The sequence below is a fragment of the Heptranchias perlo genome, chromosome 6 (genome assembly GCF_035084215.1).
Source record: "Heptranchias perlo isolate sHepPer1 chromosome 6, sHepPer1.hap1, whole genome shotgun sequence".
Taxonomy (NCBI): Eukaryota; Metazoa; Chordata; class Chondrichthyes; order Hexanchiformes; family Hexanchidae; genus Heptranchias; species Heptranchias perlo.
This window is the reverse complement of record NC_090330.1, coordinates 50,988,836-51,060,924: the sequence shown is the minus strand read 5'-3', so window position 1 is coordinate 51,060,924 and position 72,089 is coordinate 50,988,836. Positions and strand designations below refer to the sequence as shown.

Here is a 72,089-nt window from a genome sequence, read left to right as displayed (position 1 = left end):
ATTTACATGGTGTCATCTTGATTCTGTGGTAACTCTGTTGCCTCTGAGTTAGAAGGTCATGCGTTCAAATCCAACTGCAAAGAGTCAAGCACATAAGCTAGCCTAACACTTCAGTGCCGTACTGAGCACTGTCAGATGTGTCATTTTTCATATGAGGTCCTGCCAGCCTGTTCAGGTGGAAGAAAAAGATTTTGTGACACTATTTGAAGATGAGCAGGGCAGTCCCCTGGTGTCCTAGCCATCATTTATCCCTTAACCAACACCAACAAAACAGGTTGACTGATTATCATCTCGCTTTTGTTTGTGGGACCTTGCCATGTGCAAATTGGCTGACATCTTTGCCTTCATAACAACAATGACTATACTTCAAAAGTAATCAAATGGCTGTGAAGCAATTTGGAGCATGCTGAGGATGTGAAAGGCAGTATATAAATGCACGTTTTAATATGACTAATTGTTCTTGAAATTTATTTCAACTTTGACAATTTCCTTTTTACTTTTGAGTCTTTTCTGCATAAATCCTCCCTCTCACTTTGATTTGTTTTTTTAACTAGTCATTGTAGTTTGTGATCTAAGCCTGCTATTCAGTACATGAAGTGCACATATTTGGTAATGGATGTGAATTTCTTTTTAGACTTAATGGATATAGAGATCCATAGCATTTCAAATCATTAGAAAGTCTGTATTAGTATCCAACAATGGGATATGGCTGGTCACTTCCAATTTCATTTACTGGAGGTTTACTGTCTCTGGGTTAGGGTAGAATCCACATTCTTCATGTGGCTAGAAATTGCATTTTGCAACAAAACTAATTCTACAGATGACATGGCTACAGATTGCTGCAATGAGGCTAGCTAGTCTTAATATGTTAATTGTAAAGTCACTGGTGTTGATCTGATTGTCAGCTTCCCATCTTGTTTGGCTGGAGACAGTTTCTAAGACCAGCTGCATGTCTTTGAATCCTACTATGAGTGACTGCTGTAGTTTTTTTGTGTAGCAAAAAACATCTTTTTGATTTCCTTTGTTTCAGTCCAGCCTTCACTTTTTTTGTTTAAACTGTGAACAACTTGAGACAGGTGTCTGAGGGGAGAGAACCCTGATCTTTCGAAGTCCATGCAGCTCTGTAGCCAGGAGATGCTGAATCTGAAGAAAAATGTAATTGCCTTTCCCCATTGAGATAGAGGCTGGAGACTCCGTGTTGGTAGATGAAACTTCACATTAACGTTATGTTACAGACACTGGTTCAGGGTTAGTAATACTAGAACGTTAGCCAAATGTTGTCTTTTATTAGGTTTTAGCACTCAAGGAAGTCTAAGTTTAAAAATTCTGTAATCAAGTGAGATCTTCTGTATTGATTTTCTGCCCCGTCTACTTTTTCCTTTTTCTTATGGGCTGGAATTTGCTGGAACAGGGCATCTTCCGGCATGCCTGGGTTAGTTATGTCAATATTCCAGATTAGATGGATGAAAGAAAAGGGGTTGAAGAGCTATGGGAACAGGGTGGGTAAACGTGCTTAGAACTATTTGCTCACAGGAGGGTAAATGTTGACACGGACTGGTTGGGATGAATAGCCAGTTTCTATGTGATTTCTGTGTATTTCTAGGTGGTCAGTGGTAACTGAAAATAAAGCTAGATGCATGAGACCTGTCGAAATTTGTGAAAGCCAAATTGATTTTTATTTGCTATTCCCATCTTATGTTAAGCCAGTAATATGCAGCCCCTATGTAAGAGCAAATAATTAGAATATTCGTTACATTTCACAGCATTGGCAACCATCTGGTAATTTACTGAAGTTGTTGTTATTCATGTCACAGTCAAGACAACAATTTCCACGTCTACAGTGTTCTTATGTACAGAGCCATTTCTTAGAGTGCTTTACTGGGAGAGTGTGGTGGCAGGTTATTTGAACATAGTGTGTTGTGGTAGTGCAGCATGACCATGTCCTCACCCAACATGTACACTTTCCATCAGGAATCCTGCCTCAGAAAACGGCCTCTACTTTAGTGATTAGTCATAATCACTTTCGAAAATGGCTGTAGATTGTTTGCACTCCACTCTCTTTAATATAGAAAAGCAGCTTTTGTTGGACACTTAACATTTTGTAACTGAACAGAAATAAGGCAATATCAAGAAATACTGTGAAATCTGCTCAGAGGAAATGATTTACTTAACTCCTGTGATTGGCTAGTCTGTTGGTCCTATGCAGCATGTAGAAATCAGAGACCTCAAGTGGCAACAAAGGAGTACTGCATGGCTTTTATCAAATAGAATCTTGATGGATGTGTATAATGCAACAGGCAATATATTTTTATTATTTTGGTGCTGAATTGTTGAGATGTTCACAACAAGTTAATGTACAGCTATCAACACACTTCCATGTTCCAGATCTCTACTTACTTAAAGTAAAATGTTAATATTACATAGAATGTACAGTGCAGAAATCGGCCATTTGGCCCAACTGGTCTATTCTGGTGTTTATGTTCCACACGAGCCTCCTCCCATCCTTCTTCAACTAACCTTACCGGCCTAACCTATTCCTTTCTCCCTCGTGTGTTTATCTAGCTTCCCCTTAAGTGCATGTTAAAGATTTCCACTTAGATTCAGATCTGCAACTTGACTTGGGCTTGACTCAACACTAAGTGTCAGCTTGCCTCAGTTGGAAGCACTCTTACCTTTAAGTCAGATGGTTCTTAGTTCAAACCCCATTCCAGTGCTTGTGTATATAAACTAGGCTGACACTTCATTGTGGTACTGGGGAACTGCTACATTGGCAAAGCTGTGATCCTTCAGCTGAAACATTAAACTTCTGCCTGTTGAAGTGGAAGTCAAAGATTATGTGGTATCCAGCAGGATGTCCTGCCCAACAGTTCTCCCTCAGCCAACACCACCTGCTCTCAAGATGTGTGAAAGATAAGAAGCATCAGTTTAGATCAATCTACTCTGATAGAGGTATAAACCAACAGCATCTTTGTGCTTCCAGCAACCAAAAGGATCAAATTTTGATGTATCTGTCATTGTTACTGTTGCTTCTAACTGCACTCCACTGTGCCACCAATTATATATTGGCCTGGATTTTCCTCTGAGCGGTGAACGAGTGATGCCTGGCTGCCGCTGGTTAGACTTGTGCTTACCCATAAAGTTGTCTTTTTTTTTTCATGGCAAGTTCCTCTCATGGGGTGCTGAATCCAAAATGGTGCCCTCTACAGGGCAGCTGGGACCTGTGTGAACGGGGCAAGCAACTGGCTATCCCCTTAACCAATCAGATTAAAGCATCTGATGTACAGCAAAGAGTCGGAACCAGGAAGTGTAAGTTAGAATAGTGAATTCAATGTCAGATCAGGTACAGAAAGCGAAATAGAGAGAGTAAGAAATAACGAAAAAAGAGACAAAGAAAAAGTAAAAAAAAATGTATATTTTTCTTTAAAAGGCCAACAACAATTAAAATCTGAAGGAATGAGACTCCACACTTATAAAAGTTAATATTCAATGCCAGACAGTTTGTTTGGCAGTCATTAAGACTTACCCCGCAGTTAAAAGGAGCAGGGCATCTGGTAGCGCAACTTCTGGATTTCCATGTTTGACTGCACTTATGCTGTAACTGAAAGTTTCTGTACCAGATGCACAGAAATAATGGTGAGCCCTGTTAGCCTCACCGTTATTTTCAGAGGAAACAATCTGGCCCGTTATTTTAATAACACAAGCATTTCAATTATTCTTTTAGCAAAGAATCTTATTTTAACTCAGTTCTTTGTCTTTCTGTTTTTTTTCATTAGAAAATAAAAATTGAATTGGAGCATGTGAAACAACAGCTTGCAGTAAGTTGGCATCTAGACTGATGTTGAAATATCTCAGGTACAGCCCTGTTTTTTAAGCACTTTCAGGATTTCATTTGAGCTGGGATCATTGTATTGTTGGTTTTGTAGGATGAAGTTAAGAAAATCAGAGGTGATACAAAACTGGACATGAATTTGGAGAAAAGCAGAATCATGGACATGGTAATGTATCATTGATACTTCTACCAGCTTGTTGCTAGTTTCTTGTTTATGCTTTGCCACCTTTGCTAAAAGTTCCTTTTAATTTAACTAGTCAATTTTCCATGGGGAAAGTGCAGTATTCAGAAACAGCAGAGTTAGAAGGTGGAGGATAATTGGACCGAGAGGAAGAAGGCAGATGGAGAGAGGGGGAAAAGAGGCAGGGTAGGAGAGGGCAAAATAACTCCAAGCAAGAGGAACAACTCCTCTATGGGTGAGAAACATATCAGCAGGGGAGATAATTGTGACAAAATAAGTCAGTGGGAGGGAACCATGGCAAACAATTTTATGGGGCGGGGCGGGTGACTTTCCGGGCAATTTTCAGTGGTTGTGGGTTCAAGGTGTTTTTGAAATTCCCTTGATGGAAGGGGATCAGCAGAAAGAATAAGAAATGTTCAGATCTGAACAATGGCAGATGTAAAGAGGCCTTTGAATCTGGATATATTCTTGTGTGAAGGACACCGTAACTTCACAGAAAGGAACACACAAATATAAGAGCATGGCACAACTAGGGCACGGTGTGGAGCCAAGAGCCAAGTAAAGAATTAGCTGAGAGGGTGAAGAGTTTTCAGATCAAGAAAAGGGAATTTTTAAATAATCAAATTAGATTATTCACGGTAAATGTGATCCCAAAAATCTTCTACCTCTTACTCAGACATCAGTTAGACTGAACAGATTGCTGCAAAGCCACCTGATGACTGCATGCAGACTTAAACTACCACTGCAAAATGTAAACAATTGTCTTAGCAGCTAGTGATATGTGACAGTTAACATTGAAACCACCTATTCCAGTGTCGCCTGCATATGTAACCGGTATTGCAGGATATTGTGAATACCACTGGAATGGAAAATCCCATAGGGGCAGTTCATGTATTTTGAAATGGAATGCAATGATCCTCCTACAGGTTTAAATGTATAATAGCATTATCTCAACAAATGTGATCTGCTTCATAAACCTTTCTTTATTGAGAAAAAGTTAATATTTCACATCTATAGTGATGATTTATTTTTTTCATTTAGTTTAGAGAGCGAGAGAAACAGTTAATGACAGCTAAAAATGAATTCACTGTACTGGTAAGTGTTTTTAAGATTATCAATTAATATAATGTATGCAAAGTGTTATTTTCTGGCAATGAAATATGGATTATCACTCAAACTTATAACGATGATGTTGCAACGTTTCAATCTTTTGGTGTGAACACTCTCACACTTCCTGTAATGCCACACTTTCCTCATCACACTTTGTTGCTTAGTGCAAAATAAAATTGCAGAAAATCAGAACCGAACAGGTAGGGAACATACAAAATAGAAGTGAGGAAGGCGGCTAGAAACTACCAACAAGAAATTAGCATGGACTTATGAAAACCACCAATCCTGAATGACCAGTCAGGAGAACCTACCAAGAAAAGGTGAACCAATCTAATTAGTTGAAACACTTATTGAAAATATTTCCTACTGCCCCTTTTCTCCCCCATGGTAACTGAAATCACTAATGTCCAAAGTATGATTTGTAAAAAAGACAATGGGCTGGAATTTGCTGAAAAAATGACAGTGTGTGAACGACGCACGCCGTTATTAATGTGCAAGTCGGCCAGTAACTTGTGGCGAGGAAGAGATACCCCGTGAATTGCGTATGGACACAAGTTGCTGGATTTGTGCCACTCCACCATTAGCTTTGTGAAAAGGGCATCTCGCCCTTAACCTCCCCGTGACTTATGAAATTGCTGCATTTTTATATTAATTGCCTATTAAACTCACCACAAAAAGTTAAGTCTAGTAATTTATAGCGCACGGTTCCTTTTAACGATGTGATAATTGTTAATGACTGCCAATCAATCTCTCTGGTCCAGAAAGTGAACAATTAAAAGTGTAGAGTCTCATTCCTTCAGGCAGCGAATTGTTGGAGATTTTAAAAATGTCAAATTTTATATGTTTACAATTTTTTTTTTCTTTTTTCTCTCTCTCTCTTAATCCAGTCTTTCTTTCCCTCTCTTTATTTCTCTTTCTGTATCTGATTTGACATTGAATTCACCCACTCTAATTCACCCTCCTTCTCAGTCCTTCCTCTGTTTATTTCTCAATCCTTAAATCTTACTGGTTAAGGAGATTCACTGTTGGTCCTGTCGTTCTCTCAAGTGTCCCGTTGCCCTCTCACTTCCATCAATTTACAGGGTGAAAACATTTAGAGGTGAAGGGTGCAAGAAAATGTCTAACTAACCAGGCATGCTGCAAGATGTCCTGCTCCACCAAATTCCAGACTTTTTTTTTAATTACCTATTTCACAATAGCATGATTACACTTAACCATAAAATTGCCTTTTGTATCATTGTGTGCCTTCATTAATATTTTTACATCAAGGCACCAGCCTCTTTCAAAAACCTGGGCTTCAACTTGATGGGGTAGGCTTTCTTCTCCTCTGCCTGAGCAGTAATGTGGCAGAGCAGATTACCTACCTGTTATAGAATCCTCCTGATTTTCATTCCATTAAAATCAATTTATGAATATAAGAATTATCAAGGCTATTGTTTTACAGTTTTCACAGAAACATGAAAAGTCATGGAATTCAATCCCCAAAACATTGGTAAATTAGTGGTGCATTATATGGTAAAGCACCCTTATTATAAACCACCATATGCTCTGATTTGGCATAAGCAATGCCACAAGAGGTCTGCTAGTAATATAAAAATAGTGGATTACATGGGAGTGATTTTGAGGCAGTAGTCTCAGATTCAAATGTTAATTATAAACTGCTGAAGGCCCGTCCTTGTGATTTATTTGTTTGTCACTGGTTATCCGTTATTCTCTACATATTGTGCACATTGTTGAGTGATCTATATCCTATTTTGGTGGACAAAAAATTCTGAATTGTAAACTTTTTCTCGGCCTTGACTGGAGGGGTAGCGGTCCATGATATTTTTTCCCATTGGGCCCTGAGGACTAGATTCCAATCATCTAGAAATACCTTGGTTCTCAGCTACTTGTTTCTGTAGTTTCCATAACAACAGCAATAAGAAGCCTGCTTCCAGTAGCACGATTACTATAGCACATATAAATAATATAGTAGTATTCTAAAGTGCTTTTGCTAGTGTAAAAATAATTATTTGAATTCATGATGTTACAAAATCTAATAACCGAGGTTCTGCCTGAGGGAGCAGCCAAGGAGGGGGACAGAGCAGTATATTAGTTAGGGGTAGGGTTGCCAGCTCTGGTTGAAGGCATTCCTGGAGATCTGACCTCATGATGTTCTGACCTCATGATGATCTGATCATGTGACTTCTGATCATACCTTGGGCTTGGACTCAGAGTTTTCATACATTGATAGAAATTACTGCACAGGAGGCCATTTGGTTGCCTGTGCCGGTGCTGGCGCTCTCTCTCCTGTAACCCCATTCCCCTCACATCTTTTTATATTCCTCCTTTTCAAATATTTATCCTATTCCCATATAAGTGATGTTCTAGTCTCTACCTTTTATAAAACTAATAGCCCTCAGTTCAAGAACCTTCCTTCTCCCTTCCCTCCTGGTTCTTCCAATGAGAATCCTCAGTCTCCGTCCACTTGTTCCCCATTCACCCACCAGTGGAAACAATCTTTCACTGATTAACCACAGTTAGGTCCCAGGTTTCATTCACCCCATTACTGACTGCTTCTCTCTTGGCACTGCTCCAACTCACTCTGCTGCTGCTTCTCCCAGCTCTGCAGAAAATACTGGTCCCCACACCCACCCCATTCCCCAGTCTCCCTCTCTCCCCTCTGCCCAGGCCCCAATTCCATCAACCCTCAGACCCCTTCTCTCCCCCTGACCCTCAGTCTCTCTCCCCTGACCTCCCATCGCCCGCCGATTCCCGACTCTGTTACTTGTAACCTTGGGCAGACATTCACCAGGGCTGCTTCTGAATGATGCAGCTTAGGCCATTGTTGCAGAAATCCTGAGTTTTACTGCCAAGTACAATGGGAAGGAGAGAAAGAACCACCTCAAAATTTCACTGTTACCTACTCTGCTCTTAGGAGCATAGAAATGTAATCACCTGTGAATGCAATATTATCCTTCCTTGCAAATGTATTTATTGTGATTTTTGTGGACCCTTTCTAGAACTCAGATACAGACCGTGCCATCACAGAAACAAACAAAAAAATTGACACAGATGTGGCTTCACTTAAGACCATGTTGGAATCGCTTAAACTGGAAACAGTGAGGTATCTTGCAGGTAGGATCATGGAAAGGAGGGGGGTTGAATTTGTGGACTAGAACTTCAGAAAATTACAATCCTTTTGTTTTTCTTATGGGGGACGACAGAGGAGAGAGGATAGAGAACAATTGCTAACAGTATTTCTGTTATAAGGTCACACATAACACAATGCTGTGTTTTGATGTAAATTGCATCATTCAATTGCAGTGTTTTGGCAAAGAGCCAGAAAGGGCTTACCAAATATTTTCCAAAACAGATTAACTAACTAGTTTTGCAAGTTTGACTACATTGTTTGGCATGCAACGGTTTAGCCTTTGTACAGCCCTCAAAGAATTTAACAAACTGAATTAGCAACAATCTACAGCAAGTCTTTTCTCTGTGACACTAACTTTTACAAATTTCTTATTGGCTGGTACATTCAGACTATTTTAGTGTGATATGAGAAGGCACATGGGGAGGAAGAGAAAGATGTAGTTGCTCTGAGTTACAAAGACTGAATACTGTTCCAAAGGGCGAAGAATACACAACAAACTGCGCCTCCCACTTTTTAGGATATCGTGAGGATTTTTTTTAATGACATGGCAACCAGTTACAATATAAATTGATCTGACAGACCTTCAACTGAAGTGGAATAAGCTATTGTTGAAGTCAGCGTTTTGTATTACATCTGTGTATAATAATAATGAAAAATATTATACACAGATGTGTCCTTGTTGAGCAATCTCATTGACCAACAATAATTGTGTTTTTTCCAATTATTAGTGTTGCCTTTTGTACGTCTCAGTTGCCAATAGTGATCACATGACCTTTCAAATGTTTCTAGCATTCTGGCTGCTGTTTGATTGATAGAGTGAAGCAAATTCACGGTTATTTTGGGCTACAAAAAATCCCTTCAAAAATATCGAGCAGATAAGTAGGATATACGTAAATTGGGAGGGAAGGATTCACATTTTCTTTCAATTTATTATAAAATATAACAGAGAGATGAGGCCAGATTTTATGCTTCAGCACAGTCAGCGTGCTAGGTCTTTCACCCACTGAACTTTTCCCGAGAGCCTAATTAACATAATTCTGGTACATCAACTGTCCCAGTATGGCAACTAATTGTTATTTTAAATAACATTAATGTCTTTGCCTGTACAGCCTTATAGAGTGATTATTCCAAACATTGATCACTTTTGAATAAAGATGTTTTTCTTGATAACTGTTCCAAATTTATTTTTCAGTAATTTCCTTTTGTGCCCTTTGATCCTACTTTCCTGGTTTACTTTAAAGTAATAATCTGGATTTACTTTTAATATGCCATTGAATAACTTATATACTTCTGTGAGGTCGCTTTTCACCCCCTTTCCAGACTGTAAAGTTTAAGCTTCTGTAAGATTTCCTCATAGCTCATCCCCTTTATACTTGGAATCAGTCTTTTTGCTCCTTTCTATTCTCTTATTCATGGTTAAAGTGAATTTACTATGAAATGGTAACATTTGACCCCCACTTGCAGGAATATTTACACCATTCATTCAATCAATATTTTACATTTTCAAACATCATTATAAGCATTTGTTGCATAGAGTTAAAAGCAACTATTACACTTTTGAGATAAAATTCCATGCATTTGCAATTCTTAATGCTCGGCATGTGAATCTTCATTAACGGATTGTGAGGAATAGGATCTTTTACATAGGTTGCCTTGTTAAGAGCCAGCAATCACTGAAATGGACATTTTTATGGCACATGCAATATTGCATATGTGCAAATGAAAAAGCTTTTATTAATGTAGTAGCCAGCACCAAATGGATGTGGAAAACAAATTGGACCAAATACATCAGCCTATCTAGGTATCAGTTATACCCAGTTGGATTGCTACTAAATTGGTATGAAAATGGTGTCTAATACTAAATTGGTATCCCACCCCTAGTTTGCTTTGTTTTTTTATTGTGCACAAGGTGAGCAATGTTAGTGCTGCAAATGGAACATCTTCCATTTCAGACACCCATTGTCAGCTCAAGCACCCTAGGTCAGGTCTAGCACAGCCAGATGTATAGTAAAGCTCCATCCACTTTGCCCCAACAATGTGCTTCAATCCCAATATCAGAAGATTGCTCCAGTGTGGAATTTTCCCATTTCTATTTCCCACACCAACCTGAATTGATATTTGCTAATTAGCACTTGTGCAATTTTGCACTGTAAGCCCATGCTCAATAAGAACTGATTGAGACTGCTCAACCTCATTTCATCTAAGATCCTTACAGCCAGCAAACGGGAGATTTTCATCCCAGATCCTAGAGGTAAAAGGCCAAGTGTCTAAACCATTACACTAAACCGGCTTCATGTTACGACCAATGGCGGGCAAATTTCAGCAAGGTCACTCTTGTCAGTTGAACAGTTAAACTGATCAGGATCTGCCAAAGTCGATTAGACATTAAAACTGATGATTAGTTCTTGATTATTCTGAACTCTGCTGTGATGTACATTCTTCAACAATTAAAATAAACTTGCTTTAATATATTTATTTCACTTTGGGTTTTTTTAGTAGACCATGGAGCATATAATGCATTTTGCTTTTATTGGAAATAATGAGGTCAATATAATAGGTATGGCTCTTTGTGCATTTATTCCCTGAGTTTCTCTACTTTCTCCCACCACCCAAAATCTCCTGGCTGGCCGGCCTCCCACCTTGCAGCCTCTGTAAACTTGAGCTCATCCAAAACTCTGCTGCCCGTATCCTTTCTCGCACCAAGTCCCATTCTCCCATCACCCCTGTGCTCGCTGACCTACATTGGCTCCCAGTCCGGCAACACCTCAATTTTAAAATTCTGATTCTTGTTTTCAAATCCCTCCATGGCCTCGCCCCTCCGTCTCTGTAACCTCCTCCAGCCCTACAACCCTCAGAGATCTCTGCACTCCTCCAATTCTGGCCTCTTGTGCATCCACGATTTTAACCGCTCCACCATTGGCAGCCTTCAGCTGCCTAGGCCCTAAGCTCTGGAATTCCCTCCCTAAACCTCTTCACCTCACTACTGCTCTCTCCTCCTTTAAGACGCTCCTTAAAACCTACCACTTTGACCAAGCTTTTGATCACCTGTCCTAATATCACCTTATGTGGTTCGGTGTCAAATTCTGTTTGATAACGCTCCTGTGAAGCACCTTGGGATGTTTTACTTTGTTAAAGGCGCTATATAAATGCAAGTTGTTGTAGTGTTGATAAGGCCTTAGGGATCTGAGCCAACAGGAGTGGGAGCAGAGAGGTCACGGGGTCCAAACGATTGCTGAGACAGGAACAATAAGGTGATGGTTTTGATGTCAGCAAGGGAGTGAGAGTAACAAGACCATTTTATCTGAATCAGCAATGTGAGTGGGAACGACAAGGCCTCAAGGTCCCAAGATAACGTGGGTGCAGAAACCAGGACCAGGAGTGGGAGCAGTGAAGCATATAATAAGAGATTAAAATTTAAGAACGTGGTATTTGAGCCAATGTGCTACAAGCATATCTCAACTTTTTGTTAATCTCAAGTTCAGGAGTGGTCAATGGAAAAAAAAAAGGACTGACTTCAAGGTGATACTACAAGGACTGGTTCAGCCATGAACTGGAACAGTATACTGGACCATTCCAGCCCACTTTAACCCATGTTTCTAATGCAAATATATATCTTTTTCCGGTAAGGCACAGAAAGTGCTCCAATTTTAACAGATCCGTTTATTTCAATGCTTTTGCCCTGTGCAAAAGTGTTTTCCTTTACGATCTGTTCTGATCTAGTGAACCACCCGTACATCCTGAAATGAGATGATTTGGAATTTAGCTTTATAGAAAAGTGTAAATTTATCTAATTCAGTTTTCTGCTTTATTGTTCTACAGCATCTGTCTTCACCTGCCTAGCAATTGCCTTAGGATTTTATCGTTTGTGGTAAAAAATAGAAAATAAAAGGTGACCTTCGGCAACAAGCAGCAAGAGGTTCTGGAAATGGATCTCTGCATAATGATCGTGAAGAGAATTCCAGATAAAATACAAGGATTTTCCTGGAGAGAACAGAATGTCGGTCCACTACATAACTGTTCTGGTACTGTAGTTTTGGGAAATTTATGTTGCATTAATGTTATTAACTTTACAAAAGATTCCAAAAACTGGGTAGTGATGGGCTACAATCCTGCTCCCCCTGTTAGTTGTAAGGGTCCCATGTGAAATGAGTTTGGGTATTCTTAAACCAATGCCTGGAGAGAGTGGGCTCACAGCACAAATGTACATAATTTAGCAGCTTATTCGAGCATTATAAATATGTTGTGAGACTCAGTATTGGGTGCTGCTTTGAGGCTGGGGGACTTTTAACCGCCATCTGTCTATTTTATATCTGACCCGGCAGTGCTTGATGCTGACACTTGAGTGCCCAGCGATAATATCTTCACCTTGAACAGAAGTGTTTTTTCATTTGGATATTATTTTTTATCTTCAGTTTCAATCATTACTGCAAGTTAAAAAGGACTGACAGGCAGTGTGTGGCAACAGTTTCCAGGTAACTATGGAAACAGCAACAATATATATGAGGAAACAAATAGCCAGTTATCTTGCTACAAAGTAGTGGTTTATATAATGGATTCCTGTTAGTGTTGAGAAATCACAGCAATTATACCATGTATTCTTTGGAGAATCAGCAAAGATGAACAGTTTGGAATAAAATCAATATCTGGACAAGTGCTTTGTTGTACAGAAACTATTACAGTAAGTGAAATCTACTTGACTATTATTTGTCATATTATCGCTATCACGTTTGCTTATGTCACCAAAGACTAATATTCCCTTTCTTTATAAAAAAGAGTGGTCTTAGTTAAAATACCTGTAGTATACGTTCATAAAAGCTACAAACCAGACAAAGAAATAAAGGAAGGGATTAAAAGCAGTAACTTCAGTGTCTACCCCATCCACGTGTATGCAGTGTTTTATATACTATTTTAGGATCTTGCACACACCATTCTAGGTTATGAAGATAGGCAAGTGAGCTTTCAATTCTGTTATGTAAGTGGTCTCTGAGAGGTGCATAAGGGAACTCTTGATTGATTCATCCTCTGACCTATCGGCCCTGCCCCCCCCCCCCCCCCCGATAAACTATCACAGCCCCAGACCTGCCTCCTGTTACTCTTATAGCACAGCATCTTGAGACTTTTTACTATTAAAAAAAGAAAACCAGAGTAAAGTGTGTGACAGCTCTAACTCTATTTCTAAAGAGATTCACAAACTCTCATTTAAATAGCTCTGATGTTTGCATGGAAACCCCCTGTACACATTCAAGTACAGATATCACTAGGAATTTTCACTCGAGTTTGCTGATGTGCAGATTGTCGTCCAAGTTACTTTCTTTCCATTTTATACATTCATTGTAAGGGGTGAACACGAAAATGCTTGCCTGCTGTAACATTTGTGGTGTTTCAGTGGAGTTAATTTGTACCTTGTGGCATGCTGCAGATACAATCACTCATTACAAAGATTCTCTTAATGGGAATTAGTTTATTTGTATTATCCTTGTGGACATTAGCTGTGGAGCTGACACTTGTCAATGTAGTTTGTTCACTTTTGCTCCTTTAGTAACACACAAGAATTAATTTTCACTCGTTAAATTTAAAATATCAGTGTGTTGTACAATCTTATAGAGGTTTAAATCACAAAATAATGGTTGGTCAGCACAAGAATGTACTCAGCTCCAGTTCATACACAACTCCCAAGGCAATAAGGGACAATATATTTATTCCTTGTCATGTTTTTAATTTTATGTATTAGTGTAATTTATTTGCCATCAAAATAATAAGTAAAATTAAAACAGGTTATTTGATCCATCCAGACCACTGGATCTAGCAACGTAGGAACAGGAGTAAGCCATTTAGCTCCTCGAACCTGTTCTGCCATTCAATGAGATGGTAGCTGATCTGTGACCTAACTCCATATACCCACCTTAGCCCCATATTCCTTAACAAAAAATTATCAATCGAGCTAGCATCAACTGCTGTTTGCAGAAGAGAGTTCCAAACTTCTGCCACCCTTTTTTTTTAAGAAGTGTTTGCTAACTTCACTCCTGAAAGTCCTGGCTCTAATTTTTAGGCTATGTCCCCTAGTCGTAGACTCCCCAACCAGCGGAAATGGGGTAGATAGTTTCTTTCCATCAGTTCTCCTTAATAACGTGAAAACTTCAATCAAATCACCCCTTAATCTTCTAAATTCCATGGAATACAACCCTAGTTTGTGTAATCTCTCCTCGTAATTTAACTCTTGGAGTACAAGTATCATTCTAGTAAATCTACGCTGCATTCCCTCAGAGGCCAGTATATCCTTCAGTGCCCAGAACTGAACACAGTACTCCAGGTGTGGTCTAACCAGGGCTTTATATAGCTGTAGCATAACTTCTACCCCCTTCTAGTATTCTAGATATAAAGACCAGCATTCAGTTAGCCTTTTTGATTATTTTCTGTACTTGTTTGACATTTTAATGATCTATGTACATGGCCCTCTAAGTCTCTTTGGACCTCCACTGTTTCGAGCTTTTCACCATTTAGAAAGTACTCTGATCTATCCTTTTTAGGTCCAAAGTGAATGACCTCACACTTGCCTACATTGAAATCCACTTGCCACAGTTTCACCCATTCACTTAATCTATTAATATCTCCCTGCATTTTATGCTTCCATCTACACTGCTTACACTGCTGCCCATCTTTGTGCCGTCAGCAGATTGGGATATGTGACACTCTATCCTGTCATCTAAGTCGTTAATAAATACCATGAATAGTTGAGGCCCACTAGAATCAGTGCCCGCTTGATTGGCACCCCATCCACCACCCTAAACATTCACTCCCTTCACCACCGGTGCACAGGGGCTGCAGTGTGTACCATCCACAGGATGCACTGCAGCAACTTGCCAAGGCTTCTTCGACAGCACCTCCCAAACCCGTGACCTCTACCACCTAGAAGGACAAGAGCAATAGGCACGTGGGAACAACACCACCTGCACGTTCCCCTCCAAGTCACACACCATCCCGACTTAAAAATATATCGCCGTTCCTTCATCGTCGCTGGGTCAAAATCCTGGAACTCCCTTCCTAAAAGCACCATGGGAGAACCGTCACCACACGGACTGCAGCGGTTCAAGAAGGCGGCTCACCAACACCTTCTCAAGGGCAATTAGGGATGGGCAATAAATGCCGGCCTCGCCAGCGGCGCCCACATCCCCTGAACGAATAAAAAAACCACAATGTTAGCCCATTACAAATGTGGGTACAGGAATTTATAATGGAAATACAAAAATAAGGGCAGAACTTAGGACTTTAAAACAATGTCTGGATTATGTTCTGCACCCAGATTCACTTATTCCCTACCATCTTACCACAGTTTACCTGAAGACCACACTTTGCCTTCACTCCCCATTTACATTGCCACAGGAGATATAAACACACACATTCTGGCCTGGATTTTCTACTTGAGTAATGCTGGCTCCCTGGCGTAGCTTTTTTTTATTATTCATTCTCAGGATGTGGGCGTCACTCGCAAGGCCAAATTCAAAAACATTTTAAAAATTTGTTTTTATATTTACTCCAGCAACACTCAGGCTGCAGCTAATCTTGATCCCCACTCCATGCAGAACCCCCAACAAAATACATTGATAACCCGTATGTCTACTGTCTTTATGCCATTTTTCCATTAGATTTACTTGCAATACTTGTTACACTTGTAGGTGGTGCAATGATAGGATTTTCAGTGTTAAAGTTTTAGCTAATGTTCGCAATGCCTGGTTTGAATCTGTATTGCAGTTCCACAGCCTGGCCATGAGGTGGCTCTACATCAATGCATTTGCAGTATCAGCAAGGTTTTTCTTTGAACTAATTATAAATATTAATGTGATTTATTTAAATCTTGATATTTCAATATTTGAGTGGATTTTATATGAGCACTTACTGTTTGAATCCTCCCAGCCCACTGGTTAACTGTACTGGCCTGTCTAACACTGCTCATTCCAGCATAAATCTCTGGCCCCTAGCTCTTCAGCTGAGCAACAGAATAGTCATTGCACATAATATCCTTGCTCACCCCCACCGATTGCTTTCCATCCAATTTTGATTTTTTTTTTTAACCTCCCTTGATATTGTCCCTAATACAGACGGCCTCAAGAACATTGTCAACAGTCGCCTGCTGGCTAGCTGGAACACCCGGAGAACCACTGGCAACCACAGCCCCCCCACTCATCAGTCAAAGAACTGTCTCCATATCTCCACTTCAGAAAGGATGTCAAGGCCTTAGAGAAAGTGCAGAGGAGATTTACTAGAAGGGTACCAGGGAGGAGGGGAGACTGGAGAAGTTGGGATTGTTCTCCTTAGAGCAGAGAAGGTTAAGGGGAGATTTAATAGACGTGTTCAAAATCATGAAGTGTTTTTTTTGGTAAAAGAACCAGAGGCGACATGAGATTTTTGTTTTTACACAGCAAGTTGTTCTGATCTGGAGTGCACTGCCTGAAAGGACTGAATTTGCTTCCACCATCCTATCTTTCAAAAAGGAATTGGATAAATACTTGAAGGGGAAATATTTGCAGGGCTATGTGGGAAGAGCAGGGGAGTGGGACTAATTGGATAGCTCTTTCAAAGATGGGCCTAATGACCTCCTCCTGTGCTGTATGACTGTGATAATACTAGTAACACCTTAACTGCAAAATCAGTTAGAAGATAGGATTAAAAAACCTGGGGGAAGGTGAATTTCCTGGCAGACTCTCCGGATTAGCGGCCGTAAGATCGTCAAAAACCCGCGTACACACACAAACAGGGTTTCTGGCAAAGTTACGGCAGCCAAGCAGGAGAACCTCTGAGGAAATTGCCAGCACTTATGTCAGACTGCATGCAGCAGCAGGCACTGGTTATTGGGTGTTACTGTGGAGCAACCTACAGTTCTGAGCCTCCAGTGGTGTCCCGTATTTTGGTAAAGGTAAGTTTTTTTTTAAAAATGCGGACATTTTACATTTAATTTTAAATCTATTTCAACTTTTCAAATTCACCCTTTACTTGTAATATCACTAGCCATTCTCAGTTTCCCCTCCAGGTAATGTTAACTTTGGGCCCGGACTAAGATGGCAATCATCGCAACCGTTACCATTCTCCTCCTACCCCTCAGTTAACTGCTTGTGCCCAGGCACTGGTTCATGAAGTGGCAGGCAGGCTGGACACCCCTCTGCCCCCGTGCTGTCCACAGCTGCAGCGTGGAGGTTTTGTCATTTTTATGTTGCTTCGATGGAGGGAACTCCCCTTTCCATTCTCTTCCTCTCCCACCTCCCTTCCCTTTTCCCCTCTTCTGCATCCACCCTCCTTCTCCCTTCCTCCCCCTCATTCCTCCCCCTCATTCCTCATTCCTCCCCCTCCCCCTCCACACAGAACCTTCACTCATGGCCAGCAATATGGAATGGAGCAAGAACCAACCAGAGATCTTTACACCAACAGAAATCTCTAGCCTAAACTTGGCTAGAGATTCAAAGATCCATTTATAATAGCATTGTTGAAGCATCAAAACATAACATGTTACAAGGAAATGTGATCATTTAATTTTTAAAGAGTAGAAATTGAAGCATTTCTTCATAATTGCAAGTATTAATACATTTCTGCAAATGCCAATACCAAATCATTATAACTATTCTGTAAAGTAATTCTGCACCAAAATTATGCACAGCAGTTAAAATTCTATGCCACATTGGATTGCAGTGCAGGCATATTTGGTTCATATGACAGATGTGAGTGACCTGATGTAGAAGTATTTCTTCAATTATATTTCAAACTCTCAAACATAAACTGACCAATAACCCAGTGTATAAATCCTGATTTAGAAATGAACAGTTACTAAATAAATAGATATAAAACAGTTTTAAAGTAAAATAAAATGATCAGAAAAATAATAGCAATATTATCAATACCAGTAAAATTTGTTCCAAAATTCACACTTATATTCTAAAATAGGACAGTGACTTCTAGTTTTTTTTTAAAAGAGACTAAACTGAGGGAGCAATTTATGTGCAGGTGGGACTATAATTTGGAATTGATAGTTAATTTAAACAAGTCTGTGGAAAAGGATTCTGGAGTGTCAGAGAGGTCTGGGATTGACACTCTGCCTGTCGGGGATACGCCGCACAAACACGCCTCCAGCGCTGACCGTCTGTTTCTTCTTTACTTTTCTTTTCTCTTTAACTGGCTCTTCAACATTCTCTTCCTACAAAGGCAAAGGGAAAAAAGCCATAAGCTGACCTAGCATGAAAAAAATGCAGGGCTGCTCTGCTCTGGTAAATACTAACTTCAAAATGCAAATCATTAGCTTCTGCTATGAGATATTATAAACAAAATTCAATAGTGAATAAATAATAGCTGGATATGTGTTAAAAAATCTGTAACACACTCATGGGATGAGGATGATTTTAGAAATTGGATTTATATCTTCCACCACTACTGCTGTTTAGTCCAAATTTACCATCCAGCTTCACACGATGACAGGAAAATAGGGGTGTTTTGCAACAAACAACATGGTCAGCTGACAGGACAGAAGTCTGAGAAATAATAAGGCCGATATTCCACTGGAGCCCCAGCATGGCACTTGAAAGGAAAGAAGAACAAACGAACTTGCATTTTTAATGTGCCTTTCACATCCTCAGGATGCTCCAAAGCCCTTCACAGCTACTGAATTGCTTTTGAAGTGTAGTCACTGTTGTGTGGTGCTGTGCATCTGTACTGGCCCACAGCAATGACATTGTACAATTGGTTCTATACAATGGAAAATCTGGTAAATTATGGGCTAGCACAAGAAAAATGAACACGGTTGCCATAAAAATCCATTTTGTTCACTAATGTCTTTCAGGTAAGGGTCCCTGCCACACCTATATATGGTTGACTGTCAATACTGTCTAAAGTGGCCTAGCAAGTCATTCAGTTGTAATCAATCACTACAGAACTCAGGCAATCCCAACTCTGCAAAGTCTTCTTCATTAACAGCTAGGGAATTGGTGCCCAAGTTGGGAGAATTGTCCAACAGATTACTCAAGCAACAGCCTGACAGTCGCACTCAGGGTGTAATTAATATCTATCAACTAGCATCCCAGACTCCTCCATCACTATTCCTGGGTATGATCTGTCCAATCAGGAAGATTGTCTTATCAGAAGTGATGTGATACACAGTTGGGTGGGCTTGGCCCTGGGAGCCCTTATTACTGACTCTAAACACCATAAAGTCACATAGCTTCAGGTCAAACAAGGCTAATTATAATCTACAATTCCCTCAACTGATGAATCAATACTTCTCCATGTTGAACACCATTTGGAAGAAGCATTGAAGGAAGCAAGAGCACAGAACGTACCTTGGGTGGGGGACTTCAATGTCCATGACCAACAGTGGCTAAGTAGTGCCACCACCGACTGAGCTGGCAGACTCCTGAAGGGCGTTGTTTAAAAAGGGAGAAAGGGATAGACCGAGTAATTATAGGCTATTCAGTCTAACCTCGGTGGTGGGCAAATTATTGGAAACAAATGAGGGACAGTATTAATCTTCATTTAGAAAGGCATGGATTGGTTAAGGGAAGGTCGTGTCTGACTAACTTGATTGAATTTTTTGAGGAGGTAACATGGAGGGTCAATGAGGGTAACGCATTTGATGTAGTCTACATGAATTTTAGCAAGGCTTTTGACAAGGTCCCACATGGCAGACTGGTCAAAAAAATAAAAGTCCAAGGGAAAGTAGCCAGTTGGATCCAAACTTGACTCAGTGGTAGGAAGCAAAGAGTAATGGTCGAAGGGTGTTCTTGTGACTAGAAAGCTGTTTCCAGTGGGGTTCCGCAGGGCTCAGTACTAGGTCCCTTGCTTTTTGTGGTATATATTAATGATTTAGACTTAAAAGTAGGGGGTATGATTAAGAAGTTTGCAGGTACAAAAATTGGCCGTGTGGTTGATAGTGAGGTGGAAAGCTGTAGACTGCAGGAAGATATCAAAGGACTGGTCAGGTGGGCAGAAAAGTGGCAAATGAAATTCAATCCAGAGAAATGTAAGATAATGACTTTGGGGAGGGCAAACAAGGCAAGGGAGTACACAATAAATGGGAGGATACTGAGCGGTGTGGAGGATCAGAGGGACCTTGGGGTGCATGTCCTCAGATCCCTGAAGGTAGCAGGACAGGTAGATAAGGTGGATAAGAAGGCATATGGAATACTTTCCCTTATTAGCCGAGGCACAGAATATAAGAGCTGGGAGGTTATGCCAGAACTGTATAAAACACTTGTTAGACCACAGCTTGAGTACTACGTACAGTTGTGATCAACACATTACAGGAAAGATGTGATTGCACTAGAGAGGGTACAGAGGAGATTTATGAGGGTGTTGCCAGGGCTGGAGAATTTTAGGTATGATGAAAGGTTGGATGGGCTGGGGTTGTTTTCTTTGGAACAGAGGAGGCTGAGGGGAGATTTTAATTGAGGTGTATGAAATTAGGAGGGGCCTAGATAGAGTGGATTGGAAGGACCTATTTCCCTTAGCAGAGAAGTCAATAAACAGGGGGCACAGATTTAAAGTAATTGGTAGAAGGATCGGGGGGAGCCGAGGAGAATTTTTTTCACCCAGAGGATGGTGGAGGTCTGAAACTCACTGCCCGAAAGGATAGTAAAGGCCGAAACCCTCATCACGTTTAAAAAGTACTTGGATATGCACTTGAAGTGCCATAACCTACAAGTCTATGGACCAAATGCTGGAAAGTGAGATTAGGCTGGATAGCTCTTTTTCGGCTGGCACAGGTACGATGGACCAAATGGCCTCCTTCTGTGCTGTAAATTTCTATGATTCTATGACATGGCTGCAAAACTGGGCTGCCATCACATGGTGAGCAAACCAACACAAGTGACCTCATCCTCACCAAATTACTTATGGAGAATGTAGAGAGGCATGTCAAACGCAGCACTAGACACACTTCAGAATGAGACACCATCCTAGTGAAGCTATAACACAGCACTAAATACCAAACACAGCAGGCTATACAGAGAACTAAATGGTCCACAACCAAGATCAGAACAAAGCTCTATAGCCCTAACACATCCAGTCGAGAATGGTGGTAGACAATCAGACAACTAACAGAAAAAGGAGGCTCCATGAACAACCCAATCATCAACTATGGTGAAGTCCAGCATGTAAGTGCAAGAGACAAGGATGAAGCGTTTGCAAAGATCTTCAGAAAAAAGTGCCAAGTGGACGATGCCACTCGGCCTCCTCCTAAGGTCTCACCATAATACCAGTGTGCAGCCAATTCGGTTCACTCCACGTGACATTAAGCAGCTGAGTGCACTGGACACAGTGATGGTTTTAGACCCTGACAACACCTCAGCCGCACTGCCGAAGATCTGCGCAGAACTAACCGCCCCGCTTGGCTATGCTGTTCAAGTACAGCTGTGACACTAGAGACATTTGACAATGTGGAAGATTGACCAGGTTAGTCCCATCCACATGAAAAAACATGGGAAATCAAACTTGGCCAATCATCAGTAAAGGAGACGCCAATAATGCCATCAATGATACCTACTTATCAATAATCTACTCTCCAACAGTTAGTTTGGCTTCCGCCAGAAGCACTCGGCTCCAGACCTCATTACAGCCTTGATTCGGACATGGATGCAAAAACCGAATGTCAGAGGAGAGGCGAGAGTAACCGCCTGTTCAAAATATTCACTGGGTTCACTACTAAAAAAAAGTTACATGTACTTACTTTGTCAAAATTCTCTTAAAATATTAGTATCTTTAAACCAGATGAACTAGCAAGGCCACTCACCACAGAGCCACCAGATGTCTTCAGCTTTTCCAGACACTGATTCAAGTGGCCTATCTCTGCTCGACAGTCATCCAGCTGACATTCCAGCTTCTCACGGCGTAGGCGCTCATATTCCAGTTGAGCCTGCAACTCCAGCAGCATTCTGTGCAAAGGCAAATATCATTCTACATCATCACCTACCTTACACGAGAAATACTTTCAAAGTGCTGCTCCCCACCCAAGGAAAAAACTTTCTAAACACAGCGTGAATAATGTGTGAGCCTTGACAATGTGTGCCAGCTATACAACTATGGAGAAAATAACAGCTGAGCGCATATGGACTTTGAGTAAGAGTTGCTGTACAATGATCCGGAGTGGTAGTCCTGGCTGATTTTCTTTTCCTTAACTGAGGGATGCTGCTGCTAATTGAAACACCCTAACTGCTACCCTGGTTGAGATCATCTAACTCAGAACAGGCGGTCTCTGTGCCTTAGAGAGAAGGTAAGCCCCAGGTTGAAACAGGAGCACTGGGGAGCTGAGTCTTTCTGAGACACCCACTATGGCAGGTATCCATCAATCTACCTGCTCACCTTGCAAAAACATAATGAACCTTGGTTAAAAACAGGCTTAGATTGAAAGTATTTCCCCCTGCCCCCCATAAGTAGTGTTCTTCCAATCTGGATTTCAAGCTAGTAACTAAATTTAACCTGGTGTGTTTAAATTTATAGAAGTCTCTACTTTAGGTAATGAAATGACTATTGGAGTTCTATCTGATAGTGATGTAATGTCAATATTTTCTTGTTTCTGTACCCAGCATTGGTATGCAGCACTGTCAAATGATATTCAGCAGGTCCAGTGCAGGGTAAAGCTCTTTTTACGTTTTTGTGAGGAAAGGATATGTCCTCTAACTGAAAATTACAACTGAGATGGAGAACTAGGTTACGCGACAAACTGCACATGTGAAGTCATGTCCTACCACAGCAGCTCAGTGCAGCAGTACATTGTGCCCTTATGCCACCCAACTATGTCGTTTTGAGTTAGAAGAGGCAGCGCTTCCACATATTACTTTAATTCAGTTTATATTAAAATTAGTCTACTTAATTACAATTGGCTATTTTGGTATCAGGAAGGGTACCAGAGGTTTTGTTCCCAAACTGGCATACTAAAAGAGCGGTTTACTATTCTTAACAGGAGAATGATTAAATCAATTTTTGCTTACCATATATTTTCAGGCTACATGCTGGTGGTGGGAAACCTCACCCCCGATTTTCCATCTATTAATTTCAATGGACAGAACCGTACGGGCAGCACAGCCAAGAATTTCTGAAATGTGCAGTGTGCTGACAGCGCGTCCTCTGAAAATTACTTCCATAGTAATAAAAAGGTTGTGAGTGATAACTACCTTTCTGCTTCTTTCTCTTCCTTCCGCCGGAGCTGGTCTTCCTCTAGCATGCCTCCAAGTTGTCTGTAGTTCCTTTTTGCAATTTCTAATAACCGCTCAAATTTTTCAATCTTTTTGTAGGCCCTCACTGCATTGATGAACATGAGAGATTGATTAACAGAAAAAGAGAGATTTATAGAGTAGTGTAGAGTTTCCTCATGTGTTAAGTATGGTAGGATAATGCTGGAATTGGGTTTTAAGGTAAACACCATTAAGCATTCAAGAAAGATAAGTATATGGTATTTATTTGATATATATGGAAATAGCACTCCAGAAAAAGAATGCTAATATAAAGGATTAATTAGTGCCACTGTGAATTGTGAGATGCTTTGTTTACTCCTTTTTCTTGGATTTTTCCCACAAAGCAAAAGGGCCATGCATCATGCAGCTGGTAGGGAAACAAATCTGTGACATGGGACAAAAAATAGCGGCTGGTCAATTTAACACTGTAAGCACTCCAGATTCCCACCATCATCTGGGTGTCTGCTCTGTGGAGTTGGGAAGGGGGATGGTAGGAACATCAGGGGCCATTACAGGATTTGAAGCAAGGGGAGGGGTGAGAGAAGAGGGGAGAGGGGAACGTAACCCCTACAAGGAAAATTGAGGGGCTTGTGCCTATATTACAAAGACTGTAAATTGATTAGTTATAATCTTTGTATTTTTCTCCCTGTGCTGCATGTACGTGTTCTGTCAGCCACTGTCAATCTCTTAGAATACAATGAGCTAAAACATATATATCCTGAAGAGAAGATTATTCCAACCTGGTACATGGTGTTATTTAATCACAGCTTATTGGAATACTGGAATCCGACTGGCTGAGGTGCTACAAATTATCATCAGAGGAGACCTTACTCTCCTGGCGCTGCTCACCCGTGTGTGGCTGCATGACGAGAGCCTTGAGGTTTTTTTTAAAAAGTGAATTATTAAAAATATGTAATGGAAATGTTTTGCCTTTAAGAGGGAATGTTATCATCTGTATCACCGTCAAAATCAAAACAACACAATACTTTTAACAGTTTTATTTAAAATCTATATTTCTGTTCATTTTACAATTGTTCCTATTTTGAGTACTAATGGCGTCACCAGCTTGGAGAAGTTACTAAGCCTTATTATGTGAGGCAGTTCAAATTACGTTAAGTTGAAATGGCAGACTTGTAAGGGGCTGCATGGTGCAGTGAGTGAACACAATGTACTTTCACCTCTGGGACAGGGTTTAAATCCATTCCAGAGCGATGGAATGGGTCCTATGCAAATTTAATTTCAGCAGTCTTGACTGAGTTTCCAGAGGATAGGTCACACAGTAGAAAAGTACCTACAATTTTCTACAGATGGTCATTAAATTGACAATCACAACAACTTATTATTACTATGGATGATCGGTGAGGAAAATGGAAACTTCACTCTGGTACAGTAGGGAATATTCTTCCAAGGTTAGAGGAAACTTTCTTCTACAACTAGACCTGACTTGGAAGTGGTCAATAGTTACATTTGCTAAAATTACAAAATGTTCCATTTCCTAGAACCTCACCTTGACAAACACAAAAAAAATCACCTAAAATACAAGTAAACAAAAAAATCAAAAAATAAAACGAGTTGAAGTAATATTTGCTAATTCTAGTCCAGTTGATTCAATTTGTTGCACTCAGTATCTTCTCCCAGCTAAATAACCGAGTAGTGTCAAAAACACTCACTGCTTTAAATAAATGTTCATCACAGAGATAGTGGGGGTTCTCTCAGGAGTGGGAGGGAAAGGTGGACCAACACCCCATTTGCACGGCATCTCAAAAATGAAGACCCTCCCAAGGGCATTATACATCCTTCACATGCTACAGAGATGAATCCTTCTATCTCTTAATCTATCTTTTGGGACCTAAACAAACATAACCAGATTCACCTGGAACAGCTAAAGACCTCGAACCAGGATGAAGGTATATTGTAATCACCCAAGTTTTGGAGGGTCTTGGTAATCAATTGCAGGTGTAAGAGGTGACAGGTCAAAAAAGCTGATTACACAAAATGACAAATTTAACGCATAGCTTTTTATGGCGGAGGAAGAGATTCACCATAAGCGCTGCTTGAACGGCCACTGATCATTCGAGACACGAAGACCTGTCAAGTGATTCACTGTTACTTCTGCATTCCAGCAAGGATTACAGCAACTTCCACTATTCTATTACTGCCATCCATCAGACAGTCCAAGTGAGACTGGGAACTCACCTATGGGAGAATAGGTTTCCCTGTAGCACACCATGTTAGTATTCCAATGCACTTTGCAGAATTACATATTGTTTAATGTAAAGCACACACAGAATGTCAACTTACTCCTTGCCTCCCTCTTCTGACCAGCACTCAGGTTAACGTTGTCCTTGTTATCTGTACTCCCTTCTATACCATGTTGGTCAAAGAAGCTGGGATTGTCTTTATTCAGCTCTTCATCAGAATCATCATCCATGCCTCCTCCCAGGAGTTTAACAGCAGCCAACTGGGAAAATCTACATTGTAGCAATTCAAGGGTCAGTTTGTACTGGATCTATACTAAAAAGATATGGGTTTATACAAGCATAACAACTGTTTCTGGTTTGAGCCCAACTCTTGCCATTGCATAGGGATTTCCTTTCACTGGAATAACGTTTGGATTGAAGATATTCTCTTTTGACCTCCATACCAGTTTCATGAGTGCTACACATTAACACTTGTTTTAACAAAAGAATTTTACTCAGAGTGTTTTTATATGGATTTTATATTAGCGAGGAATCCATAAGGAGTTCAAGTTGTTTCAGAGGGCTTACAGCTGGGGGGTAGTGTACTTGCTTTACATGAGAAAAAATCTGATGAACAAGCAATTCCCCAACTGCTCAGTTGGTAAAGTGAGTGCGTAACTGAGTCCTATAGACCAGAAGGGAGAAAAACTTGTGAGAAAATAAAAGGGACACTCTGTAATTCAAAAAAAGCATTGAACATTTTACGCTTCAGAATTTACACAAAGTTTTTACACTAAGGCACAGCACATGAGTGTGACCTCAGGCTCTTTCTGATGGACCTTGTTATATTGAATGTATAAAGATATGGGCCCCAAAAATCCACATGACAGCACATCACAGCATAAGTACCAAGATGCAGCCACTCGGACCTCCGCCAAAGTTCATGGGGCCAAAGAGAGGACCCTTAATTATCTTGTCTATGATGGATGACCGTGCATCTGGAGCACCCTCCATTGGCATTAGGCTGGAAAGTCTGGCTGAAGGCAGCCTTCCACAGGGAGTAGGGTGGGGGTTGCCGGATCCCCCCTGGAAACTAGGTACAGGTGTCCTTATGGGGCATCTTTAAAATTTATTTTTTTTAATCTGGTACTCAAATCCTTAGGGGTCCAGGACATGATCTTGGCAGGGAATCCCCAAGTCGGCCCCACAACCAACAGTGGTTGGATGTTACACCTCCGCCAACCATATGCCAGATCCCAGTGAAGGCCTGGAGCACAGGAACTCCAACTTTCAGGGTCCTGCTGCCCTTTTATAATGGCCTTGTTAGAGTCAAGTGGAGACTCCACCCCTACAAGGCCATCCTGGAAACTTGGGCACAGGCCAGGACCCAACGTATCCAGGTCCTGGCCTAGCTTCCGACTATTTCAGCAGAACCCTGCTGAAGTTATGGCGAGAGTCTTCTGGAATATCTGTGGGTTTTTGGAGCCATGATGTGTGATCATATCACAAATCACTAACAGTGGGAATCTCTCATCCCTCCAAGGATGTGGTGCTTTGTTTCTCAATAACATACATTGTCAACTTTGTTTTTTCTACTCTGTAATATTATGTCAGCCAAAGTAACAAACATCTTGTACAAATAAGTGATGGCTTTTACTGAGCAACAGTTTTTTTTATTAACCTTCCAGAACACAACAGCCCCTATTTAAGGTGAGAAACTGAAACAGGGATTAGAGCTCTAGTTGAATACAAGTGGTTTGATACACTGCTTGTGTAGTTCTCATTTCCATACTATTCATTCCCTACCGTCACTTTTGTTGAAGATTATGTTTACAATGTAACCAAACCAATGAGGTTTTTTAGTAGTACAGCAGTATACCAATTTCCTTTTGAAGTTTGAACTATAGTATAATGTGAAACACACTAATAAATTATACTCAGTTACTGATGTTATCACAAGAGTTTTGATTCTTCATTGGTCTGCACAAACGACCCAACCACTGTAATCATAAGAGACCACCACTTTCTATTTCTCCCTTTGTGAAAAACTGTTACCTGATTTTAGCCAAAAAAATATTTTTCCCAAAAAGCTGTATGAAATGCAAAGTATTAAAATAATGTGACACAAATGAAACAGAGCTCTTTTGGTAGAGACTAAGCAAAGTCTTAAAATTCTCAAATTGATGGACATGGTACAAGATAGTCTAAAAACATGGCCCATCATTCATCATTGCAGATGAGGTTAGAAGATCATACATTTCTAATAGCACTACAGATTGTACAACTAATCCTGACTACCTCTTAGCCACGTCCTTTGATGTCTCGCCAGCATCATTTTTGATGTGATGGTCTGCCCCCATTTCTATGAGCCATTGCAGGCAGCCAAGGTTCCCTTGTCCAGCAGCTAAGAATTGTACATACAAGTGTCAGTCACATATGATTCAATCTTGCCATTAAGAAAAACTAAACACTTTTCATTTGTGTCCAAGATTCCTTTATTGGCCTTGTGCTTTTTATTACAGCAACTATTTTGCATTTATTACATAAGCGGTATTCAAACCAACATTAATACAACCCAAGGTTTACAGCCTGTGGTAGTGGACTATTTAGGGGGAATCTTTGGTGGAAACCGGGCAGAACGGGAGTTAAAATCCAACCAGTACACCTACGGCTTGTTTCCTGCCCGGCACCTATTTTAACACCGCTTTTTTCTTGGGTGGCTGAGAAGCCTCACAATATATGCAAATCAGGGTCCAATCACTTCGATAGAAGGACCCCGATGAAACATTAACTGCTTACTGAGCCCGCGGTGATGCCCCTGGCATAGGTGTGTAAAACTTATCTTTGTAGGGCCCGGAGGAGCAGGACAGCTTCTGCAGGCCCCACAAAGAAAGTTTGGGCCACTGCTGCCCGAGCTCCCACGCACATCTCACCACCCTCCCACCCGCCTTCTCACCCGCCGAACCCTCCTGTATCACCCTCCCCCGTGACTAATATGACTGCCTAGCAGCCTATGGCCACCTAATCTTTGTAGTCTTAAAGCCAATGAGCTACCTCTGGACGCCCGTTTTAGGTGAGAAGCTGACCAGCAGGATGTTAATGAAACCTGGCCATTGGATTGGTCCGGGCCTCCCACTGCAGCTACCGGACAGTCAGCCCACCCATCCTGCTGGCTTCCCACCCGGGAGTTAAAATTTCCCTTTTGTGTATTTTGTAGGAAAAGTGGTCTACAATTGTTAAGGCAACAATGCTTATGGTTTACATGATTACAGCAACTGAAAACCATAAAGAGAAAGTTTGTTTCAAATTTCTATTACTTACCTGATGAATGGATCTGTCTGATATCATCCCTTCCCACCACTCCAAAAGTTATATGGGAATAGGAGTAGGCCATTCAGTCCCTTGAGCCTGTTCTGCCATTCAGTTAGATCATGGCTGATCTGTATCTCAACTCCATTTACCTGCTTTTGCTCCATATCCTTTGATACCCTTACCCAACAAAAATCTATCAATCACAGTCTTGAAAATTTCTATTGACCCAGCATCCTCAGCCTTTTGTGGGAGATTGTTCCAGATTTCCACTACCCTTTGCGTGAAAATATGCTTCCTGATTTCATTTCTAAATGACCTGGCTCTAATTTTAAGATTCTGCCCTCTTGTTCTGGATTCCCCCACCAGAGGAAATAGTTTTTTCTATATCTACCCTATCAAATCCCTTTATCATTTTAAACATTTCAATTAGATGACCCTCAGCCTTCTAAATTCAAGAGAATAAAAGCCAAGTTTATGCAACTTGTCCTCATAATTTAATCCTTTAAGCCCCGGTATCAATCTGATGAATCAGCGCTGTACTCCCTCTAAGACCAATATATCTTTCCTGAGGTTTGGTGCCCAAAACTGAAGGCAGTACACCAGATGGGGTCTGACCAAGGCTCTGTACAACTTTGTCATTTTTGAATTCCAACCCCCTTGAGGTAAAGGCCAACATTTCATTAGCCTTTTTTGATTAGTTTTTGCACCTGTACACCAGCTGTTAGTGATTTGTGTACATGGACATCTAAATCCCTTTGCTCCTCCACAGTTCCTAATGTCTCACCATTAAGAAAAAATAAGTGTGTTCATTTTTACTCATTATGTTGTTACCTATTCTAGTAACTACTGAGAAATAATCATGTCACCTCACCCATTTGGGAAGGATGACCATACAACTTTTCAACACATAAAGAACAAACAATGTAAAGACATTTTTTGCATGCATTTTATAATCCAAATCTCTTCACACCAGATGAGATTTTCAGTGTGAGTATAAATCACTCCTGGTCTGTGCCAGTTACATCATTATTAACTTAGGATGATTTACGAGGGCATGAATAAATCTCTTTTCCCTCTTAGGCAAAGACAGTGTTTTAATTATAAATATTCTTCCCTGTTTATTCTATTTATTTCCAATATTCCCTGTCCCATATTTTTTGGAATTGGATCAGAAGATCCTATAGTTCAACTGGAGTAGAAGGCATCCCTGCAGTTGTTGTAGTGGCCAATTAATCGGTGTGGAGGAGCCTTCCCAACTATCTATTACTTTGGGCTGTGCAAAGGCATGCATTTTCATACTGAACTTCAGCAGTGGTCACATACCAATGAGGGACATGGAACAGGCAGCCTTATCCTCTATTCCTGCTTCACAGTTGCTTTTTTTGGGGAAGCTCATTAGTCCTCCAAATTGTAAGAGTTCATCCCATTTTGGGTAGTAATGCAGGTCTGGTGAGACACGTGCCCATCATCATCATGTACCTTGAAGTCAGTCTGTCTGCTCACCTCTATGGGACAACCTGCAAATCGCTCCCTCACCATTAAGTGATATGGGTCTTCTGTGGCTCTGCCACTTGCTAGCCAGGGACTCAATCTGACCCTTCACTTTCTTACTAGGTTCAAACTGTCTAAAAGCTGGCGACCTTTTTTTAAATATCCCCTGATTTACCATTTCCTATCCACACCAAAAATCATACAGGAAAAAAACCAAGATATTTCCACATTCTAATGACAATATATCTAAGTGTTTGTTTTATATTTCATATAAAACAACTAAAGCAACATATAATGTTGAGATTTTCCTTGTGCTAATGTTCCTTCGATCTAAAAAAAAGTGGTGAAAGCTATATTTAGGTAACATAATGCACAGAATTCATTCAAGGATATTTCAGTCAAGCAATACTGAAAAATTACCTGTCCTGATATTTGTCTTGATCAGTAATTGAATGCCATGGACAAAATTAATCCACCATGAACATAAAAATGCATTTACAAATGGTAATTTTGCAATTACTTTAATTACTTTAAATACTCAAACCATATTCTATTTTTAATGAGGGTACAGAAAGGGTTTGAGGCAGAGTATCAGGATCTGGTCTGTGCTGTTCAATACTGATGGTGAGTGCTGAAAAGGTAAATTGCTGCTTCTTTTGGCCAACTTTCAGAATTACAGTTGTGACATATGCCTTCAAAGTTCTGTAACCCAGACTACTCAAATGATAAAAAACGGAATTAAAAAGGATCTAGAAATCAAAATTCCAAATGGTCAATTTTCATGGATGATTTTGCCCCATGCTCATTAGCATGAGAGGCTAGGGACTGAAATATTTTACCTTTTCAACACCCACCAGTATTAAGCATTCCTAGGACAAATACATCACAGGCCAGATCCTGGTACTCTGCCTCAACAATGTGCCGAAACCCAAATCTCAAAAAAGCACCATCTTGTGAATCAGTAGGAATTATTCCACCTCAATCTCTCTGGGATTATCTTAGTAGCAATTTTGCTGAATTATGGGCAGTTTTGCACTGTGAGCATGAGCCTATTGGATGGAAAAACTGTCTAGATTAATTTAACATACAAGTCTTCTGGTTGGCAAAGACTTTCACTACATCAGTATTCAAACGGAGGTTGCAGAAATTAGAAGTCTGTATGCTAATCCACCACACCACCCAACCAGCCAAATTATTTTTTACTGCAAACCAATACCGTGACAAGGATGGGGCTGACCTTTATGCATGGGGGTGGAGCCCTTGTCATCTCGTTCGTTGATGTTAATCACTCCAGATTCCACTAGCTGTCGCAGAGTCTCGAGATCTCCTTTGAATGCACTTGCATGAGCTGGAAAAGCGAGGTCTTAAAATAAGCAGGAAATAGCAAAACATTATTACTTGCATGCACCATTTTAAACTTTTTAAAATAATAATAGCAGGTTTTCATTTACCCACAATTTGTTGGATAATTTTTCCCTACCCTTTTATGTACCTCCACACACTCCTACTTCACCCAAAAACCAGAAAGGTAAGCAAGTGTTTCCATGATGTGGAGATGCCGGTGATGGACTGGGGTGGACAAATGTAAGGAATCTTACAACACCAGGTTATAGTCCAACAATTTTATTTTAAAATCACAAGCTTTCGGAGATTATCTCCTTCATCAGGTGAGTAGTGAATGAGAGGTTCTCAAATCGCATATCTTATATTAGGCTGGGATACCATCACACCAATCAAAGGTGTCGTTGGTGTTCAGACAGGTTAGCCACAGAAAACAGTAGGTCCCAGTATGCTGAATACACAATGTGTCAAATTACACAGACAGAGAGAAAGAGACTCGAAAGGCAGAGAGAGAGAGAGAGAGAGAGAATTTCCAGTTGTATTAAAAACAGATAACTTTTTTTTCCTTGCTGGTGGGGTTACGTATAGCGTGACATGAACCCAAGATCCCGATTGAGGCCGTCCTCATGGGTGCGGAACTTGGCTATCAATTTCTGCTTGACGATTTTGCGTTGTCGTGTGTCTCGAAGGCCGCCTTGGAGAACGCTTACCCGAAGATCGGTGGCTGAATGTCCTTGACTGCTAAAGTGTTCCCCGACTGGGAGGGAACCCTCCTGTCTGGCGATTGTTGCACGGTGTCCGTTCATCCGTTGTCGCAGTGTCTGCATGGTCTCGCCAATGTACCATGCTCCGGGGCATCCTTTCCTGCAACGTATGAGGTAGACAACATTGGCCAAGTCACAGGAGTATGAACCATGTACCTGGTGGGTGGTGTCCTCTCGTGTGATGGTGGTATCTGTGTCGATGATCTGGCATGTCTTGCAGAGGTTGCCGTGGCAGGGTTGTGTGGTGTCGTGGACGCTGTTCTCCTGAAAGCTGGGTAATTTGCTGCGAACGATGGTCTGTTTGAGGTTGGGTGGCTGTTTGAAGGAGAGTAGTGGAGGTGTGGGGATGGCCTTAGCGAGGAGTTCGTCGTCATCGATGACATGTTGAAGGCTGCGGAGAACATGGCGTAGATTCTCCGCTCCGGGGAAGTACTGGATGACGAAGGGTACTCTGTTGGTTGCGTCCCGTGTTTGTCTTCTGAGGAGGTCTATGCGATTCTTCGCTGTGGCCCGTCGGAACTGTCGATCGACAAGTCGAGCGTCATATCCTGTTCTTACGAGGGCGTCTTTCAGCATCTGTAGTTGTCCATCGCGTTCCTCCTCGTCTGAGCAGATCCTGTGTATTCGTAGGGCCTGTCCATAGGGGATGGCCTCTTTGACGTGGTTAGGGTGGAAGCTGGAAAAGTGGAGCATCGTGAGGTTGTCCGTGGGCTTGCGGTAGAGTGAGGTGCTGAGGTGCCCGTCTTTGATGGAGATCCGTGTGTCCAAAAAAGAAACCGATTCTGAGGAGTAGCCCATGGTGAGTTTGATGGTGGGATGGAACTTGTTGATGTTATCGTGTAGTCTCTTCAGTGATTCTTCGCCGTGGGTCCATAGGAAGAAAATGTCGTCGATGTATCTGGTGTATAGCGTTGGTTGGAGGTCCTGTGCAGTGTCTGGTGTATAGCATTGAACGGACACCGCGCAACAATCGCCAGACAGGAGGATTCCCTCCCAGTCGGGGAACACTTCAGCAGTCAAGGACATTCAGCCACCGATCTTTGGGTAAGCGTTCTCCAAGGCGGCCTTCGAGACACACGACAACGCAGAAATTGATAGCCAAGTTCCGCACCCATGAGGACAGCCTCAACCAGGATCTTGGGTTCATGTCATGCTACACGTAACCCCACCAGCAAGGAAATAAAAGTTATCTGTTTTTAATACAACTGGAAATTCTCTCTCTCTCTCTCTGCCTTTCGGGTCTCTTTCTCTCGGTCTGTGTAATTTGACACATTGTGTATTCAGCATACTGGGACCTACTGTTTTCCATGGCTAACCTGTCTGAACACCAACGACACCTTTGATTGGTGTAATGGTATCCCAGCCTAATATAAGATATGCGATTTGAGAACCTCTCATTCACTACTCACCTGATGAAGGAGATAATCTCCGAAAACTTGTGATTTTAAAATAAAATTGTTGGACTATAACCTGGTGTTGTAAGATTCCTAGCAAGTGTTTCCAGGCATCAATGCTGCTTGTGAGCCAACTTTTAGGAGGTTTTAATGGTAAGACCATCTTGACTCATTTTCTAATTTTCCCTACCCATGGAGAAACATCTTTTTCATCCTTCTTCCCTACTTGTTTATTTCTGAACGTGACTGTCGCATTTGAGTTCCTGGGCTACCGTATCTCTTGTACTCACTTATATCAACTAGATGAGCTTTTTGCAGTCTTAACCACATAGGAGCAAGGCTGAAAAACTCACATTGTTCATTCTGCCTCACTTGAAGCACATGTATTGCTATTAATAGCAGTCATGTGGAAACCCATGAGCCAAATAATCCCATCTAACAGCGACAAGCATTTTGCAAAGGGTTTTTAAAAATATGATTTTAAAAAGTGTTCCGTAAGAAGAAAAACTAGGTTATATTATTCCTTAATTCTTCCCTGCAATCTTATACATCACTTAAGAAATACCACTCTTGTAAACTGAAAAAAAGTTTCATGTTCTGCAAATGCTACAACGTTTTTGTGCTCGAACTAGAACTAGGGGTCATAGTCTCAGGATAAGGGGTCAGCCATTTAAGACTGAGGTGAGGAGGAATTTCTTCACTCAGAGGACTGTGAATCTTTGGAATTCCCTACTCCATAGGGCAGTAGATGCTGAGTCATTGAATATGTTCAAGGCTGAGACAGACAGATTTTTGGACTCTAAGGGAATCAACGATATGGGGATCGGGCAGGAAAGTGGAGTTGAGGTCGAAGATCAGCCATGATCTTATTCTTATTGAATGGCGGAGCAGGCTCAAGGGGCCGTATGGCCTACTCCTGCTCCTATTTCATATGTACTTATCATAGAATCATAGAATGGTTACAGCTTAGAAGGAGGCCATTCGGCCCATCAAGTCCGTGCCAGCTCTATGCAAGAGCAATCCAATTAGTCCCACTCCCCTGCCCTTGCCCCGTAGCCCTGCAAATTCTTTCCCTTCAAGTACTTAGCCAATTCCTTTTTGAAAGCTACGACTGAATCAGCCTCCACCACCCCCTCAAGCAGTGCATTCCAGATCATAACCACTCACTGTGTAAAAATGTTTTTCCTCATGTCGGAATTGGTTCTTTTGCCAGTCACCTTAAATCTATGTCCTCTGGTTCTTGACCCTTCCGCCAATGGGAACAATTTCTCTCTATCTACTATGTCTAGACCCTTCATGATTTTGAATACCTCTATCAAATCTCCTCTCAACCTTCTCTGCTCTAAAGAGAGAACCCTAGGAGAACAACCCTAGCTTCTCCAGTCTATCCACGTAACTAAAGTCCCTCATCCCTGGAATCATTCCAGTAAATCTTTTCTGCACCCTCTCTAAGGCCTTCACATCCTTCCTAAAGTGCGGTGCCCAGAATTGGGCACAATACTCCAGTTGTGGCCGAACCAATGTTTTATAAAGGTTCATCATAACTTCCTTGCTTTTGTACTCTATGCCTCTACTTATAAAGCCCAGGATCCTGTATGCTTTTTTAACCGCTTTCTCAACCTGCCCTGCCACCTTCAACGATTTATGCACATATACCCCCAGATCTCTCTGTTCCTGAACCCCTTTTAGAATTGTGCCCTCTAGTTTATATTGCCTCTCCTCATTCTTCCTATCAAAATGTATCACTTCGAATTTTTCTGCATTAAATTTAATCTGCCATGTGTCCGCCCATTCCTCCAGCCTGTATATATCCTCTTGAAGTCTATCACTATCCTCCTCACTGTTTACTACACTTCCAAGTTTTGTTTCATCTGCAAATTTTGAAATTGTGCACTGTACACCCAAGTCCAAGTCATTAATATATATCAAGAAAAGCAGTGGTCCCAGCACTGACCCCTGGGGAACACCACTGTACACCTCCCTCTAGTCCGAAAAACAACCGTTCACCGCTACTCTCTGCTTTCTGTCACTTAGCCGATTTCGTATCCATGCTGCCACTGCCCCTTTTATTCCATGGGCTTCAACTTTGATGACAAGCCTATTATGTGGCACTTTATCAAATGCCTTTTGGAAGTCCATGTACACAACATCAACTGCATTACCCTCATCAACCCTCTCTGTTACCTCATCAAAAAGCTCAATCAAGTTAGTTAAACATGATTTCTCTTTAACAAATCCGTGCTGACTTTCCTTGATTAATTCACACTTGTCCAAGTGACTGTTAATTTTGTCCCAGATCATCGTTTCTAAAAGTTTCCCCACCACCGAGGTTAAACTGACTGGCCTGTAGTTGCTGGGTTTATCCTTACACCCTTTTTTGAACAAGGGTGTAACATTTGCAATTCTCCAGTCCTCTGGCACCACCCCCATATCTAAGGATGATTGGAAGATTATGGCCAGTACCTCTGCAATTTCCACCCTTACTTCCCTCAGCAACCTAGGATGCACCCAATCTGGACCGGGTGACTTATCTACTTTAAGTACAGCCAGCCTTTCGAGTACCTTTTCTTTATCAATTTTTAGCCCATCCAGTATCTCAACTATCTGTTCCTTTACTGAGACTTTGGCAGCATCTTCCTCCTTGGTAAAGACAGATGCAAAGTACTAATTTAATACCTCAGCTATGCCCACTGCCTCCATGCGTAGAACTCCTTTTTGGTCCCTAATCGGTCCCACCCCTCCTCTTACTACCCGTTTACTGTTCATATGCCTATAGAAGACTTTTGGATTCCCTTTTATGTTAGTCGCCAGTCTATTCTCATACTCTGTCTTTGCCCCTCTTATTTCCTTTTTCACTTCCCCTCTGAACTTTCTATATTCAGCTTGGTTTTCACTTGCATTATCAACCTGGCATCTGTCATACGCCCCCATTTTCTGCTTCATCTTATTCTCTATCTCTTTCGTCATCTAGGGAGCTCTGGCTTTAGCTGCCCTACCTTGCCCCCTTGTTGGATGTTATGTTCGATGTTAATAAACCACTTCCTTACATAGTACCATAGCCTGCAGCAACTGCTTAGCGAACTAAATGTGACAGCATTGCCAGGGGAAGGGAAGAATTACTTGCCGATCATCTTGTCTGCTTACTTTCTTGATCAACTGGATGATCCCGTTCATATTCCACAGCTGCAATGTACTGCATTATGTTGTCCTTGTAGAATCTCTTTGCAAGATCCTTTGGGGTTTCGCCTTGGTCATTCCTGGCTCCCAGTACATGAGTCATGCTATCTCCTTGGCAGACAAGAAACTTAAAGCAATGCAGGTGGCCCTCCATTGCTGCAAGATGAGCTACCGTTAAAAGAACAAGACACATTAAAAGTACACAACACTACTGCCTTTTAAAATAACTCAAATAAGCGACAACCAAATTGTCAATAGTACCCAGTGATTATGAAAGGGTTTGATAAGAGTAAACGTAGAGAAGATGTTTCCACTCGTTGGGGAGACCTAAACTAGGGGCCATAAATATAAGATAGACACTAATAAATCCAATAGGGAATTCAGGAGAAACTTCTTTACCCAGAGAGAGGTTGGAATGCGGAACTTGCTACCACATGGAATAGTTGAGACGAATAGCATAGGTGCATTGAAGGGGAAGCTAGATAAACCCCTGAGGGAGAAAGGAATAGAAGATTATGTTGATAGGGTTAGATGAAGAGGGGTGGGAGGAGGCTCGTGTAGAGCATAAGCACCGACATGGACCAGTTGGGCCGAATGGCCTGTTTCTGTGCTGTACATTCTATGTAATTATTTATACATAAAAATAAAGGCTGCAGTGATCAGTACAGTTCTGCTCAAAAGTGTGGCAGATTTTACTACACAAAAATTCTTAATTGGTCAGCGTCTTGCTCCTGTTCACTATCCAGTGAACCATATTGGAAAGTGCATGCGCGTGGATGTCATGCGAGAATTGAGTGGGCTCGACTGTGGATGCCCTATATGGTCGAAAGATGTGCTGACACTTACTGTTTAAGCTCAGATGTGAAAAGTGACTATTTGAGTGAAGTACCTGTAGAACAGTATCTCAGCAACACTCCCTTCAGGGAAAAAATTTAGAAAAAAGAAATCACACTCAGTTATAAGTGCAACAAGTTGATTTCATGTTAATATGTGCATTAATGGAGTACAATGAAAATTGCAAACCAGCTGTAGAACTTTACCTGCCAGTATATATATCGAATACCATCTCGCACAGCTGGCAATGGACTGTTTTGATGTGTCACTTGGTTTCAAATATGTTTTTTTAAAAATATACATATTATTATGGGGATTTGAGCAAGTTTCTCCATTTTGCTATTTGAGTCCCCTTTTCTTGGTCTACCTGGAGACCTGCTCACTAAAGCTGCTCATTATGATTCCGCTCTGGCCCAAAACAGAAGCCTCGTACTTAAAGAGGTGAGTGCTAGCACTGAAATATGCTCACCTTCAAGGATCCAACTGTCAGTTCCAGGAAATTCATTCAAAATTGCGCATATGAACTGCTCCTCTACCGTACCACCAGAAACCCTACTGCCTGAGCAGCCAAAGAGGTGCCCCCCAATATCCAGAGAAGACAGCAGCTCAAAGGTTGTTCCCCACAAATGTGACTACCTACCCCAGAGAGAGCAAAAGGCCCCAGCACAAGAACCTGAAATCTGAATCCAGAAGCAAACACTTCAACGGACCACCTCACCATACTGCACACCAAGGACCTGGATAACAGCAACCCTCCCCAATGACCAACCAACATCAGCATCTTCAACTGCTCAACACCCACACCAGGAACCACTGCAGACAAAGCTCAATTCCACCCAGAGAAGACCAACCCTCAACCATGTTAAACTCCAAGACAGTAACAGAGCCTGCACAATGTAGCGCCCTGCCATTGAAACCAGCCCGGGACCAAAACGAGGTGCGCACAGAAGACCACCCAAACCTAAGTCAGGAAATTCCATGAAAACTTCCTGACAGCCATCCAGACCATGCACACAGAGCTCCACAACACAAACTCCCAAGAAGAACAGCAAAGCAAAGAACTGGAAACCCCTGTCTGCAAAGATGATGTAAAAGTAACAGCAATACAAATCCAAATTTCCTACCTACTAGAGAGGGACCAGGAAAAGGCCATAAAAATCAACAAGCTCGACAACTGGGGACTCTGCAGTAATATTTCCAGCTTCAATATTCCAGAAGGCCTGGAGAGGAACAGACAATACTCTTCATTCAGGATGCCTCCTACACCGGAACCTGATCATAGAACATCACGGAACACAAGCTCCAATGCCCACAGACCCACAATGCTCTGCAACCTTCTCAGTGTGACTCCTCAACTTCCAGACCAAAGAGATGATAATACACCAGGCCAGCACGAAGTGGATGCACAGCAAAGAACTCTCAGATTCATCAGGCATGATCTGTGTACTCTGGTTACCAATCCTCCTGCCAGTGGAAACAGTTTCTCCTTATCCACTCTACTAAAGGTGAGGTGAGAGTGCTACCACTGAGCCACGGTTGACACCTGCCCAGAGCATGGGGTCTAGGCGGCTGAAGGCATGGCTGCAAATAGTGAGAGGGAAGAGAGGGGGATACACAAAAAGCCAGAGCCAAAGGAATAGAATTTTTGGGGAGGGTGTTGGTTGTAGCGCTGAAGGAGGTTATAGAGATAACAAGAGCTTAGGCCATGAAGGGATTTAAGCATGTGAGGCATTGGGGGACCGGGAGTCAATGTAGGTCAGCGAAGTCAGGTGTGATGGGTGAGTAAGACAGGATAAGCACAGCAGAGTTTTGGACGATCTGTATGGCTGCTGCCATTTTCTTCAGGGCCTTTAGCAGGGCAGCCCTGTCGTCTGCCTGTTTCAGGCAAGAACCTACTTTCAATATGCAAAACAAGGTGTTATTTTGGTTGAAGAGTCCTCCTGACCTCACAAAAATCTCCCATGCCTTTGCTGGCCTGTCCACACGCCCCTTCCCCCCCCCCCCCCCCCACCTGCGATTACTTCTGCCCACTTTGAGGAGAAAATTTCCACCTTAGCTACGTGGTAGAGCCACCAGAATTCTTGTCTCCCCTCCCCTCCTCCCAATTCAGCGAGCTGCCTATGAGCACCTCCACAGCTGTTGCCGAGATTAAGGAAATGAGGCCTAGCCCTCAAAATGGCTCAGGTTTTTCTGCAGATACTTCAGGTGAATGGCATGAGCAACACCTTCTGCCGTCTGAAGTTCACCCAAAGAGATAATTTACCACCACATAATAATAACAACACTATCAGCCTGGAATGGGGTCTGTGTCTCCTTGATAAACCTTCAGGGTCTATTGATCTTATCCCAGGTACATTCACCACATTACAAACCTGGCACAAGAAAGGTATCAGCAAGCTAGGCCAACTCTTGCAGGTTATGCCTTCCAACAATTGGCAGAGAAATGTACTTCACCAACATGAGCTATTCCACTACCTCCAACGCCTGGCCTCATTCCAAAAACATCAATGTACGCCAACCCTCAGGAACTGTACTTCCCTCCCTGACAGACGTCCAGAAACACATTTCCACCCTCTGCACCATGTTTGCTTCCTGGACAAAGGACAACGCAAAAAACTTTAGAAGAGTCTAAGAACAGGACTTAGCACACCAAGAAATATGGACGCAGACTCTCACACTATCACTAAATCAAAAGCAAAATACTATGGATGCTGGAAGTCTGAAATAAAAACAGAAAATGCTGGAAATACTCAACAAGTCAGGCAGCATCTGTAGAGCTTAAAGCATGAGGACCAGCTCCAGATACCAAGCTTACAACAGCCCAGTGGATGTCCCATAGATTCCTCTCCTCTCTGGGGGATGATTTCTGCAGGGACTATAGCCAGAAAGGTATCTTACTATAGGCATTTGGTTGTGTCTCTACATTCAACCATTCTGGGAAGTAGTCCAGAAGCCATGAAGAACACGATGGGCGCAATCTCTGCAGGCCTATGCTTGCTAGGCTCCACAATGCCAAAGTGTTGTCCTTCCCACAACAAACGTGGTTGATACACATGTAGGACATATACCGATTGGAGCCAGTAATGTTTGGACTCCGCCTGGAAGTCGCGATGTACTAAGCAGTCTGGAGCCTTTTCCAAGCAGTCTACATGGTTCAGACCATCTCCCAAGGTCAGAATGGGACCACAAACCAAAATGCCACTCCCAGCACCCACAAAAGGCTGTAACCATACCCGATAGGTAGGCAGAACCCTTCATGTTCTCCCGATATCCCCACCATCACGGAAGCCAGTCTTCGGCCAATTCGATTCACTCCACGTGATATCAAGAAACAGCTGAGTGCACTGGATACAGCAAAGGCTATGGGCCCCGACAACATCCCAGCTGTAGTGCTGAAGACTTGTGCTCCAGAACTAGCTGAGCCTCTAGCCAAGCTGTTCCAGTACAGCTACAACACTGGCATCTACCCGACAATGTGGAAAATTGCCCATGTATGTCCTGTCCACAAAAAGCAGGACAAATCCAATCCGGCCAATTACTGCCCCATCAGTCTACTCTCAATCATCAGCAAAGTGATGGAAGGTGTCGTTGACAGTGTTATCAAGCGGCACTTACTCACCAATAACCTGCTCACCGATGCTCAGTTTGGGTTCCGCCAGGACCACTCGGCTCCAGACCTCATTACGGCCTTGGTCCAAACATGGACAAAAGAGCTGAATTCCAGAGGTGAGGTGAGAGTGACTGCCCTTGATATCGCCGTTCCTTCATTGTCGCTGGGTCAAAATCCTGGAACTCCCTTCCTAACAGCACTGTGGGAGAACCGTCACCACACGGACTGCAGCGGTTCAAGAAGGCGGCTCACCACCACCTTCTCAAGGGCAATTAGGGATGGGCAATAAACGCTGGCCTCGCCAGAGACGCCCACATCCCGTGAACGAATAAAAAAAAAATGTCACCTTGACTCAGCCAAACTCCAGCGAGATGTCAAATTATCCTGACCCCCAAACAATGGGGGTGATTTTAAATCTCAGGAACGGGTGGGTTGAGGGCGTGAGGGAGTTGAAAATTGTTGGTTTTTTGGGTCGCAACCGCAAAATTTTCGGACTTTGCATTCCCAATAGGAAGCCTGTACTTTTCCACGCCGACGTTAAACCAGAAAGAAAGCCGGGTTGCAGTCGCGACTCAAAAAACAACTGTTTTAAACTCCCACCCGCCCCCAACCCACCCGTTCTTGGGGTTTAAAATCACCCCCAATATGTAATTCCCAACATATGCAGAACTATACCGACAACCCTAAGCTTGTGACTATAATCTCTTGTGTAACAAAATATTCACTTTTCTTCAATTAAAAAAATGAAAATATTAATTCTGTGCCAAAACAATGTATTCCATGTAAAAAGAATAGCCAGACTAAAATAAAATTACAAAAATTTTGCTGTATTGTATAGTACATTTGGACTCGAGATAGATTACAGAGGACTTCAATACATTTGGCTGCAGGTTCATGATTTAGGCACCCTCAGAAACCCAGATACAGTACAGCAATTTGTTATTTCAGCACTAGATGTAGAAGGAGAGTACATTTTGCCAGTGAAGCTCCCAAAATCTCACCGAGTAGGATTTGGTGCTTTCTACCCCTGCAGGATTACAGTAATTGTATACCTGGTAAATTGCCATCCTGATCCACTTCATTCACATCTGCTCCCCATCTGACTAGAAGCTGCAAGCAGCCCAGCCTTCCATGGAAGGCAGCATAGTGAACACCCCTCCAACCATTTTTATCTGTTGGATTTGTATCCTAGAGCAAAACAAACAGAAAAAAGTGACGTACAACATCCCATTTCAGTAAAATGTGCACTGTGTCTCTATGCATCCATATATAGCCCAAGAACCTGAAAAAGTGAAATTAGACAAGTATTTCCACTTTGTTCAGTATTCAAACAAATTCTGGAATCATTTTAATATACCAAATAAGTAGACTTACTAGGGTAATAATGAAAGCAAAAATTATTTTCAAACTTTTTTTTGATCATAATCTGTGTGTGTCTATTTTTCTTTCCACATAGAATCCATGAACGAGACCATGCAATTCACTGTGAATAAAATCAACCCTAAAAGTTAACTAACAGTTCCTTACCACACCACTGCGAAGAATGGTCTGAAGTGTGTACGAATGTCCATGGGCGGCAGCCAGATGCGATGGGGTGCAGCCTCTATCATCCTTTGCTGTTAAGTTTGCACCGTTTGTTACCAAAGCCTGAGGAGTATTGATTCAAGTTTAGCTACAATTAGTTGATCTCCCATGATGCTGCTTACAGACAAGAACTAAAAGTAAAAGTTGTAGAACCCTTATAGCCAGTAAAGAGAAGTAGTTCTCATCCCATCAGATTTAAAATAAAATATCTGATATGAAAGAACACTACGCATCATCCTCTCCCCTCTCCCAAAACAATAGCTCATTAAGTAAAATTACTTATTAAAAAAAACAAATTACTATATACCAGAGACTAAATTTAAATATTTCACACTTTTGCACTGATTAAAATATTTCTTTTGGTACAGAAAAATGTAAACAATAAAGACTGTTTACCTGCATACAGGCATCATGACCCCTGATGGCTGCAATATGTGCTGCTGTCCAGCCCCTGGGAGTTACATCAGTCATATCAGCACCATGCCATAGCAACCAGTGCAGGCACTGTAATATACAAAGTGAACTGTAGATATTCTGCTCTTTTAAATTATATATGATTAGGATTGAAATGTTCTAAACTCTTGATAGTAAGGCTGCTTTTCAAATATCTGAACAATTATTAAAATTAATACCATTTAATGATTAATAATAGACTGGCAAAAGTAAATTTGAAAGCATTATCGGAGAATCTTGAATATCGTAATCATATTTTAAAGTTATGCATTTTTTTTTAAAAAATTTCAAAGCATAATCAATCCAGTTTGTAGGTACAATCCACATTCCGCACATTTTACAGATAGACTGACCTCCATAAATTTTTGTGCCTCTCTCACTCATTCTGTTCAGACTCTTGATGTATGAAATAGCACTAGTAATTATCTACACTCTTTAGCACCATTCATTAGAAGCTTGGAGAACACAGGAGGCAGTCAGAGAATGGGAATGAGTGAGGTACAGGAGGAGTATTGGTTCAAGTTTAACTGCGTGCTGCTCATTGTTAAAATTAAAAATAAACATTTCCTATAACAGTCTCTATTTAGCTCCCACCATCTAATTATTTCTGCCTCCCGCTCTGTGTCTTTCTTTTGTCTTCCACTCTTTATGATTCTTGCAATATTTTGCCATATTGTTTCTGCCTCGTTGTTTGTTTCTGACTCTTTGGGCATAATTTTAACATGGTGACAGGAACTCCGCTGGTGGGATGAATAGTTGCGTGGTAAACCCGGGAAAAATTTGCATGCGACGGCTCGGGCAATCACAACTCAATTGAAGGCTCTTAATGTAACTTCCGGGTTTCGCGTCTCCAAGCTGCGCAGCGGGCGGACTGTGCACCCGAATGACGTGCCAGGAACTGGAGTATTTAAAGGGCCACTGCAACCATGGACTTTGAGGGAGAAAGGAGGAATTTGCAGATATGGAGCACCAAAGGACTAAGGCAGCAACCCGTTTAACGACTCTTCTCTTGAGTTGCTACAGGCTGGTGTGAAGTGGAGGAGGGACAAACTGTACCCGGCTGATCGGAGGAAATGCCCTGCCTCCGCCAATAAGGCGGCCTAGCTCGAGGTGGCAGAGGAGCACCATGGCAAGGTCGTGGGTGCAATGCAAGAAGCTTTTTTTTATTTCAAAATATACTTTATTTCATAAAATTTAAGGATACACACAGTTCAATGTAACTATCACAATTATAATTCAAAACAACACAATACAGATCAGACAATACGATTCCATTCTTACAATTTAAAACACGATACATATCTTGCTGTACAATACAAGATGAGATGGCCTTACATGGTGGCCTCTCCCCATAGAGCCTTTGCTTAGGTCGCACCTTGGTCCAGTGCATCCCGCAGCAGGTACTGTTGGACCTTGGAGTGTGCCAGTCGGCAACACTCGGTCATGGACAACTCCTTCAGCTGGAAGACCAGCAGGTTTTGGGCAGACCAAAGGGGCTCCTTCACATACTCAACAACTGAGCATCCATAGCCCACTGGGACAGAGAATTCCAAAGATTCATAATCCTCTGAGTGAAAAAAATTCTCCTCATCTCAGTCTTAAATGGCCGACCCCTTACCTGAGATTATGCCCCCTACTTCGAGACTCTCCAGCCAGGAGAAACAGCCTCAGCATCTAACCTGTTAAGCCTTCTCAGAATCTTATATGTTTCAATGAGATCACCCTCATTCTTCTCAATTCCAGTCAGTATAGGCCCATTCTACTCAATCTCTCCTCATAGGACAACCCTCTCATCCCAGGAATCAATCTAGTGAACCTTTGTTGTGCCACCTCTAAGGCAAGTTTTTTCCTTCCTTACGTAAGTAGCCCAAGACTGTAAACAGTACTCCAGGTGTGGTCTCACCAAAGCCCTGTTCAATTGCAGCCAGATTTCCTTACTCTTGTACTTCAACCCCCTTGCAATAAAGGCCAAAATACCATTTGCCTTCCTAATTGCTTGCTGTTAACTTTCTGTGTTTTGTGTATAAGGACACCCAAATCCCTCTGAACACCAACATTTAATAGTTTCTCACCATTTAAAAAATATTCTGTTTTTCTATTCTTCCTACCAAAGTGAATAACCTCACATTTCCCCGTGTTATACTCCAGCTGCCACCTTCTTGCCCACTCACGTAACCTGTCTATATCGCTTTGCAGACTCTGTGTCATCCTCACAGCTTACTTTCCCACCTAGCTTTGTATCTTCAGCAAACTTGGATACATTACACTCAGTCCCTTCATCTAAATCATTAATATAGATTGTAAATAGCTGAGGCCCAAGCACTGATCCTTGCGGCATCCCACTAGTTACAGCCTGCCAACCTGAATATGACCCGTTTATTCCTACTCTCTGTTGTCTGTCCATTGAACCAATCCTCTATCTATGCTAATATGTTACCCCCAACCCCAAGAGCCCTAATCTTGTGTAACAACCTTTTGTGTGGCACCTTATCAAACGCCTTTTGAAAATCCAAATATGCTACATCCAGTAGTTTCCCTTTACCCTGCAGTTACATCCACAACAAACTCTAATAGATTTGTCATACACGATTTCCCTTTCATAAAACCATGTTGACTCTGCCTAATCATAATATGATTTTATAAGTGCCCGGTTACCACGTCCTTAATAATAGATTCCAGCATTTTCCCTACTACTGATGTCAGGCTAACTGGCCTATAGTTGCCTGTTTTATCCCTCTCCCTCCTTTCTTGAATAGCAGTTTTATATTTGCCACGTTCCAATCTACTGGGACCATTCTAGAATCTAGGGAATTTTGGAAGATCACAACCAATGCATCCACTAGCTCTGCAACCACCTCTTTTAGAACCCTTGAATGTAGGCCATCAGGTCCAAGGGATTTGTCGGCTTTTAGTCCCTTTAATTTCTCCCGTACTTTCTCTTTACTAATATTAATTACTTTAAGTTCCTCGCTCTCTTTAGACCCTTGGTTTTTTGCGTCTTCTACTGTGAAGACAGACACAAAATATCGGTTCAACGTCTCTGCCATTTCCTTATTCCCCATTACAATTTCTCCTGTCTCAGCCTCTAAGGGACCCACGTTTACTTTCGCTACTCTCCTCCTTTACATATATTTGTAGAAGCTCTTACAATTTGTTTTTATATTTCTTGCTCATTTACTCTCATAGATAGAAACTCATCACATTGTGACACTTAGTGTTTGCATACTGGAGCTCTACACACATCCTGAGGCAGCCACACACAAAGGTAGCCATCAGGATCAGGGCGGCACTGGGGACCCCTTTCCCCACTTTGTCTGGGGGCTTGTGCGTGGTGTCCCTGTGGACGCAGTCCATCTTGGACCTCCAGACAAAGTGGAAGTTGGCTCAGGTAACTGTGACGGCAGAGCGGTGGGGAATGCAATGCAGGAAGCACTTTAGTGACCTAACCAGGTCAGGAAAAGTTACTGATTCACCTACATCCTGTGGTGTACATCACCCCCGGACCCCCCCCCACCCCCATCTCACTCTGTCTTGCCAAGCCTACTCCATCACATCACTTCTCACACCCACTTAAGTCTCATTATCAACTCATCTCCACTTTCTGTGCACTCTCATCTCCCCATTTGTGAACCCACCACTCCCACTCACCCCAATCCTGATGCAATGTGATGAATCTGTCTGATAGTCACCCTTTGATGCATCTGCTTCATTGTCTGCCTCACCCAAAGCTATGCATCCATAGAATCATAGAAAGGTTACAGCACAGGAGGCCATTCCGCCCATCGAGCTGGTTCTATGCAAGAGCAATCCAGCTAGTCCCACTCCCCCGCCCTTTCCCCGTAGCCCTCCAAATTTTTTCCTTTCAAGTACTTATCCAGTTTGAAGGCCATGATTGAATCTGCCTCCACCACCCCCTCGGGCAGTGCATTCCAGATCCTAACCACTCGCTGTGTAAAAAAGTTTTTCCTCATGTCACCTTTGGTTCTTTTGCCAATCACCTTAAATCTATGTCCTCTGGTTCTTGACCCTTCTGTCAATGGGAACAGTATCTCTCTATCTAGACCCTTCATGATTTTGAATACTTCTATCAAATCTCCTCGCAACCGTCTCTGTTCCAAGCAGAATAACCCCAGCTTCTCCAGTCTATCCACGTAACTAAAGTCCCTCATCCCTGGAATCATTCTAATAAATCTCTTCTGCACCCTCTCAAGCCTTCACATCCTTCCTAAAGTGCGGTGCTCAGAACTGCATACAATACTCCAGTTGTGACCGAACCAGTGTTTTATAAAGGTTCATCATGACTTTCATAGTTTTGTTCTCTATGCCTTTATTTATAAAGCCCAGGAATCTGTATGCTTTTTTTAACGCTTTCTCAACCTCCCTGCCACCTTCAACGATTTGTGCACATATACCCCCAGATCTCTCTGTTCCTGAACCCTTTTTAGAGTTGTGCCCTCCAGATTAAATTGCCTCTCCTCATTCTTCCTACCGAAATCCATCAGGTGATCACGTCACCCTCACTCACTCACACGTCTGTACTTTCTCCCCTTGTAGGAAAAAAAAAGCGCAAAATGCAAGGGAGAGGACGAGGACTGGAGAGGGCCCATCACAAATAGTGTCCCTGATACAGGCGGAGGAGGCGGCCTTGGAGCTCAGTCACACGGTTGAATGCCTGGCCTTCGGAGATGGTGAAACTGACAACCTGCAATCGGCTCGTGACAGAACTTCAACATCGTTCACACACATCATGAACTGATGTTATCAATGATTGACTTATTGCACACCTCATTGCAAACTAGCTTCTGCAATGGTTCTTAATATTGCTTTATGTTCTCTTCCAGGGCCTTCAAAGATTGATGACAAGGCATATGCCATGGAAGAGGGCGATTCCTCAGAGGAGCTCCATTCCTCTGAGGGTGCACCGTCACATCATATCCAGCCATACACCAGTGCAGATACTGGCACTTCTTAGAGTCCCGTTGGGCAGATAGTTGGGTTGTCACCTGGTTATTCACCACTCACAAAAGTGTGCACGAGCAGACACTGGTGTCAGGGGCAGCTGTGGAGAGTCCACATCTGGGCCACGTTCCTCTCTAAGCTCTGCTCAGCTGGACGCAGATGGTGAACCCCGAGGGCCATCACTGAGATAGAGAATGATAGAAGTACAGCTGCACCTTTGCAGGGTACTGGAAAACGTGCCATACACACTCTTCACAATAGTGGAGAAGATGGAGGAGTCCACCTCCAGCATTAGTGGAATGGTGGCTCAGATAAGTATGGGAATGTCTGTGGTGTAGAGAATGGAAGCATCCTGTAGCTTCAAGCCATGATAACAGCCGTGCAGACTCAAGATGCCAACTTTTCTGCCGCCTTGAACAGGCAGACAGATACTTTAGCCGTGGCCTTAGAATGCATCACAGATGTGTTCCAAGCTGTTGTCCAGCAGAGTGGTAGGAGTGATGTGGCCCTGGCCCAGGAGAGGAATGATGGTGAAAGGGGACATGGAAGTGAGGACTCCACTCAACGCACTCCCACGTGTCACCCGTTGCCCCCACCTCAACCAGTACCCGCAATTCTGCCTCCTCTCCCAATGACCAAGTCTGCCCCTGCACAGGTACAGGTGGAGCAGTCTTTGGCGGGGCCCTCACGGACTCCAAAACCCAGAGAGCATTGGCCGGGAGCATCTCAAAAGTCAGGGCAGAGATCTGAGCAACCTGCCACTAACCCGGCTGAAGCGACAGGGGCTGCACCACGTAGAAACGGTAGGAAGAGGAAGGCGAAAGTTTTGTAATCACCAAAGGTATGCACAAGGGTGTCTGATGCAATGTCGTGTTTTTCATTTATATTTGTTTTTCTTACATGCACATTAAATATTATAATTCTCACCACCACTGCCACGTCTTGTTCATTCTTGAGTCCCTTTTGTGAAAGCGCCCTTTCATGTGCTTCATCATGAACACCAAAACTTGATGCCACCCATTGGGTGCGTTTACAATGGGTGTATGCGTGGTTGAAGGGCTATTTTGTGCAAACGGTCGGGGGGCTGGTGTTGATGTTGGTGGTCTGAGTAGTTCACTATCTTCAGTTTGCAGATCTCCTTATGAGAACCTATTAGATATGAGTGACTCCTCCGTAGCATCACGAGCAGCCCTGCCAGTGGGTGGGTCATCGTCCTCCTCCTCCTCCTCAATGTTGCCGGCAGATGCGGATGCTTCATGAGCACATTGGAGCTCCTCCATCTGTAACCCTCTCTGTTGAGTGATGTTGTGCAGGACACAACACACGACTATTATTTTGCACACCCTCGCTGATGAGTACCGAAGGGCTCCCCCCAGATCGATCCAAGCACCTGAAGCGCATCTTCAGCTCTCCTATGGCTTGTTCACTGACAGCCACGTCACCACCAGATCTGTCATTGTACCGCTGCTATGCCACATTGGTGGGGTTTCTCAGAGGTATCATGAGCCACGTCTGCAGGGGTATCCCTTGTCTCCAAGCAGCCAGCCCTTAAGTCTGTCTTGTGGGTGGAAGAGGGCTGGGATGTAGGACGCACGCAAAATGGAGGAATCATGGCAGCTGCCAGGGAATTTGGCACACACCTGCAGAAACCTCCTCCCGTGGTCGCAAACCAGCTGCGGATTGATGGAGTGATATCCCTTTTGGTTGATACACAGTCCTGGCTCATGTGCTGGTCCTCAGATTTCTACATGTGTGCAATCAATTGCGCCCTGCACCCATGGGAAGCCAGCTAGAGAGTGGAAATCCACTGCCCTCTCAGTCTGGCTGATATCGTCGCAGGGGAAGTTGACTTGGTCTGATGCCCTGGCAAACAATATATCAGTGACTTGTTGTATACACTTATGTGCAGATAACCGAGAAATCTTGGAGATGTCACCGGTGCCGCACCGGAAGGATCCGGATGTGAAGAAATTGAGGGCAGTGGTGACTTTAACTGCGATGGGCCATGCGTGGCCACAGGCCCAGCCAGGAGCAGCTCTGCATGAAGGAGCCGGCAGATATCTGCCACCACCTGCCGACTCAATCTCAGCCTGCATAGGCACTGCTCCTCAGAGGTCCAGGGAGCTCAGCCTCTGCCTGTACACACTCTCACGAGGGTAGTGCCTCCTGCGATGTCGGCCCCTCCGTTGGTCCCCTCTCTGCTCTTCTGCAGGTCCTTGTGGCGCACCTCTGTCTTGTGGACCTGCAACTCCAGAACTGCACGCTGTGCCTGCCATGGATGGTGATGTGCCTCCTCCTCGGATGTACTGAACCGTTGCGCAACCTCCCCCCCACCCCCATCTTGATGTTGTCAGTTTGAGGGGGTCCAAAATGTAGGTAAATATGTCTGAACAGAAGAATTCTCAATGTGAACAAAGAAATCTTAGTCTAAATACAAAGAACTCCCAGCCAAAGGTTTGTCTGAGAGAACTGAGTGCCCCGCTGCAAAAACTCACCTTTTCTTCACGTGTCAATCACTGGTTTAAAGGTCCAAATGAGAGTCGGCTGCAACTCGCCTCTGTTTCCATGGCGTGTTTCAGAGGCCATGGGAGACGCATTCAGGGAAAGTTAAAATGGTTTGTGTAACTCAATACACAAAAAGTAAATAGGATTAAGTTCTTTAAAGACCTAAATTTGCCCTTTAAATATCATCCCACCGGCACAACTTCTGGGTGTCAGAAGCGCACGCATCCAAATGCATCTGGGTAAAACCCGGAAGTAAGCGTGTTGGAGCCGGGATGCGGTCCTGCTCCGAAAACAGAGTATTTTTACTGCCCACCCGTTCTTGTGGGTTAAAATTTACCCCTTTGTGTCTCGCTCTTTCTGCAGGTCTATCCTTAAATACTTTTATATGTATATACAGTATTGATACAGTGGTAAATAACTCTTCACCTCCAAACTATCAGAATGCGCTGCCCATTGCAATGGAGTGAATTTGTGAATGGGATCAACTTCATTAATGCTGGCTCCATTTTTCACCATCAGCTCAAGTTCCTCCACATCAACGGCTTTAACTGCTTCATGAATAGTGACAAAAGACGACTTCTTCCTTGCAGCTGTCAAACAATAACAATTTCAAAACATGAATGCACTGACAATTAGCAATAAGATAACAATAGCATTTTAATACCACGGGCTTCTTAGCACTTCTGGTTTGTTCAAGTAGTGCTAGTGATATTGAAGGAAGAGTAAGCATCTTATACTTGGTAAAATAAAATAAAACCTAAATAAAATATTTTCATCATTCCATATTTGAAGTTTTCAGCATGGGCCTTTTTTCATTTCCTTTTTTGAAGGCACCAATTCATCATATTTCAATTCCATTGGTCCTGACCATTTCCTGGGAGCTCATCCAAGTGGACAATCTGTGAGCTTAGTCAGTATTTTCTGGCTGGCTATTCCACCTTTGGGACATCACAAGCAAACCTGTCCTCATCAACATGTGTGCAATTTCCAGCAGGGGTCTCCAGCAAGCATAACGTGGAGCCCTGGCTGTTTCCCTTCCCTCCGTAGTGTGGGACACTGAGGACAAGTACTTTGCTCCCATGCCACCATGCTGGCTGAGATCAGCCAACTCAGCACAAATTGAGGATTGAGCCAGAGATTACCCCACCATGTGGTGTATTTGTCCATGTAGCTATCAGGGAAGCCCTGTGTTCTGAACCTTATTTAGTGCTCTATAACACGCAGATCTTTCTTTGAAGCTGCAGTGAATGGCACTGGTTAAAAGGCCACTTTAATTATTGGTTTAGGCCACATAATTGCTAATATTACAAATTAAATAAATTAAAACTAACTTCAATAAGAGAAATAGGCTGATTAAACTAAACTGAGCAATAAAAAGTAACTAAAAGAAATCAACTTAAATCTATCTGATAATCAAAACTTAAAGGTAAATCAATTAGCACCAGAAATAGATAAATAAATAATTGCTGTACAATAAAGAAGTAAAGAAAAAAGGCAGCACAGGCAGAATGTGGGAATTTGTGGACAGTAAGACTGTCCCGGATGAACACACCTGTGGGAAATGTCTATGTCTTGAGTCACTCCGGCTCAGAGTTGTTGAGCTGGAGTGCAAGTTAAAGACATTCCAACATATAACAAGAGGAGGAGGAATATTTGGAGAGTTTAGTCCAGAACACAGTCACACCACAAAGAGAGATACAGGTACAAAAAGAGGAGTGTATGACTGACAGTCAGCAGGTAAAGGAAAACTAATGGAGGAACCGCAAAATTTGATCCTGTCCAACAGATACAACATACTTGCTACCTGTGGAGATAAGGAAGAAGGATGCAGGGAGGATGGCCAGAATGCTAACCATGGCCTCCATGGAGTAGATGCAGCAGTCATTACAGCGACCAGGCTACACGCTGGGCATGATTGGGAGCTAAATATTCCAGGCCATTGGATCTTTAGAAAGGACAGAGAAATTAGAAAAGGAGGAGTAGCATTATTGATAAAAGGTACAATTGCAACAGTGGAAAGAAAGGATTTCAGTAAGGGTGGACAGGCAGTGGAAACTGTACAAGTAGAACTAAGGAACAGTAAAGGATGAAAGCCTCGAGATGCTGGGAGTCATTTACAGATCTTCTGACAGTAGGGATATAAAAATATGGAGATCAGGTAAGCATGTAGGAGAAACAATTTGATTATAATGGGAGATTTTAATTTTCATATAGACTGGGAAAAGCAGAATAGCTCAAGTAGTAAAGGCTATGAATTTCTAGAATGCATTTGGGACAGTTTTCTGGAACAATATGTTTTAGGACCGACAAAAGATAAGGCCATACTAGATTTAGTGATGAATAATGAACCAGAATGAATTAACAAGCTGACTGTAAGGGAACATCTTGTGAATAGTGAGTATAATATGAATGAATTTGATACAAGGTTTGAGAGGGAGCAGCAGTCACAAACCAAGGTTTTAAACTTAAGTGAGGCAAACTTTGAAGGGATGAGAAATAAATTGACCACAGTAAACGAGGATGAGCTGTTAATGGGTAAACCCACTCACAAACAGTAGGAAGTATTCAACGAAGTTTTTGGTCCAATACAAAACCAATATATACCCCTAAAAGGCAAAAGCTTCACTTGTACAGTTAAGCAACCATGGTCAACAAACGAGGTAAGAGACAGTATCAAGCTAAAAGAAATGGCTTACACAAATGCAAGGAAAAGCAGAAATCCAGCAGACAGACAGCGCTATAAAAAGCAACTAAGTGATACAAAGATAGTAATAAGAGGTGCAAAAAGGGAGTATGACAAAAACTTGCACGGCATATCAATGCTAACAGTAAAAGCTTTTATAAATATATTAAGAAAAGGAGAGTGGTAAGGGTGAATGTGGGCCTAATAAAGGTGGATGGGGGTGAGACCATAATAGATAATAATGAAATGGCAGACTTAATAAATGAACACTTTATATCCGTTTTCACAGTGGAGGAAGAGGACAAAGTACCAGCGGTAGAGGGAACCTAGAAATAAGTCAAGCGGAGGAATGTAGTGAATTTAATACAAGTAAAAATGATAATGGAGAAAATAATGGCACTTAAGATAAACAGATTTCCAGGGCCTGATTGTTTCCAGCCTAGGTTATTAAAAAAACAGGTGGGGAAAATTACAGATGCATTAGTCATAATTTTCAAGAGATCTCTAGATTTGGGAATCTAGATTTGGAGCCAAAAATTGCAATGTGACTCCATTATTTAAGGAAGGAGGGAGGGAGAAACCAAGAAATTATAGACCTGTCAGTTTAACTTCAGTAGTAGGGAATTTACTGGAATCTATCATCAGGGACAGAGTGACTGAGAACTTGGACAAGTATGAGCTGATCAAATAGAGTCAGCATGGATTTGTGACAGGTAGGTCATGTCTGACTAATCTAGTTGAATTTTTTTCTTAGGAGATCACTAACATGGTGGGCAGGGGAGTGTTTATGGACGTTGTCCATGTGGACTTCTGGAAGGCATTTGATATGGTTCCCCAAAAGAGATTACAGCTACAAAACTTACTAAAAGCTAGTGCACAAGTACAAAAAGTAATCATTAAAGCCTAATGGAATGTTGGCCTTTATCTCAAGGCCAACATTGGTTGGAAAAGAGGAGGAAGTTATGCTTCAGTTGTATAGAGCCTTGGTCAGACCGCACCTCAGGAAGGATATATTGGCCATGGAGAGGGTAAAACAGCAACAACAACTTGCATTTATATAGCACCTTTAACGTAGTAAAATGTCCCAAGGCACGTCTCAGGAGTTAGCAGACAAAATTTGACACCAAGCCAGATAAGGAGACATTAGGAGAGGTGACCAAGATCTTGGTCAAAGAGGTAGGTTTTAAGGAGCATCTTAAAGGAGGAGAGGTAGAGAGGTTAAGGGAGGGAATTCCAGAACTTAGGGCCTAGACAGCTGAAGGCACTGGTGCGGTGAAGGAAATCGGGGATGCACGAGGCCAGAAATGGAGAAAAGCAGAGTTCTCGGAGGGTTGTAGGGCTGGAGAAGGTTACAACGATAGGAAGGGGTAGGGCCAAGGAGGGTGGAAGATGGGGGGGCCGGCCAGGAGAGCACTAAAATAGTCAAACCTGGAGGTAACAAAAGCATGGGTGAGGGTTTCAGCAGCAGATGAGCTGAGGAAGGGGCAGAGACGAGCGATATTACAGAGATGGAAGTAGGCGGTCTTGGCGATGGAGAGGATCTGGGGTCGGAAACTCAGCTCAGCTCAGGGTCAAATAGGACACCGAGGTTGCGAACAGTCTGGTTCACCCTCATGCAGTGGGGAGTGGAATCGGTGGCTAGGGAATGGAGTTTGCGGCAGAGGCCGATGACACTGGCTTTGGTCTTCCCAAAATTTAATTGGAGGAAATTTCTGCTCATCCAATAATGGATGTCGGACAAGCAGAATGGCAAATCATAGGCAGTGGAGGGGTCAAGAGAGCTGGTGGTGAGGTAGAACTGGGTATCATCAGCATACATGTGGAATCTGACATTGTGTACAACGCAGATTCACCAGAATGATACCAGAGCTTAAAGGGTTAAATGATGACAGGTTACAAAAACTTTGCTTGTATTCCCTTGAGTTTAGAAGGTTGAGGGGTAATCTGATTGAAGTGTTTAAAATGATAAAAGGATTCAAAAAGTAGGTAGAAAGCTATTTCCTCTGGTGGAGGAATCCCGAACAAGGGGCACAATCTTAAAATTAGAGCTAGGCCATTTAGAAGTGAAATCAGGAAGCACTTTTTCACACAAAGGCTAGTGAAAATCTGGAATTCTCTCCCACAAAAGACTGTGGATTCTGGGTCAACTGAAATTTTCAAGACTGAAATTTTTGTGAGGTAAAGTTATCAAGGATATGGAAAAAAGGCAGGTAAATGCAGTTGAGGTACAGATCAGCCATGATCTAATTGAATGGCAGAACAGGCTTGAGGGGATGAATGATCCTGTTCCTATGTTCCTATCTTCCTAGTGATACATAATTGTACGTCTGCCACACAACCAGATGCACTATTTTGGCTCTGTGTTCTTATGGGGGAACTGAGACTGTGCATTTCCATTCTGTTACCCGACCAAGTGACAAGGAAAGACGAAGGAAGGGCGAGCTAGTACAGTACAGCTACAACACTGGCATCTACCCAACAATGTGGAATATTGCCCAGGTATGTCCTGTCCACAAAAAGCAGGACAAATCCAATCCGGCCAATTACTGCCCCATCAGTCTACTCTCAATCATCAGCAAAGTGATGGAAGGTGTCATCGACAGTGCTATCAAGCGGCACTTACTCACCAATAACCTGCTCACCGATGCTCAGTTTGGGTTCCGCCAGGACCACTCGGCTCCAGACCTCATTACAGCCTTGGTCCAAACATGGACAAAAGAGCTGAATTCCAGAGGTGAGGTGAGAGTGACTGCCCTTGACATCAAGGCAGCATTTGACCGAGTGTGGCACCAAGGAGCCCTAGTAAAATTGAAGTCAATGGGAATCAGGGGGAAAACTCTCCAGTGGCTGGAGTCATACCTAGCACAAAGGAAGATGGTAGTGGTTGTTAGAGGCCAATCATCTCAGCCCCAGGACATTGCTGCAGGAGTTCCTCAGGGCAGTGTCCTAGGCCCAATCATCTTCAGCTGCTTCATCAATGACCTTCCCTCCATCATAAGGTCAGAAATGGGGATGTTCGCTGATGACTGCACAGTGTTCAGTTCCATTCGCAACCCCTCAAATAATGAAGCAGTCCGAGCCCGCATGCAGCAAGACCTGGACAACATCCAGGCTTGGGCTCATAAGTGGCAAGTAACATTCGCGCCAGATAAGTGCCAGGCAATGACCATCTCCAACAAGAGAGAGTCTAACCACCTCCCCTTGACATTCAACGGCATTACCATCGCCGAATCCCCCACCATCAACATCCTGGGGGGTCACCATTGACCACAAACTTAACTGGACCAGCCATATAAATACTGTGGCTACGAGAGCAGGTCAGAGGCTGGGTATTCTGCGGCGAGTGATTCACCTCCTGACTCCACAAAGCCTTTCCACCATCGACAAGGCACAAGTCAGGAGCGTGATGGAATATTCTCCACTTGCTTGGATGAGTGCAGCTCCAACAACACTCAAGAAGCTCGACACCATCCAAGATAAAGCAGCCCGCTTGATTGGCACCCCATCCACCACCATAAACATTCACTCCCTTCACCACCGGCGCACAGGGGCTGCAGTGTGTACCATCCACAGGATGCACTGCAGCAACTCGCCAAGGCTTCTTCGACAGCACCTCCCAAACCCGCGACCTCTACCACCTAGAAGGACAAGAGCAGCAGGCACATGGGAACACCACCACCTTCCCCTCCAAGTCACACACCATCCCGACTTGGAAATATATCGCCGTTCCTTCATTGTCGCTGGGTCAAAATCCTGGAACTCCCTTCCTAACAGCACTGTGGGAGAACCGTCACCACACGGACTGCAGCGGTTCAAGAAGGCGGCTCACCACCACCTTCTCGAGGGCAATTAGGGATGGGCAATAAATGCTGGCCTCGCCAGCAACGCCCACATCCCGTGAACAAATAATAAAATAAAAAGAGCTGAAATAGTGCTCTTACAATTGATTTTTTTCAAAAAGGCATTATAAATAAGATATCTGCTCATAAACTGATGGAAATATCTGGCATTATTCCATTGTTGTCATAAGGCATGTTTACACTAAAATTCTAGAGCTATCTGGGGTCAAGTAGATTAACCCAAGCCAATCAATTTAGACACATTTTATTCCAATAAAGCTCTGAAGGTGCATTCAGTTTAAATTAAGCGCGAGACCCAAATTTACTTTGACACAAAGCAAAGTGAGACTCCATCCTCCAGAGAGCCTCACTCTGCTTCCTTCTGCTGTCAGGTTAGGCTCTGACTTCAGGTACAAGGCATTTACACTATAACAGCAGCATCAGTTAAAACAAAACCATTTTGTTCTAATCTTACAGTTAAGAACTTGGAGCAGGAGTAGGCCAAATGACCACTCGAGCCTGCTTCGCCATTCAATAAGATCATGGCTGATTTTCTACCTCAACTCCACTTTCCCACCTTTGCCCCATATCCCTTGATTTCCTCAACTCCACTTTCCCACCCTATCCCCATATCCTTTGATTCCCTTAGTGTCCAAATATCCATCGATCTCAAACGTGAATATACTCAACGACTCAGCATCCACAGCCCTCTGGGATACAGAATTCCAAAGATTCACAACCCTCTGAGTGAAGACATTTTTCCTCATCACGTTCCTAAATGGCTGACCTCTTATCTTGAGACTATGTCCCCTAGATCTAAACTCTTCAGCCAAGAGAAACATCCTCTCAGTATCTATCCTATCAAGCCCTCTAAGAATTTAATATGTTTCAATGAGATCATCTCTCATTCTTCTAAACTCGAGAATATAGGCCCATTCTACTCAATCTCTGCTCATAGGACAATCCTCTCATCCCAGGGATCAATCTAGTGAATCTTCATTGCTCCACCTCTAAGGCAAGTATATCTTTCCTTAGGTAAGGAGATCAAAATTGTACACAGTGCTCCAGGTGTGGTCTCACCACAGCCCTATATAATTGTAGCACGACCTCCTTAAGTCTTATGCTCCCAACCCCATGCAATAAAGGCTAACATACCATCTGCCTTCCTAATTGCTTGTTGTACCTGCATGTTAACTTTCTGTGATTCATGTACAAGGACATCCAAATCCCTCTGAATACCAACATTTCTTAGTCTCTCACCTTTTAAAAAATGTACTGCTTTTCCATTCTTCCTACCAAAGTGGATAATTTCACATTTCCCCACATTATACTCCATCTGCCACCTCCTCGCACACTCACTGAACCTGCCTATATCCCTTTGCAGCCTCCTCACAGCTTACTTTCCCACCTAGCATTGTATCATCAGCAAACTTGTATACTAAGTGACTGATATAGATTGTAAACAGCTGAGGCCCAAGCACTGATCCTTGTGGCACCCCACTAGTTATAACCTGCCAACCCACAATTGAGCCATTGTTCCTACTGTTTTCTGTTCATTAACCAATCCTCAATCCATGGCTAATATATTAGCCCCAATCCCACAGGCCCTAATCTCATAGAACAACCTCTTGTGTGGCACCTTATCCAATGCCTTTTGAAAATCCAAATATACCACATCCACTGGTGCCACCACTTTTAAAACCCTAGGACGATCAGGTCCGAGGGATTTGCTGGCTTTTAATTCCTTTAATTTCTCCAGTATTTTTTCTTTACTAATATTAATTACTTTAAGTTCCTCACTCTGATTAGACCCTTGGTTCCCCACTATTTCATGTATGTTTTTGTGTCTTCTACTGTGAAGACAGATACAAAATATTTAAAGTCTTTGTCATTTCCTTAATCCCCATTATAATTTCTCCTGTCTCTGCCTCTAGTGTTTTGTAACAAAATAACATTCTTCACATCAACCATTTTAAGTTAAAATACCTAAACAAAATCTTATGCAAACACCACATCAGCATATTTTACAGCCAAACGAATTTAGCTTTGTATGTTATGATGAATTCTTCAATAAATTACAAATTCATAGAATCATATCTCACAGCACAGAAGGAGGCCATTCGGCCCATCGTGCATGGTCTTTGAAACAGCTATCCAATCAGTCCTACTCCCCTGCTCTTTTCCAATTCCTAATTCGATTGCATTGGGGGATAATTATATTTTGTAGAAAAAGCTTATGTTTTCCCAGCAAAACTGAACCGTACGTTACAGATCCTAAGCTACATTCAGGACATGTTCCAGTCCTTGGGAACGAAAGCATTCCTCAGCACCTCCATCCCACTGCCTGTCACACTCCCCCGCTAAAGTCCCAAGATTCCCAATCGTCGCTTTACCTAACGCGGCTGCAGAGACTGCGGGCATTGCTGCACCTTGCATCAGAAATTAAACCCGATCACATTAACACCACCAGCTCTTCAGCGCTGCCTGAGACGGGCTTTGGAATCGTGCTTGATTAGCAACGCCAATAAACTTCCGGCGTCATTTGAACCTGCAATGCCAAATTGCTTTCATTTCCGGAGAAAAGTCTCCCCGAAAGAAAATTACAGAAAAATATTCCGATCGAAACTCACTATAACAGAGAGAGAGAGAGAGAGAATGGAGGCTCAGGGTAATAGAGAGAGAGAGAGAGAATGGAGGCTCAGGGTAATAGAGAGAGAGAGAGAATGGAGGCTCAGGGAAATAGAGAGAGAGAGAGAGAGAATGGAGGCTCAGGGTAATAGAGAGAGAGAGAATGGAGGCTCAGGGTAATGGAGAGAGAGAATGGAGGCTCAGGGTAATAGAGAGAGAGAGAATGGAGGCTCAGGGTAATAGAGAGAGAGAATGGAGGCTCAGGGAAATAGAGAGAGAGAGAGAATGGAGGCTCAGGGTAATAGAGAGAGAGAGAGAGAATGGAGGCTCAGGGTAATAGAGAGAGAGAGAGAATGGAGGCTCAGGGTAATAGAGAGAGCGAGAATGGAGGCTCAGGGTAATGGAGAGAGAGAGAGAGAGAATGGAGGCTCAGGGTAATAGAGAGAGAGAATGGAGGCTCAGGGAAATAGAGAGAGAGAGAGAATGGAGGCTCAGGGTAATAGAGAGAGAGAGAGAATGGAGGCTCAGGGTAATAGAGAGAGAGAATGGAGGCTCAGGGAAATAGAGAGAGAGAGAGAATGGAGGCTCAGGGAAATAGAGAGAGAGAGAGAATGGAGGCTCAGGGAAATAGAGAGAGAGAGAGAATGGAGGCTCAGGGAAATAGAGAGAGCGAGAATGGAGGCTCAGGGTAATGGAGAGAGAGAGAGAGAGAGAATGGAGGCTCAGGGTAATAGAGAGAGAGAGAGAGAGAGAATGGAGGCTCAGGGTAATAGAGAGAGAGAGAGAATGGAGGCTCAGGGTAATAGAGAGAGAGAGAGAGAGAATGGAGGCTCAGGGTAATAGAGAGAGAGAGAGAGAATGGAGGCTCAGGGAAATAGAGAGAGAGAGAGAATGGAGGCTCAGGGAAATAGAGAGAGAGAGAGAATGGAGGCTCAGGGAAATAGAGAGAGAGAGAGAATGGAGGCTCAGGGAAATAGAGAGAGAGAGAGAATGGAGGCTCAGGGTAATAGAGAGAGAGAGAGAATGGAGGCTCAGGGAAATAGAGAGAGAGAGAGAATGGAGGCTCAGGGTAATGGAGAGAGAGAGAGAATGGAGGCTCAGGGTAATGGAGAGAGAGAGAATGGAGGCTCAGGGTAATAGAGAGAGAGAGAGAGAATGGAGGCTCATGGTAATAGAGAGAGAGAGAGAGAATGGAGGCTCAGGGTAATGGAGAGAGAGAGAATGGAGGCTCAGGGTAATAGAGAGAGAGAGAGAGAGAATGGAGGCTCAGGGTAATGGAGAGAGAGAGAATGGAGGCTCAGGGTAATAGAGAGAGAGAGAGAGAGAGAATGGAGGCTCAGGGTAATAGAGAGAGAGAGAGAGAGAATGGAGGCTCAGGGTAATGGAGAGAGAGAGAATGGAGGCTCAGGGTAATAGAGAGAGAGAGAGAGAGAGAATGGAGGCTCAGGGTAATAGAGAGAGAGAGAGAGAATGGAGGCTCAGGGTAATGGAGAGAGAGAGAATGGAGGCTCAGGGTAATAGAGAGAGAGAGAGAGAGAATGGAGGCTCAGGGTAATAGAGAGAGAGAGAGAGAATGGAGGCTCAGGGTAATAGAGAGAGAGAGAGAGAGAATGGAGGCTCAGGGTAATAGAGAGAGAGAGAGAGAGAGAATGGAGGCTCAGGGTAATAGAGAGAGAGAATGGAGGCTCAGTGTAATAGAGAGAGAGAGAGAATGGAGGCTCAGGGAAATAGAGAGAGAGAGAGAATGGAGGCTCAGGGAAATAGAGAGAGAGAGAGAATGGAGGCTCAGGGAAATAGAGAGAGAGAGAGAATGGAGGCTCAGGGAAATAGAGAGAGAGAGAGAATGGAGGCTCATGGTAATGGAGAGAGAGAGAGAATGGAGGCTCAGGGTAATAGAGAGAGAGAGAGAATGGAGGCTCAGGGTAATAGAGAGAGAGAGAGAATGGAGGCTCAGGGTAATAGAGAGAGAGAGAGAGAATGGAGACTCAGTGTAATAGAGAGAGAGAGAATGGAGGCTCAGGGTAATAGAGAGAGAGAGAGAGAGAATGGAGGCTCAGTGTAATAGAGAGAGAGAGAATGGAGGCTCAGTGTAATAGAGAGAGAGAGAATGGAGGCTCAGTGTAATAGAGAGAGAGAGAATGGAGGCTCAGTGTAATAGAGAGAGAGTGAATGGAGGCTCAGGATAATAGAGAGAGAGAGAGAATGGAGGCTCAGGATAATAGAGAGAGAGAGAGATGGAGGCTCAGGGTAATAGAGAGAGAGAATGGAGGCTCAGGATAATAGAGAGAAAGAGAGAATGGAGGCTCAGTGTAATAGAGAGAGAGAGAGAGAATGGAGGCTCAGGGTAATAGAGAGAGAGAGAGAGAATGGAGGCTCAGGGTAATAGAGAGAGAGAATGGAGGCTCAGGATAATAGAGAGAGAGAGAGAGAGAATGGAGGCTCAGTGTAATAGAGAGAATGGAGGCTCAGGGTAATAGAGAGAGAGAATGGAGGCTCAGTGTAATAGAGAGAGAGAGAGAATGGAGGCTCAGGATAATAGAGAGAGAGAGAGAGAATGGAGGCTCAGGGCAATAGAGAGAGAGAGAGAATGGAGGCTCAGTGTAATAGAGAGAATGGAGGCTCAGGGTAATAGAGAGAGAGAATGAAGGCTCAGGGTAATAGAGAGAGAGAGAGAGAGAGAATGGAGGCTCAGGGCAATAGAGAGAGAGAGAGAATGGAGGCTCAGTGTAATAGAGAGAGAGAGAGAGAGAATGGAGGCTCAGGGTAATCGAGAGAGAGAGAGAGAATGGAGGCTCAGGGTAATAGAGAGAGAGAATGGAGGCTCAGTGTAATAGAGAGAGAGAGAGAATGGAGGCTCAGGATAATAGAGAGAGAGAGAGAGAATGGAGGCTCAGGGCAATAGAGAGAGAGAGAGAATGGAGGCTCAGTGTAATAGAGAGAATGGAGGCTCAGGGTAATAGAGAGAGAATGAAGGCTCAGGGTAATAGAGAGAGAGAGAGAGAGAATGGAGGCTCAGGGTAATAGAGAGAGAGAGAATGGAGGCTCAAGGTAATAGAGAGAGAGAGAATGGAGGCTCAGGGTAATAGAGAGAGAGAGAATGGAGGCTCAGGGTAATAGAGAGAGAGAGAATGGAGGCTCAGTGTAATAGAGAGAGAGAATGGAGGCTCAGGGTAATAGAGAGAGAGAGAGAGAGAATGGAGGCTCAGGGTAATAGAGAGAGAGAGAGGGAGAGAATGGAGGCTCAGGGTAATAGAGAGAGAGAGAGAGAGAGAATGGAGGCTCAGTGTAATAGAGAGAGAGAGAATGGAGGCTCAGTGTAATAGAGAGAGAGAGAGAATGGAGGCTCAGTGTAATAGAGAGAGAGAGTGATGGAGGCTCAGGGTAATAGAGAGAGAGAATGGAGGCTCAGGATAATAGAGAGAGAGAGAGAATGGAGGCTCAGTGTAATAGAGAGAGAGAGAGAGAATGGAGGCTCAGGATAATAGAGAAAGAGAGAGAGAATGGAGGCTCAGTGTAATAGAGAGAATGGAGGCTCAGGGTAATAGAGAGAGAGAATGGAGGCTCAGTGTAATAGAGAGAGAGAGAGAGAGAATGGAGGCTCAGGGTAATAGAGAGAGAGAGAATGGAGGCTCAAGGTAATAGAGAGAGAGAGAGAGAGAATGGAGGCTCAGTGTAATAGAGAGAGAGAGAGAATGGAGGCTCAGTGTAATAGAGAGAGAGAGAGAGAATGGAGGCTCAGGATAATAGAGAGAGAGAGAGAGAATGGAGGCTCAGTGTAATAGAGAGAGAGAATGGAGGCTCAGGGTAATCGAGAGAGAGAGAGAATGGAGGCTCTGGTTAATGGAGAGAGAGAATGGAGGCTCAGTGTAATAGAGAGAGAGAGAGAGATTGGAGGCTCAGGATAATAGAGAGAGAGAGAGAGAATGGAGGCTCAGGGCAATAGAGAGAGAGAGAGAATGGAGGCTCAGTGTAATGGAGAGAATGGAGGCTCAGGGTAATAGAGAGAGAGAATGAAGGCTCAGGGTAATAGAGAGAGAGAGAGAGAGAATGGAGGCTCGGGGTAATAGAGATAGAGAGAATGGAGGCTCAAGGTAATAGAGAGAGAGAGAATGGAGGCTCAGGGTAATAGAGAGAGAGAGAATGGAGGCTCAGTGTAATAGAGAGAGAGAGAGAATGGAGGCTCGGGGTAAAAGAGAGAGAGAGAGAATGGAGGCTCAGGGTAATAGAGAGAGAGAGAGAATGGAGGCTCAGTGTAATAGAGAGAATGGAGGCTCAGGGTAATAGAGAGAGAGAGAATGGAGGCTCAGGGTAATAGAGAGAGAGAGAGAGAATGGAGGCTCAGGGTAATAGAGAGAGAGAATGGAGGCTCAGGGTAATAGAGAGAGAGAGAGAATGGAGGCTCAGTGTAATAGAGAGAGAGAGAGAGAATGGAGGCTCAGGATAATAGAGAGAGAGAGAGAGAGAATGGAGGCTCAGGGTAATCGAGAGAGAGAGAGAGAATGGAGGCTCAGGGTAATAGAGAGAGAGAATGGAGGCTCAGTGTAATAGAGAGAATGGAGGCTCAGGGTAATAGAGAGAGAGAATGGAGGCTCAGGGTAATAGAGAGAGAGAGAGAGAATGGAGGCTCAGGGTAATAGAGAGAGAGAATGGAGGCTCAGGGTAATAGAGAGAGAGAGAGAGAGAATGAAGGCTCAGAGTAATAGAGAGAGAGAGAATGGAGGCTCAGGTTAATAGAGAGAGAGAGAGAGAGAGAATGGAGGCTCAGGGTAATAGAGAGAGAGAATGGAGGCTCAGGGTAATAGAGAGAGAGAGAGAGAGAGAGAGAATGGAGGCTCAGGGTAATAGAGAGAGAGAGAGAGAATGGAGGCTCAGGGTAATAGAGAGAGAGAGAGAGAATGGAGGCTCAGGGTAATAGAGAGAGAGAGAGAGAATGGAGGCTCAGGGCAATAGAGAGAGAGAGAGAGAGAGAATGGAGGCTCAGGGTAATAGAGAGAGAGAGAGAGAGAATGGAGGCTCAGTGTAATAGAGAGAGAGAATGGAGGCTCAGGGTAATAGAGAGAGAGAGAGAATGGAGGCTCAGGGTAATAGAGAGAGAGAGAGAATGGAGGCTCAGGGTAATAGAGAGAGAGAGAGAATGGAGGCTCAGGGTAATAGAGAGAGAGAGAATGGAGGCTCAGGGTAATAGAGAGAGAGAGAGAGAGAGAATGGAGGCTCAGGGTAATAGAGAGAGAGAGAGAATGGAGGCTCAGGGTAATAGAGAGAGAGAGAGAATGGAGGCTCAGGGTAATAGAGAGAGAGAGAGAATGGAGGCTCAGGGAAATAGAGAGAGAGAGAGAATGGAGGCTCAGGGTAATAGAGAGAGCGAGAATGGAGGCTCAGTGTAATAGAGAGAGAGAGAGAATGGAGGCTCAGGGTAATAGAGAGAGAGAGAGAATGGAGGCTCAGGGTAATAGAGAGAGAGAGAATGGAGGCTCAGGGTAATAGAGAGAGAGAGAGAGAATGAAGGCTCAGGGTAATAGAGAGAGAGAGAGAGAGAGAGAATGGAGGCTCAGGGTAATAGAGAGAGAGAGAATGGAGGCTCAGGGTAATAGAGAGAGAGAGAATGGAGGCTGTGTAATAGAGAGAGAGAGAATGGAGGCTGTGTAATAGAGAGAGAGAGAGAATGGAGGCTCAGGGTAATAGAGAGAGAGAATGGAGGCTGTGTAATAGAGAGAGAGAGAATGGAGGCTGTGTAATAGAGAGAGAGAGAGAATGGAGGCTCAGGGTAATAGAGAGAGAGAGAATGGAGGCTCAGGGTAATAGAGAGAGAAAGAATGGAGGCTCGGGGTAATAGAGAGAGAGAGAGAGAATGGAGGCTCAGTGTGATAGAGAGAATGGAGGCTCAGGGTAATAGAGAGAGAGAATGAAGGCTCAGGGTAATAGAGAGAGAGAGAATGGAGGCTCAGGGTAATAGAGAGAGAGAGAGAGAATGGAGGCGCAGGGTAATAGAGAGAGAGAGAGAGAATGGAGGCTCAGGGTAATAGAGAGAGAGAGAGAATGGAGGCTCATGGTAATAGAGAGAGAGCGAGAGAATGGAGGCTCGGTAACAGAGAGAGAGAATGGAGGCTCAGGGTAATAGAGAGAGAGAATGGAGGCTCAGGGTAATAGAGAGAGAGAGAATGGAGGCTCAGGGTAATAGAGAGAGAGAGAGAGAAAATGGAGGCTCAGGGCAATAGAGAGAGAGAGAATGGAGGCTCAGGGTAATAGAGAGAGAGAGAGAGAGAATGGAGGCTCAGGGTAACAGAGAGAGAGAATGGAGGCTCAGGGTAATAGAGAGAGAGAAAATGGAGGCTCAGGGCAATAGAGAGAGAGAGAATGGAGGCTCAGGGTAATAGAGAGAGAGAGAGAGAAAATGGAGGCTCAAGGTAATAGAGAGAGAGAGAATGGAGGCTCAGTGTAATAGAGAGAGAGAGAGAATGGAGGCTCAGTGTAATAGAGAGAGAGAGAATGGAGGCTCAGGGTAATAGAGAGAGAGAGAGAGAGAGAATGGAGGCTCGGGGTAATGGAGAGAGAGAGAGAATGGAGGCTCAGTGTAATAGAGAGAATGGAGGCTCAGGGTAATAGAGAGAGAGAATGAAGCCTCAGGGTAATAGAGAGAGAGAGAGAGAGAGAGAATGGAGGCTCAGGGTAATAGAGAGAGAGAGAGAGAATGGAGGTGCAGGGTAATAGAGAGAGAGAGAGAATGGAGGCTCAGGGTAATAGAGAGAGAGAGAGAGAATGGAGGCTCAGGGTAATAGAGAGAGAGAGAGAATGGAGGCTCAGGGTAATAGAGAGAGAGAGAATGGAGGCTCAGGGTAATAGAGAGAGAGAGAGAGAATGGAGGCTCAGGGTAATAGAGAGAGAGAGAGAGAGAATGGAGGCTCGGGGTAATGGAGAGAGAGAGAGAATGGAGGCTCAGTGTAATAGAGAGAATGGAGGCTCAGGGTAATAGAGAGAGAGAGAGAGAATGGAGGCTCAGGGTAATAGAGAGAGAGAGAGAGAGAGAGAGAATGGAGGCTCAGGGTAATAGAGAGAGAGAATGGAGGCTCAGGGTAATAGAGAGAGAGAGAGAGAGAGAATGGAAGCTCAGGGTAATCGAGAGAGAGAGAGAGAGAGAGAGAATGGAGGCTCAGGGTAATAGAGAGAGAGAATGGAGGCTCAGGGTAATAGAGAGAGAGAGAGAGAGAGAGAATGGAGGCTCAGGGTAATAGAGAGAGAGAATGGAGGCTCAGGGTAATAGAGAGAGAGAGAGAGAGAGAGAGAATGGAGGCTCAGGGTAATAGAGAGAGAGAATGGAGGCTCAGGGTAATAGAGAGAGAGAGAGAGAGAGAATGGAGGCTCAGGGTAATAGAGAGAGAGAATGGAGGCTCAGGGTAATAGAGAGAGAGAGAGAATGGAGGCTCAGGGCAATAGAGAGAGAGAGAGAATGGAGTCTGTGTCATAGAGAGAGAGAGAATGGAGGCTCAGGGTAATAGAGAGAGAGAGAGAGAGAATGGAGGCTCAGTGTAATAGAGAGAGAGAGAATGGAGGCTCAGGGTAATAGAGAGAGAGAGAGAGAATGGAGGCTCGGGGTAATGGAGAGAGAGAGAGAATGGAGGCTCAGTGTAATAGAGAGAATGGAGGCTCAGGGTAATAGAGAGAGAGAATGGAGGCTCAGGGTTATAGAGAGAGAGAGAGAGAATGGAGGCTCAGGGTAATAGAGAGAGAGAGAGAGAGAGAATGGAGGCTCAGGGTAATAGAGAGAGAGAATGGAGGCTCAGGGTTATAGAGAGAGAGAGAGAGAATGGAGGCTCAGGGTAATAGAGAGAGAGAGAGAGAATGGAGGCTCAGTGTAATAGAGAGAGAGAGAGAATGGAGGCTCAGGGTAATAGAGAGAGAGAGAGAATGGAGGCTCAGGGTAATAGAGAGAGAGAGAGAGAGAATGGAGGCTCAGGGTAATAGAGAGAATGGAGGCTCAGGGTAATAGAGAGAGAGAGAGAATGGAGGCTCAGGGTAATAGAGAGAGAGAGAGAGAGAATGGAGGCTCAGTGTAATAGAGAGAGAGAATGGAGGCTCAGGGTAATAGAGAGAGAGAGAGAGAGAATGGAGGCTCAGGGTAATAGTGAGAGAGAGAGAATGGAGGCTCAGGGCAATAGAGAGAGAGAGAGAGAGAATGGAGGCTCAGGGTAATAGAGAGAATGGAGGCTCAGGGTAATAGAGAGAGAGAGAATGGAGGCTCAGTGTAATAGAGAGAGAGAGAATGGAGGCTCAGGGTAATAGAGAGAGAGAGAGAGAGAGAGAGAATGGAGGCTCGGGGTAATGGAGAGAGAGAGAGAATGGAGGCTCAGTGTAATAGAGAGAATGGAGGCTCAGGGTCATAGAGAGAGAGAATGAAGGCTCAGGGTAATAGAGAGAGAGAGAGAGAATGGAGGCGCAGGGTAATAGAGAGAGAGAGAGAGAATGAAGGCTCAGGGTCATAGAGAGAGAATGGAGGCTCAGGGTAATAGAGAGAGAGAATGGAGGCTCAGGGCAATAGAGAGAGAGAGAGAGAATGGAGGCTCAGGGTAATAGAGAGAGAGAGAATGGAGGCTCAGGGTAATAGAGAGAGAGAGAATGGAGGCTCAGGGTAATAGAGAGAGAGAGAATGGAGGCTCAGTGTAATAGAGAGAGAGAGAATGGAGGCTCAGGGTAATAGAGAGAGAGAGAGGGAACGGTAGGATTGTGGTTATGTTACTGGGCTAGTAATCCAGAGGCCTGGACTAAAATCCAGAGTCATGAGTTCAAATCCCGCCACGGCAGCTGGTGAATTTAAATTCAATGAATTAATTAAATTCAATTAAATAAAAATCTGGAATTTATATACCAGTATCAGTAATGGTGGCCATGAAACTACCGGATTTTCGTAAAAACCCATCTGGTTCACTAATGTCCTTCAGGGAAGGAAACCTGCCGTCCTTACCCGGTCTGGCCTATATGTGACTCCAGACCCACAGCAATGTGGTTGATTCTTAATTGCCCTCTGAAATGGCCTAGCAAGCCACTCAGTTGTAAAATCTCGCTACGAAAAGTCATAATAAGAATAAAACCGGACGGACCACCCGGCACCGGACACGACAACGGCAAAACACCAAGCCCAGTCGACCCTGCAAGGTCCTCCTTACTAACATCTGGGGACTTGTGCCAAAATTGGGAGAGCTGTCCCACAGACTAGTCAAGCAACAGCCTGACACAGCCATACTTACAGAATCATATCTTTCAGCCAACGTCCCAGACTCTTCCATCACCATCCCTGGGTATGTCCTGTCCCACCGGCAGGACAGACCCACCAGAGGTGGCGGTACAGTGATATACAGTCAGGAGGGAGTGGCCCTGGGAGTCCTCAACATTGACTCTGGACCCCATGAAATCTCATGGCATCAGGTCAAACATGGGCAAGGAAACCTCCTGCTGATTACTCCCTCAGCTGATGAATCAGTCCTCCTCCATGTTGAGCACCACTTGGAGGAAGCACTGAGGGTAGCAAGGGCACAGAATGTACTCTGGGTGGGGGACTTCAATGTCCATCACCAAGAGTGGCTCGGTAGCACCACGACTGACCGAGCTGGCCGAGTCCTGAAGGACATAGCTGCTAGACTGGGCCTGCGGCAGGTGGTGAGCGAACCAACACGAGGGAAAAACTTACTTGACCTTGTCCTCACCAATCTCCCTGTCGCAAATGCATCTGTCCATGACAGTATTGGTAGGAGTGACCACCGCACAGTCCTCGTGGAGATGAAGTCCCGTCTTCGCACTGAGGACACCATCCAACGTGTTGTGTGGCACTACCACCGTGCTAAATGGGAAAGATTCAGAACGGATCTAGCAGCTCAAAATTGGGTATCCATGAGGCGCTGTGGGCCATCAGCAGCAGCAGAATTGTATTCCACCACAATCTGTAACCTCATGGCCCGGCATATTCCTCACTCTACCATTACCAACAAGCCAGGGGATCAACCCTGGTTCAATGAGGAGTGTAGAAGAGCATGCCAGGAGCAGCACCAGGCGTACCTAAAAATGAGGTGCCAACCTGGTGAAGCTACAACTCAGGACTACATGCATGCTAAACAGCGGAAGCAACATGCTATAGACAGAGCTAAGCGATTCCACAACCAACGGATCAGATCAAAGCTCTGCAGTCCTGCCACATCCAGTCGTGAATGGTGGTGGACAATTAAACAACTAACGGGAGGAGGAGGCTCTGCAAACATCCCCATTCTCAATGATGGCGGAGTCCAGCACGTGAGTGCAAAAGACAAGGCTGAAGCGTTTGCAACCATCTTCAGCCAGAAGTGCCGAGTGGATGATCCATCTCAGCCTCCTCCCGATATCCCCACCATCACGGAAGCCAGTCTTCGGCCAATTCGATTCACTCCACGTGATATCAAGAAACGGCTGAGTGCACTGGATACAGCAAAGGCTATGGGCCCCGACAACATCCCAGCTGTAGTGCTGAAGACTTGTGCTCCAGAACTAGCTGCGCCTCTAGCCAAGCTGTTCCAGTACAGCTACAACACTGGCATCTACCCGACAATGTGGAAAATTGCCCAGGTATGTCCTGTCCACAAAAAGCAGGACAAATCCAATCCGGCCAATTACCGCCCCATCAGTCTACTCTCAATCATCAGCAAAGTGATGGAAGGTGTCGTCGACAGTGCTATCAAGCGGCACTTACTCACCAATAACCTGCTCACCGATGCTCAGTTTGGGTTCCGCCAGGACCACTCGGCTCCAGACCTCATTACAGCCTTGGTCCAAACATGGACAAAAGAGCTGAATTCCAGAGGTGAGGTGAGAGTGACTGCCCTTGACATCAAGGGCTGGAGTCATACCTCGCACAAAGGAAGATGGTAGTGGTTGTTGGAGGCCAATCATCTCAGCCCCAGGGCATTGCTGCAGGAGTTCCTCAGGGCAGTGTCCTAGGCACAACCATCTTCAGCTGCTTCATCAATGACCTTCCCTCCATCATAAGGTCAGAAATGGGGATGTTCGCTGATGACTGCACAGTGTTCAGTTCCATTCGCAACCCCTCAGATAATGAAGCAGTCCGAGCCCGCATGCAGCAAGACCTGGATAACATCCAGGCTTGGGCTCATAAGTGGCAAGTAACATTCGCGCCAGATAAGTGCCAGGCAATGACCATCTCCAACAAGAGAGAGTCTAACCACCTCCCCTTGACATTCAACGGCATTACCATCGCCGAATCCCCCACCATCAACATCCTGGGGGTCACCATTGACCAGAAACTGAACTGGACCAGCCATATAAATACTGTGGCTACGAGAGCAGGTCAGAGGCTGGGTGTTCTGCGGCGAGTGACTCACCTCCTGACTCCCCAAAGCCTTTCCACCATCTCCAAGGCACAAGTCAGGAGTGTGATGGAATACTCTCCACTTGCCTGGATGAGTGCAGCTCCAACAACACTCAAGAAGCTCGACACCATCCAAGATAAAGCAGCCCGCTTGATTGGCACCCCATCCATCACCCTAAACATTCACTCCCTTCACCACCGGCGCACTGTGGCTGCAGTGTGTACCATCCACAGGATGCACTGCAGCAACTCGCCAAGGCTTCTTCGACAGCACCTCCCAAACCCGCGACCTCTACCACCTAGAAGGACAAGAGCAGCAGGCACATGGGAACAACACCACCTGCACGTTCCCCTCCAAGTCACACACCATCCCGACTTGAAAATATATCGCCGTTCCTTCATCGTCGCTGGGTCAAAATCCTGGAACTCACTTCCTAACAGCACTGTGGGAGAACCGTCACCACACGGACTGCAGCGGTTCAAGAAGGCGGCTCACCACCACCTTCTCGAGGGCAATTAGGGATGGGCAATAAAT

At 43.6% G+C, this 72,089-nt stretch overlaps 2 protein-coding genes across 4 annotated transcripts in view; one reads left to right on the top strand and one right to left on the bottom strand.

Annotated features, from left to right (window-relative positions):
• The window catches only part of ccdc90b (coiled-coil domain containing 90B), a 23,063-nt gene extending 10,157 nt beyond the window's left edge, over nt 1–12,906 (top strand). For all 3 annotated transcript variants that reach the window (XM_067986270.1, XM_067986269.1, XM_067986271.1), the window contains 5 exons: nt 3,774–3,815; nt 3,924–3,995; nt 5,052–5,105; nt 8,123–8,237; nt 12,073–12,906. In XM_067986270.1, coding sequence (XP_067842371.1) covers nt 3,774–3,815; nt 3,924–3,995; nt 5,052–5,105; nt 8,123–8,237; nt 12,073–12,125 — 336 coding nt within the window. In that variant the 3' untranslated portion in view covers nt 12,126–12,906. The remainder of the gene's footprint in view (nt 1–3,773; nt 3,816–3,923; nt 3,996–5,051; nt 5,106–8,122; nt 8,238–12,072) is intronic.
• A 4,709-nt stretch (nt 12,907–17,615) lies between these two features.
• LOC137322980 (ankyrin repeat domain-containing protein 42-like) lies at nt 17,616–60,083 on the bottom strand. Its single transcript, XM_067986268.1, has 12 exons — nt 59,976–60,083; nt 51,487–51,650; nt 43,540–43,647; nt 43,087–43,206; nt 42,612–42,747; nt 37,083–37,283; nt 31,677–31,802; nt 27,935–28,040; nt 25,758–25,927; nt 23,397–23,523; nt 22,016–22,157; nt 17,616–18,433 (listed from the first exon to the last, which is right to left on the bottom strand). The coding sequence occupies exons 1-12, from the start codon at nt 60,016–60,018 to the stop codon at nt 18,308–18,310; spliced, it is 1,569 nt and encodes a 522-aa protein (XP_067842369.1). The 5' UTR covers nt 60,019–60,083; the 3' UTR covers nt 17,616–18,307.
• Between the last annotated feature and the right edge of the window lie 12,006 nt (nt 60,084–72,089).

Bases quoted from the DNA above. Each gene is read 5' to 3' on its own strand.
- LOC137322980 (XM_067986268.1), bottom strand. From the start codon at position 60,018: ATGCAAGGTGCAGCAATGCCCGCAGTCTCTGCAGCCGCGTTAG. The intron at 43,648-51,486 runs GTGAAGAGTTAT...TGTATATTACAG, and splicing joins CGCATTCTGATAGTTTGGAG to TGCCTGCACTGGTTGCTATG. The intron at 18,434-22,015 runs GTGAGTGGCCTT...TTGCCTTTGTAG, and splicing joins AGACATCTGGTGGCTCTGTG to GAAGAGAATGTTGAAGAGCC.